The sequence below is a fragment of the Populus alba genome, chromosome 11, assembly GCF_005239225.2.
Source record: "Populus alba chromosome 11, ASM523922v2, whole genome shotgun sequence".
In the NCBI taxonomy this organism is placed as follows: Eukaryota; Viridiplantae; Streptophyta; class Magnoliopsida; order Malpighiales; family Salicaceae; genus Populus; species Populus alba.
In genome coordinates, this window is record NC_133294.1 from 4,873,774 (window position 1) to 4,932,070 (window position 58,297).

At 36.7% G+C, this 58,297-nt stretch overlaps 7 protein-coding genes, 2 long non-coding RNA genes, 2 other non-coding genes and 1 pseudogene across 20 annotated transcripts; 9 read left to right on the forward strand and 3 right to left on the reverse strand.

Moving 5' to 3' along the window:
- The first annotated feature begins 1,740 nt into the window (after positions 1–1,740).
- On the forward strand, positions 1,741–5,431 carry LOC118031249 (uncharacterized). 4 transcript variants are annotated; one of them, XM_073412764.1, is made up of 3 exons: positions 1,741–2,506; positions 3,157–3,266; positions 3,694–5,431. In XM_073412764.1, the coding sequence occupies exon 3, from the start codon at positions 3,781–3,783 to the stop codon at positions 5,137–5,139; it is 1,359 nt and encodes a 452-aa protein (XP_073268865.1). In that variant the 5' UTR covers positions 1,741–2,506; positions 3,157–3,266; positions 3,694–3,780; the 3' UTR covers positions 5,140–5,431. The 4 variants fall into 4 exon arrangements, with proteins under 4 accessions (XP_073268865.1, XP_073268867.1, XP_073268866.1 ...); XM_073412766.1 differs by lacking the exon at positions 3,157–3,266; XM_073412765.1 differs by lacking the exon at positions 1,741–2,506 and having other exon boundaries at positions 2,710–3,266.
- Positions 5,432–5,750: 319 nt separating this feature from the next.
- LOC118031260 (mediator of RNA polymerase II transcription subunit 21-like) lies at positions 5,751–7,670 on the forward strand (annotated as a pseudogene).
- Positions 7,671–8,549: 879 nt separating this feature from the next.
- LOC118031250 (uncharacterized) lies at positions 8,550–11,185 on the forward strand. The gene has a single exon (XM_035035602.2). The coding sequence runs from the start codon at positions 8,994–8,996 to the stop codon at positions 10,890–10,892; it is 1,899 nt and encodes a 632-aa protein (XP_034891493.1). The 5' UTR covers positions 8,550–8,993; the 3' UTR covers positions 10,893–11,185.
- A 914-nt stretch (positions 11,186–12,099) lies between these two features.
- On the forward strand, positions 12,100–14,278 carry LOC118031251 (cytochrome P450 716B1). Its single transcript, XM_035035604.2, has 4 exons — positions 12,100–12,700; positions 12,888–13,329; positions 13,409–13,596; positions 13,680–14,278. The coding sequence occupies exons 1-4, from the start codon at positions 12,203–12,205 to the stop codon at positions 13,992–13,994; spliced, it is 1,443 nt and encodes a 480-aa protein (XP_034891495.1). The 5' UTR covers positions 12,100–12,202; the 3' UTR covers positions 13,995–14,278.
- On the reverse strand, positions 14,278–26,608 carry LOC118031254 (pentatricopeptide repeat-containing protein At1g11630, mitochondrial). Of its 6 annotated transcripts, XR_004684498.2 has the most exons (4): positions 25,315–26,608; positions 23,709–23,974; positions 23,245–23,568; positions 22,054–23,016 (listed from the first exon to the last, which is right to left on the reverse strand). XR_004684498.2 is itself a non-coding variant. In XM_073412552.1 (2 exons), exon 1 carries the CDS (start codon positions 26,525–26,527, stop codon positions 25,328–25,330), a length of 1,200 nt encoding a protein of 399 aa, XP_073268653.1. In that variant the 5' UTR covers positions 26,528–26,608; the 3' UTR covers positions 14,278–14,943; positions 25,315–25,327. The 6 variants fall into 6 exon arrangements, 3 of the variants coding, with proteins under 3 accessions (XP_073268653.1, XP_073268652.1, XP_034891497.1); XR_012171202.1 differs by lacking the exons at positions 22,054–23,016; positions 23,245–23,568; positions 23,709–23,974 and adding exons at positions 14,278–14,943; positions 15,435–15,776; XR_004684499.2 differs by lacking the exon at positions 23,709–23,974 and having other exon boundaries at positions 22,057–23,016.
- LOC140956128 (uncharacterized) lies at positions 17,394–19,219 on the forward strand. Its single transcript, XR_012171193.1, has 3 exons — positions 17,394–17,627; positions 18,357–18,427; positions 18,993–19,219. It is a non-coding gene; the product is annotated as an uncharacterized lncRNA (long non-coding RNA).
- Positions 20,196–21,164, forward strand: LOC118031246 (cytochrome P450 716B1). The gene is made up of 3 exons (XM_035035599.1): positions 20,196–20,434; positions 20,594–20,780; positions 20,856–21,164. The coding sequence occupies exons 1-3, from the start codon at positions 20,196–20,198 to the stop codon at positions 21,162–21,164; spliced, it is 735 nt and encodes a 244-aa protein (XP_034891490.1).
- LOC118031245 (cytochrome P450 716B1-like) lies at positions 22,848–23,995 on the forward strand. The gene is made up of 6 exons (XM_035035598.1): positions 22,848–23,101; positions 23,201–23,285; positions 23,472–23,592; positions 23,681–23,743; positions 23,814–23,867; positions 23,961–23,995. Exons 1-6 carry the CDS (start codon positions 22,848–22,850, stop codon positions 23,993–23,995), a joined length of 612 nt encoding a protein of 203 aa, XP_034891489.1.
- Positions 26,609–26,714: 106 nt separating the features above from the next.
- On the forward strand, positions 26,715–28,407 carry LOC140956114 (uncharacterized). The gene is made up of 3 exons (XR_012171155.1): positions 26,715–27,120; positions 27,207–27,342; positions 28,031–28,407. It is a non-coding gene; the product is annotated as an uncharacterized lncRNA (long non-coding RNA).
- On the reverse strand, positions 26,725–26,796 carry TRNAW-CCA (transfer RNA tryptophan (anticodon CCA)). Its single transcript has one exon. It is a non-coding gene; the product is annotated as a tRNA-Trp (tRNA).
- Positions 28,408–34,719: 6,312 nt separating the features above from the next.
- On the reverse strand, positions 34,720–34,791 carry TRNAW-CCA (transfer RNA tryptophan (anticodon CCA)). The gene has a single exon. It is a non-coding gene; the product is annotated as a tRNA-Trp (tRNA).
- Positions 34,792–51,559: 16,768 nt separating this feature from the next.
- Positions 51,560–55,726, forward strand: LOC118031257 (tobamovirus multiplication protein 1). Of its 2 annotated transcripts, none has more exons than XM_073412340.1 (11): positions 51,560–51,852; positions 51,975–52,065; positions 52,166–52,218; positions 52,356–52,448; positions 52,569–52,640; positions 53,215–53,287; positions 53,408–53,453; positions 53,571–53,634; positions 54,518–54,591; positions 54,964–55,041; positions 55,151–55,726. In XM_073412340.1, exons 1-10 carry the CDS (start codon positions 51,748–51,750, stop codon positions 55,022–55,024), a joined length of 732 nt encoding a protein of 243 aa, XP_073268441.1. In that variant the 5' UTR covers positions 51,560–51,747; the 3' UTR covers positions 55,025–55,041; positions 55,151–55,726. The 2 variants fall into 2 exon arrangements, with proteins under 2 accessions (XP_073268441.1, XP_034891501.1); XM_035035610.2 differs by having other exon boundaries at positions 51,562–51,852; positions 54,538–54,591.
- Positions 55,727–58,297: the final 2,571 nt, after the last annotated feature.

A 58,297-nucleotide genomic window follows, 5' to 3' on the forward strand; every position in this document is an offset into this window, starting at 1 on the left:
GTGGTTTGAAAAAAGTTGTTTTATAAAAAGTACTTTTAGTTGAGGTTGGTTTGAAAAAAATAGGTGTTTGGTTAAAACTATAGTTGAAATTGAGGTCGAAGAAAAAGTAGTTTAATGTGTTTGGTTAAAAAAAAATGCTTTTCAAATTGAGGTTATAAAATAATTAAAAAATATATATATTAATATTAATGATTTTAATTTAAATATTGTAAATTTAACTACTGTTATTACATCATGAAATAAATAATATTGATATCAAATATTTTTTATTATTATATTACACTATGTGCAATGTCATTACATATGAAATCTATCCAACAAGGACTATATTTTTCATGGTTTTTTAAGCGCGCAACAACAAAAACTGAATCTTTTATTACGTCATCAAGTGATTTTCTTTTAATTTTTTGAATAGAACACAATTAAAATAAAAAATAAAAACTGAATTTTTTTTAACTGGGCCGGACCCGGCAATAACATAATTGCGATCAAATTTCACAAATGCTACGTCATTATAATTTTTTTAAAAAAATAAAAAAATTTAAACTCATTTTCATGGTTTTTTCAAAAAAAAAAAAAAAAAAAAAAGCCTGGAAACGTGAACAGTGCGCGCATGCTCCACTGTTGACAATAATTTGTCAGCATGAGAAGCATCATTTTGCTGCTTCTCACAACCTGCGGTCCAGCCACTAAAATTAGTGGGCCCTATCAGCAACCATATTTTTTCTTCCTTTAACCAAACACCTGGTAGTGTGGTTACGGGTGAACCTCACCCGCAACCACACTACCAAACAGCCACTTAGGTAGACTTGCCGACTGCAGCTGCGTCTCTTTGTCACTATAGTTTATTACTAGATTTGGTGCACGCGATTTGCTGTAGAGCTGGATTTTTTTTTTCTCAACAAATAATATTTAGGTGCTGAAATGAGATGAAAAAATAATATAATAACATGAGATATCCAGTCAATCTAAAATATCCCACCAAACCGGTTGTTCAAGATTTGAATAACTCGACAAAAAGATACAGAGAATTATAAAGCTTCTCATTTAAAAAATAAATCGTAAGGAGTCGTTAGACTTGAAACACTTAAACTAGAAAAATTAATAAATTTAATTCTCAATCAATCAAAAATTGATAGATAAAATTAAAAAAAAAATTATACAATTATTTTTTAAAAAACATAACAATTAAAAGAAAAAGAATCAAAATTAAAATATAAAATAAATTTTATATTTTATATCTGTTGGCTTTCTTTTTCTTTCTTTTTATGTTCGCTTTCTGTTTTTGTGATTACAGAGAATTATAAAGCTCCTCATTTAAAAAATAAATCGTAACCCGAGTCATTAGACCCGAAACACCCAAATTAGAAAAATCAATAAATCCAATTCTCAATTAATCAAAAATTGATGGATGAAATTGAAAAAAAAAAATTATACATTTTTTTTTAAAAAAACATAACAATTAAAAGAATGAGGATCAAAAATTAAAATACAAAATAAATTTTATATTTTGTATCTGTTGGCTTTCTTTTTCTTTCCTTTTATATTCGCTTTTTGTTTTTGTAATTCTCTTTTCTTTTCTTTTGTGTATTTTATTTTTAGCTACTTTCTGGTTAACCCTTTTAATATATTGATTTCTTTAAAAAAAAAAATTATGTTTAATTGAAGGATGAAATTGAAAGGTAAAAAAAATCAATGTAGTAAAAAGACAAAAAAAAACTAAAAAAAATAAGGATCAAAATTGATATAAAAAACATTGTTGTAATGGAAGAGTGAAATTGAAAAGAATAATAATTTTAAATAAAAGAGCTAAGAAAACAAATTAGATAATCATCATTTGGTTCAAATATGAGAAAACAAATCCTAAGAAAAATCCAAGCACATAAACTTCTGTTATCATTGCCAGAGGAGTTGAATAATTCTGAAAGTAGCAAAAGAGAACGATAGATTCAATACAAAAGTCCAATATCACCAAGCACATGCAACACTCATAAGACAAGAAAAACAGAAGTGAACTTTCTGTCTTCATCACCTACCTTTGAAAGTTAATCGTTTGGCTACAGCAATATTGTATCAATACATTGTTCTTCCTTTAACTAGTCTAGTCTTTTTTAGAAGGATTCTAACAAGATTTAGTTGCCAAACAAGTATAGAAGACTACAAACGTTAAATTCAGCAACCTATTCACAACATGAGGAATGCCATTCTTCAGGAATTAGTTAAATTAGGCCATGTCCACACAGAATCTATTATTGGTCCTATCTTTGCTCCATGTAAGGCAACCAATTTAAAAGCCGACTAAAGAGTCCGAAACTGACAACACAGCACCAGCTCCACACTTCACCTGCACTCTTTGCCTCGTGATTATGTGTATTTTGTCAGAAACCAAACAAACCACCAGCGCCAAACAAAAAACAGCAACACTCCGATCAACAGATTCTTGATTGGTTTTACAGACACCCTTTTGGCTCCTATACTGATTCAAGGCTTTATCATACATTGATACGTAAGATTCTCCAACATTTGCTTTATGGTTTTGTTCTTGATTTCTTGACATTTTTAGTGTAAGAAAGTGATCAGCAATGTTGATGATCGGTTTTATTTTTTGAAGTGTTTTTGAGTGAGATGAAAGATTACAAATTTACATCTTTTTAGTGGGCTAGCTTCACGATGGGAGAGTTATGATTTGCTTTTTGTTTATTTTTTTTTTATTATTGATTGATATCGTCAATGCACAGAAAAATGTGGGTGTATCTTGTATGAATCTTTGTAGACGAGAGATTTATGAAAAGGCCGTGCCTTAAGTTGCTGTGATTGTGTGTCAATACCATCCAAGTCGTTTCTTATTGGCTGGTGTCATTTCAGTGATCTATCTAATTGAATTGGAGCTACACTTTGAGCAACTAATTCAGTAGTCCTGGTGCATGCACACTCTCGTCTCAGATTCATTTGAGAGTGTGTACATGTAGCAGGAGTATTGAATAGTTCACCTGACCTCAAGGCGTACCGATTCTGGTGATGCTATTGCTGGATCTGGGTCTGTTTTTAGAATTGCCTTCTGCATTCACAAGCTATATAGGAATTATTTAATAATTTTTTTATTCTGAATTTGATTTCCTTAATGCTGTTTTGTAATAAAAATATATCCATGTCTAGGTTTTTGGACCATGAGATGTAAGCCTGGATCATAAAAATCTTTAGCAATGTGAAAAGGGAGATCAAAATAGCAGTGACAAAATGAGGAAGTCTTGTCAATTTTCGTTGAGGTACAAGTCATGGTCTTATGCAGGCACATAAATGTGAATGCATGTGTGTGCTTACATAGTTTCCAATCCTTAACCCCTGCCAAAAAAAGAGGGAATCTTTTCAAGCACATGCATGATAGAAGAGATGTTTAGGATCCATAAGCTGAAGCCTCGTGCAAGAAGAAGGCTTAATGCAGTATATTCACTTGGAGGCTTCTGATATGCGTTGTTTATACCATGCTGCCCTCAAAATGTTCAATTGTTCCAGTGGATTGCTAGAGATTAATTATTCAGGTTATTGTTATGATGTTATCCTAATAGCACTATGCCAGGAATGGTGTATCATTGATCAGTTTCTGTTTCTAACAGTCATCACTATTTGTACTTTCTAACGGGTGGTTTAATATGGGAAATTATGGATCAAAAAGCTTATGATCTTTGTTTGCAGGAGAAAATTTTTGAAAACTGGTGTATATCAGCTGTCTTGTTAACTGTGCAAGATGGATCCTCTGAGTCAGGGGACTAGCTCCACTCCATGGATCCTCCTATGAAACGCAAACGTGGCCATCCGCGCAAGGATGAGAGCTCAGTACTAGGCGAGAAAACACCAGTAATGCCTGAATCTGACAATATGAAGGAAAACAAAGAGACTACAGGAACAACTGGCGCTAACATGGTGGGTCAGGTGATTACCGGTGTTATTGGTGGTTTATTTGATGCTGGATATCTTGTTAAAGTTAAGGTAGGGGACTCTGAGACTCCTTTGAGGGGTCTTGTATTTCTACCCAGCCGATTCATTCCCATCACTGCTGCAAATGATGTGGCTCCACAAGCAAAAAAGAATAGAAGAGCAGATATTCCCATCCCAGTTTCATATCCTCCAACTCAGCTGCCTAGTTTTGTTACTTCACCAGAGCAGAGTGATAAGCAACTGGTTGAGTTAAAAAAGGTTGCACCCACTGCTCAAGACGAAGGGCTACAATCTGGGTTTCAACCAACTGTCCCAACTGCAAAGGAGAGCCAGTCTGCTCCTCAGATGCTGCCTCTGACTGAATACTTGCAGAGTAGCAGGACCTTCCTTGGAGGGAAAGTTGCGAGGCATCAAGTTTTGGGTTCAGGATGTGACAATCAATCTGCCTCTGCTATGGTACAGATGGGGCATAATAAGGTTGCCGGACAGCATGATTTGATGCTGGAATTTGAAGCCTCCCTAAGAAAAGGCCTTAATTTAAGCGTAAAGGAAAATGAACAATCAAAATCTGTGTCACTACCTGCACCTCCTGCTGATATTTTGCCAGGGAGTGAAACTGCTAAGATGGAGCTTGAAATTCAACAGCAACCTTCCAGTGATGACCTTAAGCTGAATCAACCAGTTCATTATGGAGTAAAAAGCCCTAGTTCTTTCATGGAAAAAAAGGCTTCTCCAGAAAATGTTGCACCTCCGGAGCCTGCTATGAAGATTATCAGTGGGGATGATAAATCCCATCTTAATGGTAGTTCTATAGGTCCTGCTGCTAACTCTACTGAGGCAAACTCACTGTCAGCACCAATTGAAAGCTTTCCATCACTATTGTTTGAGAGAGAAGCTATTCCCTCAACACCAAAGCTTGCAGCTGAAGGATCTCCTCTTCAGAGAGTCACCAAACCCCAATCAGATGGTTCTTCTGGTGGTACAAATATTATGAAGGCAGGGCCAGACACTTCAGCAACAGTTATCCTACCTGCAACTCTGTTTGGGAGAGAAGCTATTCTTCCAGAATCCAAGGCTGCTTCTGATGAACTTGTTCTTCGTAGAATGACCACACGGTCCACACCCCAGATCTGCAGTTCTCCTGGTGTTGCCAATAATGTGGACAGTAATATCAAGGATGTCATTCCACCTGCCGAATCTTAGATTATCTAGTGGCATGAAAACATCTCAGTGGTGTAGGACATTTTCTTCTGAAACCATAGACAGGATAAAGCTGTGATAGATGGATGCTACACATGATGTCAAGAGTCAAGGAATAAATAGGCCTGGGCGATAATGCTCGACATTGCCATTATTTAGAGTGTTAAGCAGATCCTTAAATATCATTTCAGAGGCTGGGCATGTATTTTCTGCTCTTAATGTCTTTTACCTTTTGATTTGGGATCGTTGTAGTAAAAATGGATGTAGACTTTGGTAATAATATTTTCTTGCAACCTTTTGGAGTAAATCAGTTGAAAGTAGTATATCTTAGTTATCAAATTTCCATCTTAAACTTGCTAGAAGAGGAAGGCCAAATCTGTTTCCCAAAGAAATTTTACGGTCTTCGCCCACAAGTTTAAGAGAACAGTTTGTTTAGCCCAAAACTAGTATAGCTTCTGCTGCTATAAAACCTAAAAATCTGCTACTATAAAACCAAAAAATCTGCTACTTTCCGTTTGTTTCTCGAGAAAACAGAGAACAGAAAATAAAAACCCTTGGAGCTCTATGCAACTGGTTTCAAAATTTGTAGTGCAAATTACAAGGTTGCAATAAACATGGACATAATATCTCAGTTACAGGAGCAAGTGAATCAAATAACAGCACTTACTTTCAACACTTTTGGTACCTTTCAAACAGAAGCACTTTCAGTCAGACTCTCACAAAACTTCCCTGAACCTCCTCCAAATCCTACAGAAGATGCTGCCAATTTCTCTGAGCAGCCATAACATATGAGTGCTGCCCTTGTCAAAGCTGCTAAACAGATTAATTTTATTAAACCCTGTTGCTTAAAGATTTAAAATTTATAGAAATCCAGAAGATTGAATCTTTATGATCATCTCTTCATTCCAGCATCTGTTTTTTCTTAATTAGGGCTGATTCAGTGTTTTAAGCAGTGATTCTTTGTGGGTGATTTTTGTGGTGCAAGATGCTTGAAGGGTGGGTTTTTTTTTTTTTTATTCTGGTTTAGTTTGTGTAAGGACTCTGAAATTCTGTCGACATACTCGAACTTAGGTTGTCTTTTTTTTCCTCTCACTTCAATCCTTTATTAAGTACTGTAAACAAAACTGGGAAGTGGCCAAAGATCTTATCAGTGTTATTAGATTTTGGTTGAATCATTGGGGTATAATATCGTTTACGATGAACTTTAAAGTTCTGTGTGAAGTCTAAATTTTATGGCCATATGAAATTCTTTCTGGTGTTTGTTAGTGGAGATTTGTAGTACTAGGATGCTTTCTTTTACTAAACTTAATGAAGATTCTTTTGTTTGTGGAGTGAACACCTCAGGAACTGAAGCGAAAGCTGCCTTGTTGTGATTGCAAGAATCTCGAATAATCTATGAGTTTCTTTAAAACAAGAGTCTGACTCTTGCTTTGTCTAGCAATGTCAAGTTTGCTTTTGGGCTGCATAGATTTTGATCTCAAGTTCTCTGCTGTTGGTTTTCTGTCCATCCTGCATGCACTGTAATAACTGGGTTGCTTTGTACAGAAACTTATTTCTTGTTGTTCTTTCTAAAGTTTGATGTGTTGGTTTCAGCACTTCCTCTGTCTGAGTGAGGTGAGGAGGCCCAGCTGAAAAGGATTGCAGAAATCCAGGTTATTCTACATAAACTTCACAAAATTTACTCTTTTTACATCTAATATTATAGAATTGATGAATGATCTCTGTTTTTTCTGTGAACGCCAGGGCTGAAGATGATGCTGTAGGCCAGGAACTGCACAGGCAACTGGATGCAGCAGGTAAATTCGTCAACTTTTCAGCTTGTGTTTGATGTGCTGTATGTGCTTGGATGCTCGATGTACACTTGTCCTGCTTTACAGTGATGTTATAATTACTGGGTAATTAGAGGAGTGGCATCTTCCCCTGCAAAGCAAGGGAAGCACAGAAATCCAGATTTGGAATCCCTCCCCTTGCTCCTCTGGTACCCAAAAGAGGAGGATATAACATTATCAATTCACTGTCAATATAAAAAACGAATTAGCTATTTGGGAAGTGATTTAAATTATACTAATATGAAAGGAATAGGAAATAACGAGTTTTGGCTGCTTTAGTTCAATACGTGCAGATATGGAAAGGAAAAGGATGTAGCAAGGTTTGGAGCCACGGTCTCCATCTCATGTATGGGGACTGCTCTAGTTCGAAATGTGCAGATAAAGCGACACGGTGAACATAACTTATGGAAACTAGAAACCATGGTGGAGCTTTAAAGACATAGATGGCTGCTTGCGGCTGCCTGCCATGCAATTAGATTCATACAAGTTTCTATTGAATGGTCATGTTGTTTGCTTTTCAAGTACTTAAATTTGAAATGCGTTATTTTGGATCATTTACATGTCCTTGCCATATGTTTTCCTCCTTTTGTACTCATCACTAACAATCATGGTGGTTTCGACGTTGCAGAAAGGGAGCTAAAACTGGTGCAAAAGTTGTGCATTCAAGCTACTGATAATTGCTTGAACTTGAAGAAACCAGACTGAAGATTATGGTGCACACTTTTTTTCCTTCTTTCTTGTTTCCCCAAACTTTTTCCTGTTAAGAAGTTTCAAGGATATCGCTTGATGTAATACGTACTCAAGGTATTAGTTGAATGTTAGGGTTCATAGTCCATGCTATATATATATATATATATGCTTATTTCGAAATTCTAATTGATGCTACAATATTTTTCATTTGCATGTATACCTCAACCCTTCAAAGTTTATCTGCCTCACTTGTGGCGTGTGGATCTGGTGTTATTATACTTCCAAGTCATGGATGAGATACAAATAATCGAGAGGAATTTCTCACTCACATTCATTGTGATTTTAATTAAATAAGATATTAATGTAATCTTTTATTTTTGTTCAAGTTAATATTAGAAAGAAAAACTACACAACCTGAGTGATCTATCCATGCAGAAGATGAAGTGGTGACAACAGTCAGCTCACTCTTCGACGGATAAACAATGGGATGAATGTTTTCTTGTTATATACAACAAAACGATAATCACACCCCCTACCATAGGGTGCCCCCAACAAGCAAAACTGGCCAAGTCCAGCCCTTCATGGTTAAGTTGAAATAAGGAACCCAGAAATGCTAAAAAATATTCACATAAATTTTTATTATGGTATATAACAATTGATCAAATATTTTTAAATATATAATTAAGACTAAACACAGACCGGATCGTACGGCTGGACAGACCTAAGTTAAGAAGAAAGAGGTCTTGGTGGACCTAACAGTATTGTAAAAAGAAAATTAAGAAGAAGGAGATCTTGGTAAAGGTAAGAAAGATGAGGTTCATAATGCAACCTTAAAGTTACATTGAGGACCAAATAAAAAAAGAAACTCATAAAATGCGAACGTCGTTACAAGGACAAATTCCTTAATCTTTGCTTCCTCCGTCAAACAGTGTCATTGTCTTCCTTTGATTTTTCAATTGGGAGTCAAATGCTCCTGATCTCACTCTCCCTTTGAACTCGGTCTTTCACTGCAAAATACCCCGGCATTAAATTCTGGTAAGAAGCATTGATTCTTGTTTTTTTTCACGTTCTTTCTAATGTTACTGTAATTAAGGGCATCTAAGAGTGGACAGTACCCTAGTTTAATACTGCTGTTTTAAGGATTCTTTGTCCTTGCACTGTCTAGTTTACTGTCCTTGCTAGATTATTAGACCCTTTGGAGATCAAATTCAGTGGAAAGTTTTGAGCTTTATGGTTTGTTGTATTTGTAGTAGTAACAAAGGTTAGTGCTTTTTGACTGGGTTTGCTGGTTTTAGTGGGAGTTTGGGGAATTTGGTGAGATTTGTGAAACGGGTCATAATGGATTTGCATTTGAAGAATTTGTTTGGTAGATTTCAGGAGCAATTTGGTTCTGGTCCTGGGCTTGGTCCCGGATCAAGTACATGTCTAATGAAGGTAGAGGGAGTTTCTCCTAATTTCATTAAGTCTATATATAAAGGTTCTGCTGCTCTTTATAGAACTGAACCGTGGAAAAGATTGCGTCCTTGTCATCTTTTTGGTATCCGGGTAGGGAAGGATTCGGATTGGTCCGGCAAGAAACAGCCTTTTCCTTGTGTTCAGTTCATAGGAGGTGATGGTGGGGATGTTGGGTTTTATATGTTTCGATCTGAAAGTGATGCTAAGAAGATGACTGGACCGAGAGAGACAATTCGTGTTCCAAATGTTGAGCTTTTGAGAGTCTCGTATGAACCTGAGGCGTTGATGTTTCCTTCAAATAAGAGAATGATCAAGTCTTTGTCACTGGAAGCATCGGGTACTGATAGGTTTCCTGTGATTGATATTGCACGTTGTATGTCTTCTGGTGAGCTTCGGTTTAGGAATCCAACTCTTGAAGAGCTTAGGTTTGTGTATGCCTTCATGAGAGCTATTTCTCTTGTGCATCCACTACTCCAGGAAGATAAAGATGGTGCTCCAAAATGGTCAAGGATGATGTATTTTGAAACATTTATTGAGACTGTGGATGTTCAATGGCCTCCAGAAATGGCCAAGGGTCATGACCTTGTTGCAGTTACTGTCTCCCATCCTCCTGGTCAGGCATATGAGGAAAAGGCTAGCTCAACAGCTAGCTCGACACCCACCAAGTATGCTGAACCACCAAGGGAGGAGGTCTTTGTTGATGTAAGAGTAAATTCAAATGGTGTCTTGAGGCAGTGTACATTGTGTGAGAAAGAAGTTCATGGAGACCAGTCTCAATGTTGTGCGCAGTGTCGCGCTGTGGTCTACTGCAGTTCTCTGTGCCAGAAGCAGCACTGGAAGGAAACACACAAGAGCATGTGTGGTCTTTACAAGGCTATGATGGAAAGAGAAGAAGAGCTGGCAATGAAAATCTTTTTGTTCCCGTGTTCAGCTGACCAGCCTTGTAAATGGCTTGAGTCACTGGGCATCCATCAAAAAGGCATGTGGAGAAGGAAGTGTGGTTGCTATGCTCACTGCCCTCTTGGTCTCCTTCCTGTCAAAGGTGGGCTTTGGGACTCATGGGGTGGGCTGGATGACGAGGAGTACCCTCGTGATTCCCCTTTCCACAACCATGTAAGAGATGGAATATCAAGCCCAATCCTTCTTTCTGGTTGGTCAGAGTACTATAATCTTCGGTCGCTGCCATTATCAAGCCCTGTTGCTGACATTCTCTCTCACCCATTTACAGTTTATTACATATTAACTGCTCTTAATATTAGTTCGAAGAACTTGTTACTCAAAGGGAAAGAGGTGATTCTTCACTACCTTGGTCCTGAAGGGGAGTTAGATTGGATGCCTGCATTTGCAGAGATTGGCCATTTGCTGAATGGATCAGGAAATATACATATTGTAATGGTGGGACCGGAAGTTCCAACTAACTTGTCAGGCACAACTTCAGGAATAAGTAGTAGAGTGAGGGTGAATCTTGTGAGAGGTAATTATCAGGATGAAGCTACCTATCTTCCTTCTCCACATATCATTGTTGCATTGAACTGTGGATTGGAGAGCTATTCTGCTTGGGGAGGAGCACTTGAATTGATAAAATCTAGAGGTGTTCCAGCCTTCTTCACAGAGCAGTCTGAAATTTTATGTGCGAATGCAAAGCAGGTTCTTCGTGGAGCTGGATTACACATTACACATCCAGTGACACCAAATCCTTTCCGCTCTCCAGTCAAGACTCACTGTCTTTCAAACAATCTTCCTTCATATAGCAATGGTTTTGTGCTTGGGGTGAATACATGAAGAAGGAGCCATGCTTCTGTTGTCCATGGTGGTTGTCATTTACCTGATCATATTGCAGGTGTTGTGGTGATTGAAGCAGCTTGATTTAACCATTTCAAAGAACATTTTGTATATTTTTATTTGTTTCACAATGTTTATCATTTAACTGTAATAAGCTGATTATCAGCTTGGTATGCCACTGTGATCTTATTTCTTGTTGCAATCCATAGTGGGCATCGACAATTCCTGGCCAGATATGGTTTCATTCAAAGTGTGTAAACGTTCAATCATAAGAGAATTGTTTTCCATGGTAACTAAGCCTGCGAATGGTACTAAAATATCCGTGTTCAACAAAAACACAAACCACCGACCGTTTGGGAACGCTAGTTCAACAGGAAACATGGATTGCTCCGCGGCCTATCAATTGAACATGGTTGCTCCGCTGCCGCTCCAACTTCCTAAACAGGCACTTGGGTTTTTTAACTGTAGCCTTGGTTCATGAATGGATTATCTAACCACCAAACTTGGCTGAAGCGGACAAACGAACCTTAAGTATAAAGAAAGACAAAATTTTATTGAATATATAGATGAGATCTTAATTTTTAATATGGTGCCCTCTGGTGGGCTATAAGGACAAGCCATATTAAAAAATTTCCTTTGATAAACTGATGCTAATTAATTTTGCAAGGAAGTGGATGTTGGGGTCATCTCAGAATATTCCCGCTGTTGAATGTGTCAATAAAAGATATGCCTGCCATATTTTAGGGGCCAAGGCTCTTCCCTAGTTAGCACTAAAACTAGTACTAGATTATAACAAATGTCCTCTCAACAAGCCCAACAGCAAAATTCTTCGATTAGCTGATAAGTTGTAAATTGTTTTTCTTGGTTTGACGTTATGTGGACGGGTTAATTTATATGCATCGCCGGTCATTCCGATGATACTCTACTTGCTGCTTTATGTAACGTGTCAGAATTTGATAGGGATTTTAAATTCTAATCAGCTATACGCCTTCATCAGGATTTTATGAGAATTTTCTTTCATAGAACTTTCAAATACTTTAGAATTGTGTTACTGTCAGACCAGCTGCTCATTGAATATTCCACCGGCCTGATAGCAACCCTTGAAGGAGTTCCTATTTGTCAATTACGAAAGATACAAATTGATTCTTGTTCTTATGTTTTGGTGCTTGGATAAATGCTATGCATGAACAACAAGAAAAATGTAAGAAAGCAGATAAGAGACAAGTTCAGAGTTCCTATAAGAAGAATCACAACTAATTTGTTTTTGGAATATCTCGGGTTTAGTTACACTAGCACAGATAATAGTAACCATGAGTCCAACAATCTTTTTCTCTATGCTTTTGTTCCTTCTCCCTCTCTACCTTCTCCTGATCGCCTGCAGGAAAAGTTCAAAAAAGCTACCACCAGGTTCTTTGGGTTTGCCCATCATTGGCCAAACTTTCAGCTTCCTAAGTGCCATGAGGAAAAATAGAGCAGAAGAATGGCTTCAGGATAGAATAAGAAAATATGGCCCCATTTCGAAAATGAGCCTTTTGGGGGCCCCAACAGTATTCGTATGCGGTCAGGCTGCAAACAAGTTCTTCTACACCTGTGATGACAGCATACTTGCCAATCAGCAACCATCGTCTGTAAGAAGGCTTTGCGGCGAGAGGAATATCCTAGAATTGAGTGGCCATGAGCACAAGCGTGTTAGAGGAGCTCTTGTATCGATTTTAAAGCCTGAAGTGTTGAAGCAATATGTTGGTAAGATGGATGAAGAAGTCAGAAAGCATTTCAAGATTCATTGGCATGGAAAGAAGAAGGTTTTGGTAGGTCAATTTTATTAAACGACAAAATACTTGCACTCCATAAAAATGATAAGTGCTTACTACGGTAAATGCCCTAATTTTCATTGTTGACCTCTACAGGTTGAAAACCACAGGTGAAGTAATGAAAACTGTGTACTCTTGCATTTCTTTATGTCTTATTTATCTCTTATTTCTCTTTACAACGTAGGCAATGCCATTGATGAAGACTCTTACCTTCAACGTTATGAGCACACTGATATTCGGAATAGAGCAGGGTGCAAAACGAGAGATACTTGTAGAGCTCTTCCAACAACTGCTGAAGGGTGCTCTTTCTGTACCAATCAATTTTCCCTTCACATGCTTCAACCGTAGCCTCCAAGCTAGAAAAAAAATCAGAACGATTGTCATGGATCTGATTCATGAAAAGAGGGCTGCAATGGAGGATCAAATCACCTCTCCACAACAAGATCTTATCACCACACTGCTTAGACTCAGAAATGCGGACTTTTCAGCAGCATTTTCTGATGAGGAAATAGTGGATAATGTTATCATTATAATGATGGCTGGATATGACACAACTTCCATCCTCCTCAGTTTATTGATCAATCTTTTAGCCAATAATCCATCTGTTTATGCCAGCGTTCTTCAAGGTACGCTACTAAATTGATTCAATTAAGACCAGATAATATTGAACAAATTCAAAGCAGTTACTAAAATTTGAGACTACAGAACAAGAGGAGATTGCCAGGAGCAAGGTCTCAGATGACCTTTTGACATGGGATGATCTCCAGAGAATGAGATACACATGGAGAGTAGCGACGGAGTCTCTAAGGATGACCCCTCCGGTGTTCTCCTTCTTCAGGAAGGTCCTAAAAGATTTTGAATATGAAGGATACCTAATTCCCAAAGGATGGCAGGTATGGTTCAAGTCTCTGCGTGTTTCCCTTGTCATTGTAACTTACTCACCAGTGCTACAAGATAACATGTATTCTGCTATCAGGTAAACTGGGCAGCCTGCATGACACACATGGATGAGAGTATCTTCCCAAATCCATCGGATTTTGATCCGGGACATTTTGACAAACAGGCACCAGTTCCTCCATATAGTTTTGTGGCATTCGGAGGCGGAGCTAGAATATGTCCTGGATATGAATTTGCAAGACTTGAAACTCTGATAACAATACATTACCTAGTGAACAGGTTTACATGGAAGCTATGTCACCCAAACATTTATGTTTCAAGGGATCCATTGCCAATTTTCAAGGATGGACTGGAGATAGAAATTGAGCCAAAGATCCCTACCAAAGGCAACTGAATGCTGTCACGGACAGAAAAAGAAGAAAACAAGGGGGGAAACCGAAGCGATATTTGAATTTTAAATACAAATAACATTACGACTGCGTTTTGTGCAGTCTCGTTTTAAATAAACATTAGCTAAGCTGGAATGGCCACGTGCGTGATGTCACGCTGGCAATAGAAGCATTGTCTTTAAATTCCCTAATAACTGCAACAGAATGTGTATGGAAAAATATAACAGAATTACTAGATTCTCTCTTTTGTCCTTTCTCTCAACACGCCTTGAACGTGTAATTTCTTCTCCTGTTTTCCCAACTCCCTCCTTCATCATTCACGATTGTTATACTCAAAGGCTCCAGTTTAACTTGCAGCAAATTAGTATCAGAGCTCACATCTTTGGACTTAGCAAGATGCTGCCAGAAATCAAGTCTCAAGACGTAAGAAGACTGTATGATTCTTTGGAAGCTGCTAACCAAAAAGTCAATGGAATAGAGGTTAAATTGCATGTTCAATCGGATGACCTTGCACAACTTAAGGCCATGATGTAGGAAATGGCGACTAATTAAATAGATTTCCATTAAACAGGCTCTGCAAAACCTTAGCAGGTGAGGCAAGTTCTTCCCAGAACATTCGTATTCCCAGCATCCTGCTTCTGCCAGCAACCAAGACTGGATAGGGGAAGGACCCCAATCAACCTACAGATCACACAAGCCTAGAAGAGATTTCTCTACCTTTGAAGAGGAAGAAGTACACAAATTGTTAGATAAATGCAATCTGTATTTCGATCTGGAAGAAATACCTGAATCTGACAAGTTGAAATTAGCTTTGTATTATTTGGATGGCTTGACAATTTACTGGCATCAGAATTACACCAAAAACCTGGAGGGACATTGAGGTAACATGGGTAGAGTATGTGGACGCCTTGTGCTGTAGGTTTGGAGGGAAAAAAGACCCCTTAGAGGAGCTCACTAAACACAAGCAGGAAGATGAATTAGAAAGTTATATCAAAGACTTTGATATATTATGGAATAGAGCCCAAATCTTCGAAAGGCAAGCCTTGGTGTTCTTCCTAGGGGTTTGGAGATAGAGATTAAGAACTTGATAAAGATGTTTAAGCCTAAATCTCTCAAACAAGTCTATAACGTAGCTAGGTTACATAACAATACTCTTACCTATCAAAAAAATAACTCCTCATTACCCAAAACATCATGCCCAGGCGAGTCCCAACCCACAGCGTGCAAATTTTAACTACCCTGCAAACACTCACAAAACAAACCTCAATCACACCCTCAACCCTTTGAAACCTTCCTCACAAGCTTTGCTACCTACTCCTACAAATCCACCCCTCAACAACAGTAATTTCTACCCTAACCATAAACCCACCAAACCTATTAGAACTAAAGAAATGAATGAGAGAAGAGCAAGGGCTTATGCTTTTGGTGCGATGAGAAGTTTGTACCAGGGTATAAGTGTAGAAACTGGAGGCTATACTCATTATGTATAGTAGAAGATGATGGAGACAACTCGAAGGAGGAGGAGCCAATGAAGACAATGAATGTGGAAGCTCTCACTCCTCATTTATCACTATAGGCAATCCCAGGCACATCTGGTTGTCAAACCATTAAGGTATGGGGGGGATAAACAGATGTCCCATCTTCATTTTGATTGATTCAGGTAGTACACACAACTTCCTCCACGCTGATCTGGCTACAAACTGGGGTGTCCCATGACCCCAATCAAACCTATGAAGGTAGAAGCAGCTAATGGAGGTACCATGTCGTGCACAATAGTATGTAAAAACCTACAATGGAAGATGCAGGGTGTTCAGTTTCAAACAGATGTCTTTGTTATGAAGTTGCAGAACTATGATATGGTTCTTGGTATACAATGGTTGAAGTTATTGGGAAATGTATTGTCCAACTATGAAAACATATGAGTATCCTTTTGGTGGCAGAACAGGAAAGTAATACTGAGGGGAGAAAATCCTAAGTTAGCTCAATCCATACGGTTGGAGGAATTAGATGTACTATTGAGCACTGCACCAAAGTTTCGAGCAAGAAGAATGAATCCTGAAATCCCTTTTGCCTTGCCTCTTTTCCTTCTCCCTCTATACTTCCTCATAAGAAAGAGTTCCAAAAGACTTCCACCTGGTTCTTTAGGTTTACCAATCATAGGCCAAACCCTCAGTTTCTTAAATGCCATGCGAAAAAATACAGCAGAAAAATGGCTTCAGAATAGAACAAGAAAATATGGTCATATCTATAAAATGAACCTATTTCGGACCCCAACAGTGTTCCTTCAAGGAATGGCTACAAACAAGTTCATTTATACTTGCGATAGCGACACACTTTCCAATTAGTAACCATTGTCAGTAAAAAGGATTTGTGGTGAGAGGAATATATTTGAATTGAGTGGCCTTGAGCACAAGCGTGCCAGAAGAGAACTTGTATCACTTTTAAAACCTGAAGTGTTAAAGCAATATGTTGGTAAGATGGATGAACAAATTAGAAAGCATTTTGAGATGCATTGGCATGGATAGAAGAAGGTTATGGTAAGTTGAACAACAACATTTGAACACATCTTTAAATAATATCTTATTGATAGTTTTATTTTTTAAGAGTGAAGGAAGAAACAAAAGAGATTAAAAGACTACAAGAATAAGAATACATGTGCCAAGTAACCTTACCTTGTTAACAACATCAAGCAATTTATTTAAGTACTCTTTTATTGTTTCATACCCTTTCATCTTTTGCAACTCAAGTTCCCTTATTATATTCATCACTTGCATTACACATATTCTTTTGCTGATATTCTTTCATCTTTTACATATTCTTCCTTCAGATAATCTCAAACATCTTCTGCTGATATTCTTTCATCTTTTACATATTCTTCCTTCAGATAATCTCAAACATCTTTTGTTGTTATTCTTGTGAAAATGGTTGTTGAAACAACAACAAACAAACAAGTTTTTGCCTTTAACATCCTAGTTTTTCTTTCCTTGCAACTTTTGATTTGAGTTATGGTAATACAGGCTAAAGCTAAAGACAATAAATACAAAGAAAGAATACAAGCATTTTAATGAGCAAAACGGTCTACTGATATGAACCCCAAGTTCGCAGGTTTTATTTTCTCTAGAATAACAATGATTAAGTCTATTTCTTCAGGAGGTTTACAAAACTTTAAATAAGTCAGAAACCCTACTTCGACTAGAAAACAAAAATAAGAATTCGAGATTACAAATAAAGTAAACATAAATCTGAAAACAACATAAAAATAATAAGGAAAATCACAAAAACTGTCAAAATCGAGTGGCTCGGGGTGAGATTTTCAAAATCTAAAGATATGACGGTTGGATAAAAAATTATAACTCTTTTAAGCCGTTACTTTGGTCTGGAGCAACCAAACCTTTTTTTTGTAATATTTTGGTTGGAAAATACAATAAAGCCCTTGGAGGCTTAAAGAGTGAGTAAATTTGAATAAGGGGTATTATGGTAATTGGATAAATAGTTGATAAATATAAATAGAAAAAGAAAGAGGGATCTGAAAATTTGAAGAACAAAACGTAAGAGAGAAGGGAGGAAGAAGAAGAAGAAGAGAAAAGAAGGGAAAATAAGGGGAAAAGGAAGAGAAGTAGAGGAAATAAGTTTAAAAGGTAAGATTTATGGTTTGAAGTGTATTATATGTTTAATTTCGGTTTTGATTAATTTTTAGAGTTTTGAAGTTTGTATTTTGAGTTAATTGATGAATTAATTTGAAGGTTAGGAGTTGATTATTATGGGTATTTGATTAATTAGTTGATTTTGAGAGATTGAATTGAAGGATAATGATTTTGAGTTATGATTTTGTTTAAATGGTGAAATTGTGTTAGAAATCAGGGGATAACAGTAGGTGATCTGTTGAAATTCTGAGTTTGAGGTTGAAGATGACGAAAATTCAGTTTGGTCCCTCAATTTGTGGAAATTGCAGTTTAGTCCCCGAACTTTGGAACTTTTACAGATTGGTCCTTGGGGCATAAATTGAGGTTCTGAACAGAACTGAGGATGATTTAAGGACAAAATTCCAGTATAATTAATATTTTCAGTTTGGTCCTCCAATTTGACAAATTACGATTTGACCCCTAATATTTTGATAAAATCACATTTTGGACCTTGGGGCATAGTTCAAGATTCTGGACAAAGATAAGGACGAATTATGGATAATTTCAGTATGGATATATATATTTACAATTCGGTCCTCAAATTTGGTAAAATTACGTTTTGGTCCCTGTTTTGGAAAATTGTCGTTTTAGTCCCTAAACTCGAGAGATTAAGCCCAGTTTATTTTATGCATTTGTATCTTTTGTTTGATTTGTTTTTGAGTATATTTCATATATTTATTGTAGGTTCTCCTAACGATCCTTAATCGGATTTTCGGGTCTTTTGCCTGACATTCCTTTAGTTCAGTATTTTCCGGGTGAGTGGAATAATCTTTAATATGCATATAATATAAATAAATATGTATGTTGATTATACAATGAGTACGACTAGTAAGTTTCTTGAATATTTATATATGTTGCTTTATTTTCCGAGTACTCATTTATTCTTGAATTTGCATTCGCAATCTGTCAAAGTAAATTCTATTTGATATGATATACGCTTCTTTGATGATTATGTGAATATCTATTATGCCTTGATATGGGACTTGTCAGTAACTCCATGCTAACGGAGAATAGTTAGCCTGTGTGCACATAGTATTCTGTTACCTAGCTGGTGAGAGAGGCATCAGCCTGTGGTGATTGATCATCCCACAGTGGTCACCGACGGGTGTCATCTGGTCACCTTCGGGTGTCATCTGTTCTCTGACATGTAATCCACTACGTTATGATAATATGTTTAGTAAGTATATGTATATGTATATGTATATGTATATCAAGATAAATCATCTTGCAAATAATATCTGAAATATATGAAATGTGTATTAAATGTTATTCCCCTCACTGAGTTGGTTGAACTCACCCTCATTTTTAATATTATTTCAGGTTCTTAGTTTCTGGAACTTTGTTGAGTGTTTCCGCTTCTTCAGTTCTGGTCGGTATGCCTTGCTTGTTCGCAAGGCTTTCCTTTCAGTTTTGATTTGATGTCTTAGACGCTCCACTGTTACCTTGTTTTAATTACATTTGGATTTTGACAATGTAATGAGTATTATGAATTATTATTTTTGTTTTAATAATTATCTTTCGGTTTCATCAGTATTTGAATAATATAATATTTCTGAATATTATGAGCCGCTGCGTATTTTTGAACAAATTGTTCTTTGATATGTCTGTTCTGAGGCTTAGCGTAGGTGAGGTGTCCTTTCGACACCGCTCCTACGTTGCCGGTCACGGATCTGGGATTCGGGTCGTGACATTTTTGGACCAGGAATCGAACCTATCCCGCTGATTTATAAATATATCTACTAAGCTATTCACATAATTTTTCTGAAGTAGATCCTCATCTAGTTACAGCAGATCCCTGACTATTTAAAATCACTTATTATTACAAGCTCAACTACATCACATGGTTATAGTGTTTGGCAATGAAGGAACTTTATAATCCTCTTCCACAACTTCGTATAGATCTAACACCTCGGGTATGTCTTCATTTTCACTAACCAAAGTTGGTAGTTTTCTCCATCAAGAGACAGGAGGAGCAATTTGAGAGAAATTGGCTTTTGCATTAATTAGGTCCTTTAAGAAGACTGCTCTAATACTAAATGATAGTTTTTTTAAAAAAAAAACAAAAAAGTAAAGGAAGAAACAGAAGAGATTAAAATACTGCAAGAATACTTGTATGTTGCAGCCAGTGATTATTGATTGCATTTATTTGATAGGCATCCTTACAAATAAATAGTAGTAAGAGAAAATTTAAATGCTAACTAATAGCAACAAATCATGCTATGATCTGCTAAGAAACTAACAACTCCAACATACTAAGACAATTTTTATTTGCTGGAAACATAAAAATCTGAAGCTATCAGAACAAAAGGGCAACATAGACTTATGGCAGTCCTGAAGCAATCTTCAACACTAATCATTTGATTGTGAATTTGCTTCTTTTGTGCTAATAATATTTTTTTTCTCTTCACGACACAGGCAATGCCATTGATGAAGGAACTTACCTTCAATCTTATGAGCTCGCTTATCATGGGAATAGAACAAGTTTCAAAAAGAGATGTACCAGTAACGCTCTTCTAGCAACTGATGGAGGGTCTTATATCAGTACCAATCAATTTGCCCTTCACACGCTTCAACCGTAGCCTCCAAGCAAGTGAAAAGATCAGAGAAATCGTCATGGATCTTATTCGTGAAAAAATGGTTGCATTGGACCATCCAAATGCCTCTCCTCAACAAGATCTAATCACTAGCTTGCTTAGTCTCCGGAACGATCACAATTCTGTAGCATTATCTGATGAGGAAATTGTGGATAATGCTGTTATTAAGTGATAGGTGGCCATAACACATCCTCCTCACTTTCTTGATCAGGCTTTTAGCCAAAGATCCATCAGTTTATGCCGGCGTTGTTCAAGGTAGGCAACTAAATGAATATAAAAAAGATCAAATGATTGTAAATTAATCAATAGCAATTACTAAAATGTGAGACAAGAAGAGACTAGCAAGAATAAGGCCTCCAATGAGCTCTTAACATGGGATGATCTTAGAAGAATGAAATACACATGGAGAGTAGCTATGGAGTCTCTAAGGATGAACCCTCCTGCATTTTGTTCCTTCAGGAAGGTCCTTAAAGATTTCAATTATGAGGGTTACCTTATTCCCAAAGGATGGCAGGTGTGATACAACTCTACTTCTGCTTCTCTTATCATTTGTGAACATCAATGCTGAGTTTCAAATGTTTTGCCGCAGGTGATGTGGTGCATGACACACATGGATGATTCTATCTTCCCATATCCATCGGATTTTGATCCAAAGCATTTCGAAAGGCAGTCATCGATCCCCCCATATAGTTTCATGGGATTCGGAGGAGGGCCTCCAATATGTCCTGGATATGAATTTGCAAGACTTGAAACTCTGATTACAGTACATTACCTGGTGAACAGGTTCACATGGAAGCTTTGCTGTCCTGAAATTTCTTTTTCTAGGGATCCAATGCCATCTTTCAAGGATGGACTAGAGATAGAAATCGAGCCAAAGATTCTTGGAGAAATCATCTAAGTGTATGCTTCTGCAATAATGGGATCTATTCCCCTCGACCAAAGTTATAATTGATGCTATTATTCGACTCTACCCTTTCGCTAATATTCTTGCACCCCCTATGCAATGCAAATAAGAATCCAACTACTGGTGCTCCATCTCAGTCAAACATTTACTACTGGAATTTCAGCAGAACAGCCCATCAAGAATGTTGCATCTATCATCTCCATGAAAGAAACAATGTGTAGTACTGAACTCATAAGTGACCTCCCAAATATATTCACTCCAAAACATGATTGATTAGTTAATGTGCATGAAGATTGATGATGATTTTTGGCTGATTAATTCTTTACCTAGTGTCTAGTACTACTTCGATGATTCTTTATCTTTCAAAACCAATATTTTGAAGATAATAATGACATTTGATCATAAGCACCCCAATCTTGTGCGATAACCTCGAATCAAGAATTATTAGCCCAATGCCTCCTCGTGTTAGGTTATTATATATGAACTAGGGAATCCTAACACAAGTCCACCAAGCCAATTCTCCCCAAAACATTTCAAATTTTCAATGATCATAGACTCTTCAAGATCCTACCATCAATCTATTTCGTTGGATTAGGCTTGTAAGAGGTAAGCTAGATATCCAATATTCAACAGATCATGATACATATTATATATCTATAGATATAAACTTGTTTAGAGAAGAAGTCTTTATATATAAAATAAAGTAGCATCCTCTGATCACTTTGCATTTATTACTTAGAGCTTTAGATTAGACAGTAGACCTGGACAAAAGATGGTTTTATTATTAAATACTTTCTTTAGTTCTACACAAAATAGTTAACTTTTTTCTGAATATACAAGTATTTAGTAGAAATTCTGCTGTCCAAATTCGGCAAAAATACGACATGCTGCCTTACAGTAGTGACAAGGGCTGAATTAATCAGTATATACTGGGTGACACAATGTGTTACTAGCGAGCCCAAGAGCAAGATTTTCCTGTTGGCCAAGCTGTTTAAGGCAAGTCTTGTTCTTCCTGGATGACAAGTAGTAGGATTTACATGCGTTGCCTAAGAACTTTCAAGAACATTGCAACGTTTTCCGACAAGGAGGTTGATTTAGCATCTCGGATTTTTGTGTGTAACATGTACTCATGATGGCGTCCGCATAAAAGACGACTAGTTCAGCTCTGGATTGGATATTCCACCCACCACATGACAAATCCTCAGGAAATTCAGATTTTTCAATATTGGAAGGTTCAAACTCAGATCATTGTTATCTATGATTTGGAGCATATACATCTACAAGTGATATGCATCAGCATCAAGACCAAAATACTTGAATACGTGTAGATCTGTCACGAAAACAACAGGAGACAAAATCAAAGTTTCTTACAAGTGAGATTGTTAAATCAGAGTTTCGTACAAGTAGAAGTGTTCCTCTCTAGGTATTTTGTGTAGTTTAAACCAATAATTATAGGAGCTATGGATTCTGGAATCTTTTTCTCCTTGCTTCTACTTTACCTTCTCCAGGTAAGGAAAAGTTCAAAAAGGCTTCCACCAGTTTCTTTGGGGTTACCCATCATAGGTCAAAGCCTGAGCTTCCTACGTGCTATGCGCATGAGACACTGCAGATAAATGGCTTCAGGATAGAACAAGAAAATACGGCCCCATTTAAAAATTGTTCTTTGGGACCCCAACAATGTTCCTTCATGGACTGGCTGCAAATAAGTTCATTTATACTTGTGATGGTAGCACACTTGTCAATCAACATCCATTATCGGTAAGAAGGATTTGCGGTGAGAGGAATATCCTGGAATTGAATGGACATGAGCACAAGCGTGAGAGGGGCCCTGTATCATTTCTCCAGCCTGAAGTGTTAAAGCAATATGTTGATAAGATAGATGAAGTTTGGAAGCATTTTGAGATGCATTGGCATGGCAAGCAGAAGATTCGGTATGTCAAATTAATCAAACAGAAAATATCAGCACATTCTTTTATCTTGAATACATAGGCAATGCTATTGATGAGGACCCTTACATTCAACATTTTGAGCTCACTGATAATTGGAATTGAACAAGGTGAGAAAAGAGACATACTTGTAGAGCTATTTCAACAACTGCTGAAGGGTGTTCTTTCGGTACCAATCAATTTGCCATTCACATGCTTCAATCATAGCCTCCGAGCAAGCGAAAAAATCCAAGCAGTCACCGTGGACCTTATTCATGAAAAAAGGACTGCATTGGAACATCGAGCTAACTTTGATCTAATCACTAGCTAGCTTAGTCTCCGAAACAAGGATAATTCAACATCATTATCTGATTAGGAAATTGTAGATAATGTTCTTGTCATAATGATAGCAGGGTATGATACGTCCTCCATCCTTCTCACTTTCTTGATCGGGCTTTTAGCTAACAATCCATCTGTTTATGCCAGCATTTGTCAAGGTATGAAAGGAACAACAACTACCCAACTGAATAAAGATTGATTAACATTGCATAAAACCATAAATGTCTGAAAAATATGGCACTGCAGAACAGGAGAAAATTGTCAGGAGTAAGACCTTGGGGGAGCTTCTAACATGGGATGATCTTGCAAGTATGAAATAAACATGGAGCGTAGCGTTGGAGTCTCTAAGGATAATGTCTCCTGTATTCATTTCCTTCAGGAGGGTCGTTAAAGATTTCGAGCATGAAGGATACTTATTCCCAAAGGATGGCAGGTGTGACACAATCCCATGCTTGTTTCCCTATTTGTTATAGCTCAATACCATGCTACATGCTAACATGCTTTAGGTTTGAACTATTTATTCCAGGTAGCTTGTTCAGCCTGCATGACACACATGAATGAGTGTATCTTCCCAGATCCATCAAAGTTTGAACCAAGACATTTTGAGAAATCAGCATCCCTCTCTCCATACAGTTTTGTAGCATTATGCGGTGGACATAGAATATGTCCTGGATATGAATTTGCAAGACTTGAAACTCTGATAACAATACATTACCTGGTGAACAGGTTCACATGGAAGCTCTGTTGCCAAAACATTTCTTTTTCTAGAGATCCAATGCCAACATTCAAGGATGGACTAGATAATAGCATATGTTTCTGTCACATTCCTACTGCAAAAGAGTTCCTACCGGGTGCATTAATTTAGGTTATTTTCCTGTTTCCTGTATTGATGGTTTATAGAATAACTCTTGTATTTATTTGACAGTAAACAAATATAAAGAATGTCTGCATCATGCAGTTCACTTTCATAAACAACAGCATAAGACACTATGTCAGTTTCGATTATTGGATATTCAGCTCATCTTAGGGCAATGCTCCTGCAGGTTCTGATTCAATTCATCTTTTCCCTTAAAACATCACCTCAGTTCAACATCATGATTAACTTGTTTGGTGTAGATGATGTATCAAATTACTTATGACATGTATGCTTTTCTGAGGCAACCAGACTTTCACTTTATTGCTTTTTTGAAGCTGAATATCACAGCAAGTAAATCAGCAGTGAAAGCAGCAAGGTGTGGCAAACACATCAATGAGTCAAAATAGAAAGTGTAAGATTATCACCTTCGGTTGCAAAGAACTAGATAAATATGCAAATTCAAAAAAGAAAGTAACAGCTGTGATAATAAGTTAAAGCAGTCATCTAAACTTAATGGCAGATGTGCTAATGTTGTGAGCTAAAGTGATAAACGAGTAGACATTCTGCAAAACAAAAGCTTGGATGTTCCTTTCTATAAATCTCTATAAATATAGAAGGAAAAAAAATCTAGGGCACTCTTGGACAATGTGAATATATGTTATGAAAAAAATAAAGAAAGTGTCTAAGGCCTGATCTTGTTATGCCCTTGAATGCAACAACCTCACCTGTGGCCCGTATATAGTAGCTACAGAGTTAAATCAATTCAATGCCAGGAATCAGATGAATTTGTCGTCTTTCAGACAGCTTACATAGCATACAAAGGGAAAGTACAGAGAAAAATGATTCTACAAAATTGAAACCTCACCTTCATCAAGGCAATGAAACATTTTGATTCAACAATAATTTATGCTCAACACAATTAAACAGCCAAAGATGAAAAACTATAATTTCCTCTAAGCCAGCATAGAAGGTTCTCATTCCTATACAACGTTCCCTTGAACTATCAAACAAACTAAAATCTTACCATATCCCATTAGCTACTGAGGCAACCCAGCTTCAACCTCATTCCACAACTCGGTATTCTTGGAAAACCTCTCCTTTACTTCCCCAATAAGTTCTTTTGCCTTGTCTACCTCCCCACTACTCGCAAGCCCTTGCACTAAAATCTTCATAGTCGAAAAATTTGGCACCATTTTCTTCCCCATGCTCTCCTTGCAAACCCTATAGGCCGACTCAAAATCCCCACCTTTACCCAAAAAGTAAACCAAAGTAGCATAACAGCTATAAGCCGGTTGACACCCTCTATTCTCCATACTCTTAAACAACATCTTTGCTTCCTCCAAATCACCTTCCATGCAAAACCCAAGAATCAAATGACTATATGTAACCCCATTCGGCTTAATTCCCTTCGATAAACACTCTTCTAACAATACTTTCGCTTCTCTCGCCCTCTTAAGTTTACACAAACTGTGAATCCTAATATTATAAACACCAATCCCAGCACTGATCCCATAATCTTCCTCTATCATTTTCGACACTGTCCCTACATCCTCATTCTTCTCTTCCCTATAAAACCCCGCAAATAAATGCCCGAAAGTGGTTTCGTTCGGCTTCACTCCCTTCGTATCCATCTCATTCAAAACCGAATAACACGAACTCGAACTCCCACTCTCACAAAATGACTGAATGACAGTATTAAAAGTTTCCAGATTCGGCTCGATTTTGAACCTCTTGCTAAAATCAACAAAAACCCTTTCCACTTCATCATATTTCTTTGCTAAAATACACGAAAACAGCAAAGCATTCAACAATTTCACTGATCCAGAGGTTAAAACGACGTCATTTTGATTCTTCTCATGATATTCCTTGAAAAGCCGAATCGCCTGATCAATCATGCCAGCTTGGCCGTAGAGGATGATGGAGTGAGCAGCGAAGCGTACGGTGCGGAGATCAGGGCGTGAAGTGCGGAGATCAGTTAAGAAGTCGTCGATGTAAGAGAAGTTGTTGGATTTGGCGAGCTTGTCAATGGCGACTGAGAAGGTGATTCGGTCGATGTGGGCGTAGGGAGTTAGGTAAGCGGAGCGGCAGATTTCGAGGATTTTTTCGGGGTTGGTTTCGCTTTTGAGGAGTGAGAGGGCGGCGCGTGTTTTGCATTTGGAGGAGAGTGGGGAGGTGGAGAAGTTGATGTGGTGGCCGAGGTTGAGGAACTGGAGGCGGAGGCGAGCGAAGAGTGCCATTTTGGTGGAGGGAAAGGGAGGGGATTTGGGGGCATCTGGAGAGTGGAGGGTTTGGGGGTTTTAGGGGGGGTGGTATGGTGGGTGAGGGTGTATGATTTGAGGATAGAGTGCGGAATTTTTTAAAAAAAAAAAAAAAAAAAAAAAAAAACAAACAAAACAAAAGGAAAAAGAGAAATTGATCCGGTGAGGGAGGGAATTGAACCCGACGTGAATCGAACACGCAACCTTCTGATCTGGAGTCAGACGCGCTACCATTGCGCCACGGATCCCTGGATGGCTATTGTTAGATACTAAAATAATCATAACATAATGAAATCAATTTTAAAGACAATTCATTTGATAGATTGAACTACAAATTTATTTGAAGCCTAAACAGTGAGGAAGTTTAAATTTGTTGGTGATGCTCTGATAGTTTATTGTTATTAATCGTGGACCAGCAGCCGCAAATGCGGCCTAAGGGATGTCCAGCAGCATCTCCTCAACCATATTTCCAAATTCATTTCACACCCGCACCATTCTCTGGGCTCCTTTCCCTTCTTTTTTTTGCGGTTGTGTTTGGATTTCATGATCAAGTATTTATGATGCATCCCAAGGTTAGTAGTATTTATATCTCAGGTATGCTAAATGTCAGTATCGGTTTCACTTTATTGATGATGCAAAAAGGGTTGTATTTTTGCAGGTGGCCTTCGCCGGGATCTTTATTAGTTATCGTCATCTCTGGCTTGTCTGAGCTGTTTCCAGTAGCTTACGTTGTGTGAATTCTTAGTGTATGTGCCGATCGAACTGTCTTGATGCAGCCAGCATGGATCATGAGTGTATACACTTCAAAAGTTTGCAATCCTTTGGGAATTGAATTTGATGTGTGCGGACAAATTTGGTTTATTCTTGTAGACTCTAGCTAGTTTGAATTTCTTGCACCATTTGCCAGAGCCAGTTGCTTTCATCTTTTTCTGTGGGAGGAATTAATTAGGAAGGAGGTGAGGGTTTGGGGGAATGGTTTTGGGCAGTCTAAATGGATTTATATTTTGTATTGATTTGGCACTGCTAATAATTAATGGTCTCTAGTTCCCTAGCATAAACAGCTCTCACCTTGCTGCTATAACAATTTATTATCCTAAGTGTTCAGTTAAGTGTCTTACCCGATGAACTTATGATCCAGGCTTGCATCTGGGTGATAGACGACAACAGTGTTGTGAGAGAATGAGGATGGTGAAATTCAAATTGATAACTATTTAATTAATAAAGCTATGATACATGTCAAAGAATAATGTTAACCCCATGCATTAAGTTGTTAGATAAGACTATAAAACATGATTTTATAATAGATGATTGCAAGTTTATAACTTTTGATGCAACATAAACCCTGAGTTATGTTTTAAGGAATTCTTTTGATGCTTCATCAAGATTTGAAACTAGTACTGCTGAAAGAATCTGCCAATTTCTTAATTTTCCATCCATGTTATAGTACTCATCATGTAAAACTCTTTCTGCTCAAAATTACAGCTTGTCGAGATTATTCTACCCGCAGCTCTAGTGCTCTACGCACATATTCCTGCGCGCGGAAGTTGCCTGATCCTAGGAGTGATTCAGCTCAATATCACCAAATTCGTTATATAGCCAGCAATTCTTCACCTGGAGGTAGGTGATGCATGTTGGAGTTGAGCATGCAAGTAGTGATCTATTCTGGTGTGGCCGATCATGCATGATGGTGGAGATTCTTTAATTTTAGATACGTATTACGTACTGAGTCGATTAATTGTTGTACGAAAGATGAATTCTTAATGGGTTAAGAGATGTGAGGCATTGGTTGTTTGATTCTAATTTATTTTCTATACATGTAGTTTATTTTATTAGAATCTGCTGAAAGCAAATTTTGTCTGGTATGGGGTTTGGTGTGTTTGTTTTTGCTGTAATTATTGCGGTTGTGGTTGGAAAAAAAATGATTTTAAAAAAAAAACACTTTTTATGTGGTTTGTGTATATATTTTAAGTGTTTGGTTAAAAGTGTTATTTGACTTTATTGTGGTTAAAAACATGTTTGGTTAAACATGTGGTTGCGGTTGTCCACTTAAATACCGGCAAAATAATAAAAGCACAATTTGTTATTACAATTAAACATTATTGCCCCATCAAACTATTTGCAATGTCATCACGAATGTAATCCATACGCGACGCCCTCTGGTGTCCACTTGTTTGTGATTGTGAAACAACATCAGGAAAAGTATTTGGAGGAACGAAATCAGGATGGCTATCAAACTTGTTGAATGCAACATCTTGGTCCGACTTCCGTCGAATATAGTTGTGTAGCGCCATTGATGCGACAACAATTTTAACCTGTGATTTGTAAGGAAACTCAGGCATGGTTTATAAGATTCGCCATCTTTTCTTCCAAACTTCAAATGTACGTTCAATTAAATTTCAATTTCCAATGGTGTTGTTGTGAATTTTAAATCTATTGGTCCGATTAAATCAGCTGCTACCAAGCACACAGAACAAAGAACCTTGCTGAAATTTCTGGAAACGGTTTCATCTAAATGCTGAAAACGCTCCTGCACTTCCCTATTCGAAGCACCTAGAGTTAAAGTGTAGAAAAACATGCCTACTTTCTTAATAACGCTCATCCATCTAGACGGTTTCAACCTGTACATCGTTTCCAACTCAAAAGCCAAACTCTTCAATGTGTCTGCATCCATCCGAAACATGTTCACACAACGTATCCAATACCCATTTAAAATTCCAATCAACCATCGCATGCCAGTGTTGTATGAATTCATACATGACTCTTTATAAATATACATATTGTAATACAAAGCCAGTGCTCTAGCAGTGCATATGACTAATTTAGTGCAATCACACTCTCTATGCCAAAATAAATCGCCACCGTCATCGTCATCCTGTTGATTTAGGTCGTCGTCCTGAACCTCACTATTATAATTCCCATAACCATCACCAAAATTACCTCCAAAACCATTTACAGAACTTGTACCAGCAAACCCATCAGATACATACCGACCAATATTATTCATAACATTTTCATAATGGTCATTAAAAAGTGCATTAAACCAATTCGCATCCATATCTACAAACACAACTTAATATCAATTTTCAAACTGCAGAGTATTGGTAAAAATTATATGTTCATTGAATAATATGTTTCGAATTTTTGTGTCATTAATGGCGGTCTTAACACAAAACATTTATGTTTGATCAAGCGCTAAATATCAAACATCTTTAACTTATACGTAACTCATTCAATATTTTTCAACACAACAATAATTGTAATTTTCAACCTGCAACGTAACGGTAACATGACAATTTTCACTGCATAATTTGTTTACAATATTTTTAACATTAATGGCGACATTAACTTATCCCAAAACATCTACATTGCAGCAATCCCTAATAATCAAACGTATTTACGGCGACAGTAACTTAAGCAAAAAATATTTAATTTGAAGCGACCCCTACGAATCGAACAAATTTTACTTATAAGTAACGCATTCAATATTTTACAACATAACCTTTAATTAAACCCTCAAAACAGTGTTCATACACGTTGGCATGCTTGAAATATTTGGTGGCAGTCAATTAAGGTTTCATGAGGAAAAAAAACTAAAAAGAAGGGACTGTTGTATAAATAGAAAAAAAAAAAAAAAACATTAATGAACTTGCTTTATTGACAATAACAGCAGCCCTATCAGATTTACCATCTAAATTTGGTAACAAAACATAAAGATAAAGCTTTATTAACTAAAAAGCAGCCCTAAAATCAACAACTAACCTTTTAAAGTCAATGAACTTAGCATTGCAGTGTAAAAACAGAAACAAAACCTCCTGAAAACAACCCTCAATACACGTGGGAATGCTTGCAAAATTTGTGGCCAGCCAATGAAAATGCTTTAGAATGATAATGCATCTTAAATAGAAACACACACACAGCACAAACCAAGATATATTTACTGTCATACCCATCAACAAACCAGTATTTGTACCATGACCAACCATTAAACCCAACAACTCTCATTCAACCCACTATCAAACATTTAAGTAAGGAATAATAATTCACAACAGTAGTAACCATTCAAGTCAACTAACATTCAACCAATCAACAGTCATTCAACTCATAAAAAACCATGAAATCCGTTAAGTTACAATATGAAATTCAAGGCTGAAAAAGCAAACTGAACAAAGTTTTCTAGCCATTCAAACTAGGTTATAGAAGTCAACATGAAACCTACAATTACAGCTTGTAAAAGGTACAACAATAGTTGTTAAAAACATCTCAAACATAACCAATTAGCCTACAAATACAAATATAAAGTAAGTGCTCAACATATGATATGTTACAAGTTAAGAAACCTAGGAAAAACAGCAAAGGCATAACCGTTTACATCAACCATTTGGCAATTCTTCAGCCGCAACAACACCTCATGCACCTCACCTTTTTGTGGACTTTTAACTGTGAAAAAACACATAACAATGCAATATGTTAATGGCTCATTGGGATATAAACCAAACATGATAAGTGTGTTAAACATTAAAAAATACTTCAAATATGAAAATGCCTGCAATAATTACCAAAACATATAATACAAAACAAAATTTAATTGCTGCAACATATAACACACAATAACATACATAACTATAAGTTTTTCCTATATCAAATGTAAACTTACTTCAAGGTCGGTAGTTTGCCCTTTGATCGAATATTAATTCCAGCCATTGAAATTTTTGGTCCATATCACCAATTGCTGCCCACATTTTCCTTTTACTTTAAACTATAAAAAACTCAGTTGTAAAATAATACAGCTCACTGCCGAACACCACTTCCTTAATGGAGTGAAACTCCTTCATCACCTCTTCTATGCTACATCCTTTTTTATCCAAAACACTTGACGTGCATTCACTCTTGGTAGACACACTATCAACTAACTTATCTAATCGCGAAAATAATTGCAATCCCCTTCTAGCACCCTTTTTTCTTTTTTTTTTTATTTTGTTGGGAACTTTGTTGCACACCTTTTCTCTTCCTACTATTACTAGTGGGATTGCTTGTGCTATTGGTAAAATTGACATCAGCCGCCATATTATTGACATCGGCAATAAAATTTGGTAGACTATCCTCCTCAGAATCTCCACTACCTTCCTCAACATGAGGGTCCTCATTAACTGCATTAGTTTGCCTTTAACCAACACCATTTTCATCAGAATTCAGACCCTGTGATGGAGCTCAAGCATACTGACCGGTAGCAACAGTGTTTGTAAACATGATATCATATTTACAACACAATGTTGGATCGATGCCAGCATGCCTAAATTTTCTTGCTCCGTGTATCTCCTACAACAAGGGACAATGAAGATAAAAATGCATAAAAAATGATGTAAAAGCACGCAATCAAACAGTTTATTACAGCTCTAAACATACTTAAAAAAACAGACTTGGTTTTTAGCTTTCCACCATTCATCAGGAGTCAAAATTGTTCCAAGTTCAGCACTCCATCATACTCTTGTTTCGGAAATCAAAATTTTCCATATTCTCCATTCTTTTTTAATTTTATCCCACTTATTCTTTAATTGTGCTTTCATTAATGCATGGCCAGTTTGATCCTTAAAGCAATTCATAACATATTTCCACCCAGCTTTGTCAAAATATGTGTTGGGTCGTATACCTTGCTCAATTACTTTAATACATAGGTCATAAAAAGCGTGCAACATCTCTCTAGTCCAATAAGCCTTATCTTGTGATTGAGAATCGTCCATGTTCTCGGTTAAAATGTTTTGTCTAATATACAATTAACAGGTTAATTTCCTAGAGGCGATGTAAAGGACATGGAATGCATAATCTATCCTAATTAAATCGCAACCTGAAATAAAAAAAATACAAATTGAGAACATAGACTTAACATAATCATCTTAACACTTTAATTGCTAGGTTTATTTCCATTAATGTTTCAACAAGCCAATGTTTTCATTGCCTAAGCAAAAAAAAAAAGAGGTAACCAGTATAAAATGATTACTGAAAGGTGAAAATTGAGAGTGGAAAACCCCTACTAGACAGCATAAGTACGCATTGATTTCATTCAGATAATAATGGGCTTAGAGCTGGCATGGTTTGAAAGCACAAGAGCCTAAGAAGGCCTGCTAAAGAGACAACGTCCAGCCTTAAGTGTATATAGAAATATTTAAGTCCAACCAAGATGAAATTAACTCAGGAGGCCAGGAAATTCAAACCCAATGAAAAGCTTAGATGACCGAACCTTATATTCAAAAGAAGTAGGTCATTTTGAATTCAATGACATTAAAAGAGAGAGATATCAAGTGTTGTTATCATTTTTAAAATAAGCTAAAATTATGTTTATAAAGATATTTTGAATTTAATTATTTAGGTTTAATAAAACTAGCTAAACTTTAAGAGGGTCTTTTGCTAAAGAGAACTTATTTACATTGGAGTTTTGAAGGTATAATGCAGATGTTCAACTAGAATCCTCCTTCTTGTCCATGGCTAAATTAAAATGGAATGTAAATGACTGCTCTCTAAGCTAGTATGATGTGGCTTGGGGTGGGTGGGAGGAGTGTTGTGTGATTCCAAGGGAATTCGGTATTTATTTTCTCATGTTCAGCACAAACCTTGGATTCAATTTTTTGGCAGTTTAGATGTTTATTGCTGAGGGATGATCTTATGGTGAAATTCAAGCGTTCAAGTTACATAAAATGTAATATACAATTGTCATTAGTAAGTTACAGAACAAATGTTCAATCGAAACATACATAATAAAACACTACAATTACAGAAATGTTTATTCTCAGAAAACACACAGCAACTGAAACTTAAAGAGTAAAGTAATTGTGCAACCGAAACAGAGCAACTGAACTTGAATTTTCTTGTGCAACCGAGACAGAGATTGGTAAGATGCTTGAGTTTGAGCTTTCCAGGAGGCTAATTTTGATGCCCTCTTTGGTTCCGGCAAAGAAAACAATGTGAAAAGAAAATTATAGTTAGAGAAAATAGTTTGTTTTAGTAGATAAGACATAATTTATACATTTTTTTTAGGTACAGTGTGAAGAAAATTACCTGGGTTTCTTCAACCGCGAAAGGAGTTCATCATGGCAGTAGATCGGTGGCAGATGAGCTTGATCTACACTCGACTACAAACACTGGTGACTGGCTGGTCTGTGTGAGAGAATGGACGAAGAGTGTGTATGGGTGTGTTTACCACAGCGAAGCGCGAGGAGAAGAACTGATTTTTGGAGAAGAGGGAAGCTATGGAGGAGGAGAGCTCAGCTGAACTTGGAGGCGAATGTGGAGGAGGAGAGATGATCGTGATGTTGAGGACAACTATGGCTAATTAATTTTTTTGGTAAAGGTTGCAGCGTTTTCTGAACAGCAGCCACGACAAAAGCAATGCTGAGTTACTTTTGCTTATCCTGCGTTTGGAACGCAATTTGTGTGGGCCCCATGGAGTTTGAAATTGTGAGTAGCTATTAACCAAACATCTTGTTTAATAGAACCACAGGAAACGTGGACGCTCCCACGTAACCAAACAGGTTCTTAGTTGGTGCAGGAGAGAAAGGAAGGCGACGCTGGGGGTGTGGGGAGTGAGGAGTGAAGGTCGAACGAGGAATAAAAAAACAAAAAAAAAACTCAGTTAATCCAGCCAAATACCCATGTTAACCTAATGTTCTAATTGACTCGTATTTGAATTGAAAAAAACTCAGCCATCAAATAGTACGTTCTTTTCTCGGCTAATGTTGTATGTTTGCAAGGTCATTTTATTAAGAAATATAGCAATTGATTGATATTATCACTCAACATATTAAACTATCTTTAAAGTAGTTAATTCTTTTATGAAATAAATTCTAATTGTAATTTAGACCGGCTATTATATGTAAACATGAGAAAAAAGAAAAACCTTTAGGCAGCTAATTGGAAAAATATAATCCCTTAAGGACTAAAGGTGTAGTTTGTTTACTAATTTCAGATGTGCAGAACATGTCTTAATTGGGCTTGGGAAACTGATGTGGTGGATGCGGGTACATGGGGTCATTATTATCCGGGATGATGATGGTCGTTAGATGGCTGCGTTAGTTCTTTTATTTGCAAGGATATGGAAAATGGACGGCACCGATTTGAGGATAGAGTGCGGAGTTTTTTTATAAAAGAAAAAAAAATACCGATACGGTGTGGGAGGGGATTGAACCCGACGTGAATCGAACACGCAACCTTCTGATCTGGAGTCAGACGCGCTACCATTGCGCCACGGATCCCTAGATAACAAATATTCTACAAATGAATATAATTAACCTTATATTACGAAAACATGAAAGATTAATAGTAATAATAATAATAATAATTAGGGTTTGTTATTTATTCAGCTTTCCGAACTTCTCAAGATTGCATCAGGAAGCATTAATGGCCGCAGAAAAGGATATCAAGGAGTTTGAAGAAGCCATCGATTTTGTAAGGAAGGTAGAGATGCACTGCAACGAGAAGGTTTCCAAAGCCTTTTTGATGACTTTACGTGCATACAGAAACGGGCGCAAGGATTTGGTTGATGCGTACAGAGGTGTTGTTGGGCTGGTTGCAGACTAGCCTGATTTGCTAGTGGGGTTTCATAGATTTTTTCCAAATTCTGAAGCAATGGACTCTACAATAAGCTAGTTGCCCATTTGAAAATTGGAGAATGTGTTAGAATTTACTTTCACGAAACTTTTGACAAAGTAAGCCTCCATGTCACAGACAGCTTATATGGAGATTTCTTTGCTGGAGAAGATGAACGGGATGCTGGAAAACCTACAAAAATTTGTCCCTTTTGAAGAATTGAAGATCTTTTAATGATGAAGTTAGTATATATGGGGATGAAGATTATGAAGCAACAGGAAGTTGTGTGTGGGTGTTGGAGAAAGGTTGTGGGAAAGGTTATAAAAGCGAGTTATAGCACTTAAAATCATTTTTTATATATATATATATATATATACATGCAGCTAGCTTTCGATCGCTATTGAATATAAAGTTAAGAAAAATATCATTCAGATGTAGCGCAGCTTTTGTGTTTATCTTTCATAGCAGTCCTGTGTTTGAAAGTGATTAATATGTAATGTGTATACGATTTTTGTGCTATATTATATTTGTTTGTATTGATTAAGTCGTGTTAAATTATTTGAAAGTTATTCCTTTGTGTGTGTCTGGATATATTTGTGAAATCATATAGAGATTTGTGTTTCGATGGCAATTATATGGGTTTCTTTATGTAATGTCGGTTGGTCATTGTGGACTTGGGGATTGTATAATTCTCGTGTTATTTTTTATGGGAACACCGTACCGGAAATATTATTTACGCATGCGCATGATCATAGACGATGGATGATAGCCCAAACCATTGAGAAATTGGGCTTTAACTTATGTTTTTGGGTTTAATTTATATGAACTTTCAGTTGAGTTTTATTAATTTAGCTTTATTTGTTGGGCTTGATTTAATTAATGTTGGATATTTTATTTAATGGGCCATAAGCCCAATTGCTTATTCAAGTTAGGGTTTTAGTATAAATACCCTACTTTTCTAAATGTTAAGGGACTTTTGATGATTAATGAAAAATTGCAGACTTTGCATATCTCCAATCTCCTTTCTTCCTCTTCTCTAGCTTCTTTCTTTCCCTAAAGCTTCTTTCTTTTCTTGCTTTAATTCTTTTTATTTGTTGTCCCGCGTCAAATTTGGTATCAGAGCACGGCTTTTAATTGTTCTTACAATTAATCGATCTATGTGTTACAATTAATCTGGAAAAAAAAAAAAGTTACTGTTCATTAAAAAAATATTACTGTTCATCCTCTTCGCAGCCGAAAAAAAGGCCCTGCCATCCTCTGCGCACCCACTGTTCACTGTTCACTGTTCAAACACTGTTCATCCCACGACTGTAATCGGGTTTTCCAGCAGCGGCGCCCCTGCCATCTGCGACGTCTCAGCCAGTCACAGCGGCGTCCCTTCCATCAGCGGCGCCTCAGCCAGTCACAGCGGCGTCCCTTCCATCAGCGGCGCCTCAACCAGTCACAGCGGCAGACCCACCACCGAGAAGACCTGCACATCAGTCCACCGATCCACGCCGATTTGCTACCTCCGACACAGACCAGCGGCAACCACCAGATTGACACCGCAAGAGACATCAATGGAACTCTGGCTTCAGCAGCACAAAACCACCAGCAACAGCCACCCACAAACCCATCACAGCCAGCACTGACTGGTGGTTCACCGCAACAAAGGCAGCACAGCAGACTTCACCTACCACCGTCCACAGTGCCATCACCTTCAGCAGCCACAACAGGTCGCCCATGCTTCATCTGCCACCGCCCCAGTGTCGTCGCCCTCAACCGTCAGCCACAGACAGAGCAGTAGAACCGGCCGGCGGCAACCACCACCTTCAACAGACTACAACTAGCCTCGCCTTCAGCAATCACGTCGCGCCGCCAGCAAAAGCAACAAAGCAATTGCAACACAGAAGAAAAGAGTTGCACAGAAGAAGAGAGTTGAGGCGAAATTAATTAACCCTGCCACGTCAGCTCCTGGAGCCACGTCATCCGCCACGTCATCACTCCGGAACCACATCAGCAGTTCAGACAGCTACACCACTGTTCGCCACGTCAGCAGAATCGCCACGTCAGCTGCTACATAATCTACTGTCCATCCGCGATAAATTCCACAACTAAATCTTGGTCGGTAAATTACTTTACTCTTTGGTTTGTTGATTTTTACTTTTTTGGTATTGCACTTAGTATTCGAAATTATCATTAATATTTCTTTTTGTGCCCAAAAAAAAAAAAAAATCTCACCTAACATTTTTATTGTTAATTATGTTCATCAACCTCTTTCATTAGTGATAGCTAATATCTTGTTCTATTTGATAATTATAAGTTCTCGCTTGTGACATCGTGTTTGATTAATCATTTACACTTAAGAATCTAGTATTACATGCTTTCAATTTTATTAGTGTAATTTGTTCTTGATTAATCTCCACATTAAAAAAAAAAAATTAGCTTTATTTTTGTATTGTGATTTTACATGCAAGAACCATTTGTGATCTCAATTCCTTTTATAAGTTAGTATTGCATGCATTTGTGTCACGATCAACTAGTGTCTAAGCTTAAGTTTACACCTACTGTAGACTCAACCTTTAGTGATACTCTTATGATCATTTCAAGGGAACTGCAAACTTAGGTGATCAACATGTTTAGAAGAATTGAGCCCCAAGAGAGTTTTCGAATAAGGCACTCAAAGACCGGTAAATATCACAAGAATAATCATTATGGACAAGATCACTCTGAGCGACACCAATATGGCCATCATTTAGGTTACTCAAAACACGATGACTTTGATGAGCGAGTCTTGAGTCCTAAACAAATAGAAGCCCCCACTTTTGATGGTCGTCATGACCCTTGAATATTTGATATGTGGATTCGTGATATGGATCAATTCTTTGAGTGGCATAATTTGTCTGATAATAAGAGAGTTAGATTTGCTAAGATGAAACTCATTGATAAAGCCAAAATTTATTGGAGAGATGTTGAGGATTGTTTAGAGATGAGAGGTAAACCTCCTATAACTGATTGGATCAAAATGAAACAAAAACTTCAGGAAAAGTACATACCCCAGTCTTATAGGAGTAAACTCTTAGACCAATGGAACAATCTAAGACAGGGGAACAAGTCTATCAATGAGTATATAACGCAGTTTAACGATTACATGATTAGATGTGCCATAAGAGAGAATGAAGCCATAACTTTGCGTAGATTTTTGTAAAGGCTTAAATGATGATCTTAGAAGAGAAGTTGTATTTCAAGGTGTATCTACCTTAACCAAGCTTATACTTAGTTAAAGACTACAAGTTGGTCACAAAGAATCAGTGGAAGAATCATCAAGACTCTTATAGTATCCCTACTAGGTCCCAATTCAGAAGTAGTAATTCTTTCTTAGGTGCTCCACCCCACAGACCTAATCCTAGTAGCGCCCAACTTTGTAAGAAAGATAGAGGCAAACAAGTTGTCAATGAAGTGTCCAAGGTGAGTTCAAAGGTTAAGTGTATTAATTGTTTAGGTTTTGGTCATATCTCTTTAGATTGCACCTCGAAACCCTTAGTCGTCCAAAAACATAAGGATATAGGTAAAGAGGAATATTGTAGTGTTGAAGTATATGAACCTAATCTTGAGGATTTTAGTGACCTAGATGATGAGGATATGCAAGAAGAGGGACCCAACACAATTGATGGGGACACCGAATCGGAAATATTATTTATGCACGCACATGATCATAGACGATGGAGGATAGTCTAAACCATTGAGAAATTGGGCTTTAACTTATGTTTTGGGTTTAATTTATATGAACTTTTAGATGGGTTTTATTAATTTGGCTTTATTTGTTGGGCTTGATTTAATTAATGTTAAGTATTTTATTTAGTGGGCTATAAGCCCAACCGCTTATTCTAGTTAGGGTTTTAGTATAAATACCCTACTTTTCTAAATGTTAAGGGACTTTGAATGATTAATGAAAATTTGCAAGTTTTGCATCCATCCAATCCCCCTCTCTTTCTCTTCTCAAGCTTCTTTCTTTCTTCTCTAACTTCTTTCTTTCCCTAAAGCTTCTTTCTTTTCTTGCTTTAATTCTTTTTATTTGTTGTCCCGCGTCAAATTTGGTATCAGAGCACGGCTTTTAATTGTTCTTACAATTAATCGATCCATGTGTTATGTTTAACCCTAGAACAATCTGAAAAAAAAAAAAAAAAGTACTGTTCATAAAAAAAAAATTTACTGTTCATCCGCCTGATCAAAAAGCCCCTGTTCAGAAACCCACGGTTCACTGTTCAAAATCGATGTTCACTACCGAAGCTCTGTGCATCACCGCCGATTGGAAACTCTGCCTCAACGCCGGTCAAACCAAGACCCACGGCGGCAGACTCTCCTACAAAAGGCCACTCTCCACGCCTTTGACAGATCGCACCAAATCATCTTCAACGGCACCTCCACAAGACCACAGCAGACCTGCGGCTTCAGCTACCATCGCCCTCAACCATTAGCAACCAACAGAGCAGTAGAACCAGCAGGCGCACAAAACCAATCACAGCCAACGTCGACTCGGGGTTTACAGCAGCACCAGCCACGCCTTCTCTCAACAACCACCAAGATCCACGCAGCAACAGATCTGCCATCAGTGGATCTCCGGCTTCAGCAGCACAAAACCACCGACAACAACCCATCTTCGGTTCCAAACCATCAGCCGCAACCACCGGTATACCTGCACATCAATCCCACAGATCGATCGGCCATTCAACATCAGCGCCGGTCACAGCCAACGATCAAAGGGACACGCCGGTTCACTGCCTTAACAACCCGCGGCGTCGCTCCCACAGCAGTTCCCTGCCTTCAGTTCCAAACTAGCAGTCGCAACCACCACAGGCACCACCACCTCTTCCCTTGCACCGCCAGACCCATCAGAACCAGCAGGCTTCGTGCGCCGCCTCCGACAACAACGACAACAGGTCACAGAAGCCAGCAACAACAAATCGCAGCAGCCAAGGAAGAAAGAAACATACGCTGAATTTTAATTAACCTAGACACGTCAGCTGCCACGTCATCAGGCTAACCACGTCAGCATCCTAGAGCCACGTCATCCGCCACGTCATCAATCTGGAACCACATCAGCAGTTCAGACAGCTACACCACTGTTCGCCACGTCAGCAGAATCGCCATGTCATCAATTATTGCCACATCAATTGCTGCATAATCTACGGTCCATCCGCGATAAATTCCACAACTAAATCTTGGTCGGTAAATTACTCTACTCTTTGGTTTGTTGATTTTTACTTCTTTGGTATTGCACTTAGTATTCGAAATTATCATTAATATTTCTTTTTGTGCCAAAAAAAAAAAATTCCAAAAAAAAAAAAAAAAAAAAAATCCTCATCAGTATTTTTATTTGTTAATTATGTTCATCAACCTCTTTCATTAGTGATAGCTAATATCTTGTTCTATTTGATAATTATAAGTTCTTGTTTGTGACATCGTGTTTGATTAATCATTTACACAAAAAAAAAAAATCTAGTATTACATGCTTACAATTTTATTCGTGTAATTTGTTCTTGATTAATCTCCACATTTAAAAAAAAAATAGCTTTATTTTTGTATTGTGATTTTACATGCAAGAACCATTTGTGATCTCAATTCCATTTATAAGTTAGTATTGCATGCATTTGTGTCACGATCATCTAGTGTCTAAGCTCAAATTTACACTTACTGTAGACTCAACCTTTAGTGATACCCTGATGATCATTTCAAAAGAAACTGCAAACTTAGGTGATCAACATGTTTAGAAGAATTGAGCCCCAAGAGAGTTTTCGAATAAGGTACTCAAAGACCAATAAATATCACAAGAATAATCATTATGGACAAGATCACTCTGAGCGACACCAATATGACCATCATTTAGGTTACTCTAAACATGATGACTTTGATGAGCGAGTCTTGAGTCCTAACAAAAAATAGAAGCCCCCACTTTTGACGGTCGTCATGACCCTTGGATATTTGATATGTGGATTCGTGATATGGATCAATTCTTTGAGTGGCATAACTTGTCTGATAATAGGAAAGTTAGATTTGCTAAGATGAAACTCATTGATGGAGCCAAAATTTATTGGAGAGATGTTGAGGATTGTTTAGAGATAAGAGGTAAACCTCCTATAACTGATTGGATCAAAATGAAACAAAAACTTCAGGAAAAAGTACCTACCCCAGGTCTTATAGGAATAAACTCTTAGACCAATGGAACAATCTAAGACAAGGGAATAAGTCTATCAATGAGTATATAACGCTAATTTAATGATTACATGATTAGATGTGCCATAAGAGAGAATGAAGCCATGACTTTGCGTAGATTTTGTAGAGGCTTAAATGATGATCTTAGAGAGAAGTTGTAATTTCAAGGTGTATCTACCCTTAACCAAGCTTATACCTTAGTTAAAGACTACAAGTTGGTCACAAAGAATCAGTGGAAGAATCATCGGACTCTTCTAGTATCCCTACTAGGTCCCAATTCAGAAGTAATGATTCTTTGTTAGGTGCTTCACCCCATAGACCTAATCCTAATAGCGCCCAACTTTGTAAGAAAGATAGGGGTAAACGAGTTGTCAATGCAGTGTCTAAGGTGAGTTCAAAGGTTAAGTGTATTAATTGTTTAGGTTTGGTCATATCTCTTTAGATTGCACCTCGAAACCCTTAGTCGTCCAAAAACATAAGGATTAGGTAAAGAAGAATATTGTAGTGTTGAAGTGTATGAGCCTAATCTTGAGGATTTTAGTGACCTAGATGACGAGGATGTGCAAGAAGAGGGACTTAACACTATAAACCCACATGAGCTTGAGCTTGAGGTTAAGGAAGAGTCTGATATGTCTGCTTTAATGGTGGAGGAAATTTTAAAGAACTCTTCAGTGGAATCACCTATAGAGATAAGTATGGTATTAGAAGAGAGTCTGATATGTCTGCTTTAATGGTGGAGGAAATTTTAAGGAACTTCTTCAGTGGAATCACCTATTAGAGATAAGTATGGTATTAGAAGAGTCTCATGATATTAGTCCTCCTGAATTATCTGATTCCTCACCCCACATGCTTTGGTGTCCAGCATATCATAAGTTTAGAGCAACATGTGAGCTTCTTGACCCCTTACCACATGCACGTTATGAGGAAGATGAAGATAATCCTAGTTTACTTGATTGTGTCCATACCATATCTACACAAGTTTCAAAACAATGTTTGTCTCATTCCACACCCTCAATCATTTAGTGTCATAGTTACAAACTTGAGGAGCCGATAGAACACCTTCCCATATCTCCTCATGATAGGATGTCTAAGTTAACTGAGTCATTACAAGGTAGAGTTCATAATTTGCATATTGAGATCATGAAACAAATTCAAGCAAGTAATGAACAATACAAATTTCGAGTTGATTTTCTTAAATATCATGATGCACTTAATGTTGGAGATTATTTCATGATACAGATTAGACCTGAACGGTGTCCTTTGGAAACCGAGCATAAATTGCAAGTAAGTAGTGCTAGACCATTTAAAGTGTTGCAAATGATTGAATCAAATACTTATGTCATTAAATTGCCATTAAACTTTGATATTAGCTCTACTTTGAACATGAAAGACCTCAGTATTTATAAAATACAACCCATCCCTAATTCTCCTTTTGATACCCCTACCTCATTATCCATATCTTTGGCACAAAAGGAACATATTAATGCTACTTTGAATGCACAAGTTGTTTTTACCAGGGTTGGTGAACTTCAGCAAATCCCAGTATATGGACTTGACGACCAGATTCAGACTATACTTCGATTATCAGAGGAACATCACAACAGCTTGATCCTTGTCATTGAGAGCATTATCGGAGCTGTCTTGACCTATACTCGACGGGGTCGAGTTCTTCCAACCCCGGGAGAATTGATGGGGACACCGAATCGGAAATATTATTTATGCACGCACATGATCATAGACGATGGAGGATAGTCCAAACCATTGAGAAATTGGGCTTTAACTTATGTTTTGGGTTTAATTTATATGAACTTTTAGATGGGTTTTATTAATTTGGCTTTATTTGTTGGGCTTGATTTAATTAATGTTAAGTATTTTATTTAGTGGGCTATAAGCCCAACCGCTTATTCTAGTTAGGGTTTTAGTATAAATACCCTACTTTTCTAAATGTTAAGGGACTTTGAATGATTAATGAAAATTTGCAAGTTTTGCATCCATCCAATCCCCCTCTCTTTCTCTTCTCAAGCTTCTTTCTTTCTTCTCTAACTTCTTTCTTTCCCTAAAGCTTCTTTCTTTTCTTGCTTTAATTCTTTTTATTTGTTGTCCCGCGTCACTTGAGAATGAGGTTAAGAAAGAGTCTGATATGTCTGCTTTAATGGTAGAGGAAGTTTTAGGAAACTCTTCAGTGGAATCGCCTATAGAGATAGGTATGGTCTTAAAAGAGTCTTATGATATTAGTTCTCCTAAATCACTTGATTCCTTATCCCACATGCTTGGTGTCCAGCACATCATAAGTTTTTAGAGGCAACATGTTGAACTTTTTGACCCTTACCTCATGTACGTGATGAGGAAGATAAAGATAATCCTAGTTTACTTGATTGTGTCCATATCATATCTACACAGGTTTCAAATAATGTTTGTCTCATTCCATGCCCTCAATCATTTAGTGTTCATAGTTACAAACATGAGAAGCCTATAGAACACTTTTCCATATCTCCTCACGATAGGATGTCTAAGTCAGTCGAGTCGTTACCATGTAGGATTTATAATTTGCATATTGAGATCATGAAACAAATTCAAGCAAGTAATGAACAATACAAATTTCAAGCTGATTTACTTAAGTATCATGATGCACTTAATGTTGGAGATTATTTCATGATACAGATTAGACCTGAACGGTGTCCTTTGGAAACCGAGCATAAATTGCAAGTAAGTAGTGCTAGACCATTCAAAGTGTTGCAAATGATTGAATCAAATACTTATGTCATTAAATTGCCATTAAACTTTGATATTAGCTCTACTTTGAACATGAAAGACCTCAGTATTTATAAAATACAACCCATCCCTGATTCTCCTTTTGATACCCCTACCTCATTATCCATATCTTTGGCACAAAAGGAACATATTAATGCTACTTTGAATGCAAAGTTGTTTTTACCAGGGATGGTGAACTTCAGCAAATCCAGTATATGAATTCGACGACCAGATTCAGACTATACTTGGATTATCAGAGGAGCATCACAACAGCTTGATCCTTGTCATTGAGAGCATTATCGGAGCTGTCTTGACCTATACTCGACGGGGTCGAGTTCTTCCAACCCTGGGAGAATTGATGGGGACACCGAACCGGAAATATTATTTACGCACGCGCATGATCATAGACGATGGAGGATAGCCCAAACCATTGAGAAATTGGGCTTTAACTTATGTTTTTGGGTTTAATTTATATGGACTTTCAGTTGAGTTTTATTAATTTAGCTTTATTTGTTGGGCTTGATTTAATTAATGTTGGATATTTTATTTAATGGGCCATAAGCCCAATTGCTTATTCAAGTTAGGGTTTTAGTATAAATACCCTACTTTTCTAAATGTTAAGGGACTTTTGATGATTAATGAAAAATTGCAGACTTTGCATATCTCCAATCTCCTTTCTTCCTCTTCTCTAGCTTCTTTCTTTCCCTAAAGCTTCTTTCTTTTCTTGCTTTAATTCTTTTTATTTGTTGTCCCGCGTCAATTTTCCATCTATGTATGTCTCTACGTGCTTTTACTTATTTTTTTACCTAATTTTTCCTATGTTCTACGTGTTCTTGTCCTTTATGGGGAGTTTTTTATTTATATTTTCTTGAATTTATGAGATCTTATTTAAGAGTAGTTATTGGAATCCTGTATATGATGCCTATTAAAATCATTTTATTTACAGTACTATATATGAGAGAACAATAAAACTTTAAAAATAAATAATTGATTTTAAAAAGAATAATTTTTCCATGTACGTATATCAGATTTTAAATACTCTTAACAAGCAAGTATTCTTAATAATCTATTTTAAATTTTGTTTATGTAATTCCGTTTTGAAGCATGGAAGCAGTAGAAGATTGTAGTTTGCTCCTTTTGTTTACATTAATTACATTCTGACATTAATTACATTCTATATATATAATTAACTAGCTAGTTGCTCGAACAAAAAGGAGATTTAAATTCTATTAACATACAAACTAATTTAATATATTAATTTTTTACGGTCGAAAAAAAGTCCCTAGTAACAATTTTTTTTTTTTTTTGAGCAGGGAAAAACATATATTTATTCAAGAAATTGATATTCATTTGAGATCAAAATTTAAATCGTTTGTAAGGGTCTTGATAAAAAGGTCTCCTAATTTAAATATAAAAAAGACAGAAAATCTTGAATATTCTTTGACCCTGTTTGAAAAAGAAAGAAGAAACATTGGATTAAATTCCTTTATTATTTGTAAAAAATATTTGCTTTTTGCATTATAATTATCCAGTAAAACAAACATAGGTGCCGCTTAATCCTACTGGAGAAATGGCCCCAGCAGCGTGGAGGAGGTCCACGTCAAGCAGTGAGGAAGTTTCCGGTCACAAGCAGCCAGTGCTCATTCGTGGACCCGCAACGCAGGTAAGGAATCTCCAGCAGCATCAGCATCAGCATCTCCTCATCTTTTAACATTAATTTGGATAAACTTTACGGTGTGTGTGTGTGTATTATTTAAAAAAAAATCATTTTTAAAATTGTCATATTTTATTTTCACTCATGCTGTCAAATATATTTTAGTTTTTTTTAATATATTTATATTTTATATTCTAAAACAGTATTCAAACACAATCATAAAATATTATTACCCAATGAATCTTTGAAAATAATAATATCTTTCAAAGATTTGTCTTTTATGTATAAACTTTAAATCTACTTTCTAATCTGGAAAATTGGAAATAAAACCAATAATCTAAAATTTGAAACAAAATATTACCCATTCTAGTGGGCGGCAGGATTGAATAATTTAATTTAAATTTGATGAGAAATTAAAATTTAAAATTTGATGGACTAAATTGTAGAAGAATTAATGCTTTCTAATTTAGTTTTCGTCATACATCAGGTATATATATGCAGCCCTACACTTTCCTAACAGAATAAGAAAAGACTAATTACTTCTTAAACTAGGAAACTAAATATTATAGGAATCCCACAAATTATAGGAGTCCTAATACAAGTTAACATTCCCCCTCAAGTTGGTGCATAGATGTCGCACATGCCCAACTTGTCTAGAAACCGGGAGAACTTGTTACTAGAAACTGCCTTAGTAAGAATATCTGCTACTTGGTCATCCATTCCTATGGGAGGAACCTCAATTACTTTGTTATCTAGCTTTTCTTTAATAAAGAACAAATCAACCTCTACATGCTTGGTCCTATCATGTTGCACTGGATTATGAGCAATATCAAGAGCAGCTTTATTGTCACAAAATAACTTCATCGGTTGGCTATGGTTGACCCTCTCATCTTGTAATAGAAACTTAAGCCACAAGAGTTCATAGATACCGAGTCTCATGCCTCTAAATTCAACTTTTGCGCTTGATCTTGACACAACATTCTGCTTCTTACTTCTCCACGTTACTAGATTTCCTCCAACAAAGGTAAAATACCCGAATGTCGAATGCCTATCATCTGTGGATCCGGCCTAATCAGCATCAGTATAGCACTCAATTTTGAAATGCCTATTTTTTTGAAATAAAACTCCTTTACCAGGGCTTCCTTTCAAGTAACTCAATATTCTCATGACTGCACTCAAATGTTATTCTCCCGGATTGTGCATTTATTGACTAATTACGCTCAAGGCATGAGCCAAATCTGGTCTAGTATGACCCAAGTACGTCAATCTTCCTACTAACCATTGATACCTCCCTTTATCAATCGATCCTTGGGTCTGATCAATACCCAACTTCATTCCTTCAGCCAATGGAGTGGATACCGGCTTGCACGCTATCATACCGGTTTCTTCTAATAGGTCAAGAACATATTTTCTTTGCGATAGAAATATCCCGGACTTGCTTCTTGACACTTCAATCCCAAGAAAATATTTTAAAGAACCAAGATCTTTCATTTCAAATTCTGTGGACAAATAGTTTTTCAAGGCTGCTTGCTCAGCAGGATCGTTACCAGTAACTACCATATCATCCACATATATAATGAGAGCTGTAACCTTTCCATCCCGGTGTTTCAGGAATAACGTGTGATCCAAATTACTTTGTCTATACCCGAATGCTCTTATTGATTTGGTAAACCTACCAAACCAGGCTCGTGGAGATTGTTTCAACCCATACAATGATTTCTTAAGTTTACATACCTTGTGTTTTTGTATGTCCAGATCACTCCATCTTGGTGGAAGGTCCATGTAAATCTCCTCAGTTAAATCTTCATGGAGGAATGCATTTTTTACATCAAATTGTTGCAAAGGCCAATCTAGATTTGCTGCTAAGGACAGTAGAACACGAACTATGTTGATTTTTGCCACTGGTGTAAATGTATCAGTGTAGTCAATGCCATATTTCTGTGTATATCCCTTTGCTATCAATCTTGCCTTAAAGCGATCTACTGTTCCATCTGCTTTGTATTTCATTGTATAGACCCATTTGCATCCTACAGATTTCTTTCCAACTGGTAAGTCAGTTATTTTCCAGGTAGCATTCTTCTTCAATGATCTCAATTCTTCATTCATTGCATCTTTCTAGCGGGAATCTGCTAAGGCTTCTTGCACACTATTAGGAATAGATACAGTAGATAATTGATATACAAATGACTTATTTGATTCTGACGGGTGACTAGTTGACACATAATTATTTAATGGGTATTTCACTTTTGAATCAGAATTTGGCTCACTCATGGAATACTTGTGTTTACACTTAAGATCTACCTCGTAAATAGGTTTGGGAATACCTCGATTAATACGTTTTGGAAGGCGACGGGGTGGAATTGCATCCGGTGTGGGAGACGATTGGTTATGAGAATTAACAGGGGATGAGTTTATACTTGGATTAGGTATACCATCAGAAGGAAAATCCCCTGATAATTGCTGTAGTTGTTGCTCAATTCTATTGTAAGTAATAGGCTGCAGCTCATTATCAAGCCCCAACCTTATAGGACCAGTGGACTGTTCTTCCCCCAGGAATGTTTGTTGCTCCTTAATGATCTTTTTAGTAGCCTGATCACCATAACATGTGGACTGCTGCTCTTCTCCAGGTGTTTTCTACTCCAGGCGTGATGATTGCATTGGTTGCTCTTCGTGTAGCTCGTTTCTAGCCATAGGAGAGTAATCAAATGTCAAAACTTCAGTATTATCTCGAGTCAAAACTTCACTACTTTGGTACTCCTCCTGAAGTGAGGACGTGGAAGGTCCAAAAAACATGTCATTCTCATGAAAATTCACATCCTGTGTAATAAACATTCTTTTACTCACAGGATGATAACAACGATATCCTTTCTGGGTAGTAGCATAGCCCAAAAAAACACAACGAATGGCACGAGGCTCAAGTTTATTATGTCGTTGAGGAGGATGCAGGTGAACAAAAGCAACACACCCCATAACCCGTGGGAGAAGATTGGGAGTTGATGGACTGCTAATCTGAGATGTGAGAGCCTGAAATGGTGTATGGAAGTTGATAGTATGAGAAGGAAGACGATTAATAAGATAAGTTGCGGATGTAAGTGCCTCTCCCCAATACTGTAGAGGCAGATGTGCTACAATGAGCGAAGCACAAACCATTTCTAACATGTGTCTATTTTTTTGTTCAGCAACCCCATTCTGTTGAGGAGTATACGGGCACATAGTCTGATGAACAATACCATGCAATTCCAGAAAGGAACGAAGTTCTAAATTAACATATTCACCACCATTGTCACTTCTAAGAACTTGGATCTTGCTGTTGTATTGCACTGTAATCATTTTGTGAAACCTCTAGAAGGCCAAACTAACTTCGCTTTTTGATTTCAACAAAGTGACCTAAGTCATTCTAGTACAATCGTCAATAAAAGTAACAAACCAGTGAGCACTACCAAGAGTAGCTATTTTCGACGGTCCCCATAAATCAGAATGCACAATCATAAAATGAATGATACTTTTATTGAAACTTGGAGGAAAAGAGGTTCGATGGCTCTTAGTCATTTCACAAACATCACACTTAAATTGGGAAACATCAGTCTTGACAAACAAACTAAGGAATAACTTGTATAGATAACCGAAGGAAGCATGCCCAAGACGTCTATGCCACATCTAGATATCCAACACTTTATTAGTATTCCTTTGAGACCCATAACTGGAAAGAGCTTGAGTCAGCAAGCTAGAATTGCTGGTGGTCAGTTCCAAGTAATAAAGTTTTCCTCTTCTAATACCATAACCAATCGTCTTCCGCGTCCGGATATCCTTAAAAACACAAAAATAGGGCAAAAAAATAACCAAATAATGTAAGGTAAGGGTTATTTGAGAAACAAACAACAAATTATAGTTTAAGGAGGGAACCAAAAGAACAATGTCAAGTTTCATTGTATCAGTAAGGGAAACAGTGCCTTCCCCAATAACAGGAACGACATTACTATTAGCAACATTGACCTCGGTATGGGCTGATGTTTTTAGTGATGGAACCTGTCTAGAATCGCAAGTCATATGTTCAGTAGCTTTAGAATCAATTATCCATGTATTATTCATAACAGAAGTAGAAGTACTTAGGGCATTACCATCTCTACCTGTTGCAGAAACCATGGCAAATGCCTTGTCTGCTATTTGGTCTGAATCATTCCTGGTTTCTGCAATAGAGGCTCGTGACTTGTTGCACCGAGGATCACAGGTTTTATCCCAATTCTCAGGATATCCAATCAGCTCAAAACAATGACTCTTAGAGTGTCCTGGCAGGCCACAGTGTGGGCATTTTCCTTGGGGACGATGCCAGCTTAGTTGGCTAGGTCGAGTTTGTCCTGGCTGATTTTGTGATCCTCCTCGGTTCAACCCAGAGGATGATCCATGGGTTTTTTGCTATCATGACAGCAAGTTCACTCTTGTTAACCTCCATCTTCATTGCTTCCTTCCTATTAGCTTCACGACAAACATATGCAAAAGAAGCCTGAAGGCCAAGTGAGGGATCCTTCCGTAGCACTTCTCCACGTACCTGATCAAACCTGTCATCAAGACCACCAAGAAATATATAGACTCGTTGCCTCTCAGTGGATTTCTAAAATATCTTGATGTCGTTTTCACATTCCATGGATACTCTATTAAAGTGATCCAATTCTTGAAAAATCTCTGTTAGCTCCCCAAAATAGGTTACCAAAGGTCGACTATTATGACAAAGACATGATGCCTTCTGATTTAACGAATAAATTCTAGCCTCGTCATTCTCATCAAAGTAAGCTATTTTAAGGGAGTCCCAAATCTCCTTTGATGTAGACAACCGAATGAATTGTTTCATAATCTCAGGCTTCATTGAAGACAAAAACCAACTCTTGATTTTTTGATCTTCAGAGAACCAATCATCATATTTAGGATCATCTTCGTGAGGTGCCTTGATCGACCTATGAAGATATCCCATCTTCTTCCTTCCAGCAATATGGATTTGAATGAGAGGAGCCCATAAATCATAGTTTTTTTCATCCAAAACCATACCAATATTAAAGCTTGAATTTTCTGTCTGCACCATGATTGGAGCAGCTGCTAGAGCATCCTGGGAACCGGCCCCCTTTTCTTCAGCCATCTCGCTTACTTTTGGTATAGCCTAAAACTTGCAGTTTTTTTGATAGATTATGGAACAATACAGACAGACTTACAAAATAGGGGAGGGGCAGCAACAACTTCACAGTTGGCTGAAACAGCAAGCAACAACTCTATAGTTGCTCGCTGCAGTTACTTAGGAATATGGCAAGAAGCAAAAGAATTTTTAGGGTTCAGTGTTTTCTTTTCTATTCAAGCTCTAATACCAAGAAGAATTAATGCTTTTTTATTTAGTTTTTCGGTCTTACAACAGGTATATATATAATAGCCCTACACTTTCCTAACAGTTAAAAAAAGACTAATTACTTCTTAAATTAGGAAACTAAATATTATAGGAATCCCGCAAATTATAGAAGTCCTAGTACAAGTTAACAAATTGTAATGCACAAGATTAATTAATTTCAATTTAAAAAATTAACAAATACTTCGAAAAATACACAGACGAAGCCTAACACAATATCTCTTATTTCTTTTTCAAATATACTAAAAGATCTCGGGTTGGTTTTTCTAGTGAGGCACCTTCTACATCTTTTTTCTACCAAATTAGAAAAAAAAACTTGAACCCTGTAAAAAGGGTAAGAGGTAACATTGAGAAATGTGAAAATACGAGGATAGAAGTGAAATATTGGCAGATATATAAGGACTAACATGTAGTATACCCTGCAAAACAGATTAAAAAACAAAGAAAAGAAGCGGCAGCATAGTGACAGACTGATAGTTAACAACCACCAAATCTGATGGTCACGTCTCTCTCTCTCTCTCTTGGAAGCTTATTAGGTGCTGCTTCTCTCCCTTCTTCAGAAGACTGTCTGGTAAAAAACACACATACTAAAACAACAACCACCCCACACTACTCTCTTGCCCGACGGATATCGGAGCTATGGTCGGCGACTGGTGGCAAGATATCAATGACTCCACTCAATGGCAGGACGGAGTTTTCTACACTCTTTGTGCTGCTTACGCTCTTGTTTCCGCCGTCGCTTTGGTTCGTGTTTCCGCTTCCCCGCACCCGCGCCTTTCATTGTCATACAAAAATGTTGTCATTGGAATAAAATACTCTTTTTTTTGTCTTTTTTTTTTTTTTTTTTTTTTTTTTTCTGTTTATAGATTCAATTGATAAGGATTGAATTGAGAGTGCCAGAGTACGGATGGACGACGCAGAAGGTTTTTCATCTCATGAATTTTATCGTTAACGGAGGTTTATTTTTTCTAAATGATAATTTTTTCATTTGTGCTATTTAACTTAATAATATTATATATATATTTTTTATAATTTTCTGGGGGTTTTTTCTTTTTAGTGCGGGCGGTTGTGTTTGGATTTCATAAGCAAGTATTTATCATGCACCCCAAGGTTAGTATTACTATAGTTTATTTTTGAATTCCGATTAAAAATAAAATAAAAATGCTAAATTAGATGGTGAGGTAGAATCAGTTAGGGTTTTGAATATTGTGATGATGAAGGGTTGTTGTTTTTGGGAATGGGAGCAGGCATTGGTTTTGCTATTATTGGATTTGCCTGGACTTCTCTTCTTCTCTACCTTTACACTCCTTGTTCTGTTTTGGGCAGAGATATATCATCAGGCAAGCTTTATATTCGAGTTGCTTTTTAATTATTTCAGGTTTCAGGGTTTATGTACTTGGATTGTTGTTCAGCTGTTATATATATATCAAATCCTTTTTTACTTGTTTTTGAACTTCCAGGCCAGAAGTTTGCCGTCGGATAAGCTCAGGGTTTTTTATATTTCAGTCAATGCAGCAATGTATTTCATTCAGGTATGCTAAATGTTAGTATCGAGTTCACTGTATTGATGATGTAAAAAAGGGGTGTATTTAGCTGTTGGCCTCCGCTGGGATATTTATTTGCTATTGTCATCTCTGCCTCCTCTGAGCTGTTTCCAGTAATTTATGTTATGTGAATTCTTAGTGTATGTGCCAAACTGTATCGATGCAGCATATGACATGGATGAGTGTACACAAAGAAAATACTTAAAAACTGTGCAATCTTTCGGAAATTGAGCAACGGTGCTGGTTTGTTGTGTACCAACAAATTGGATGCCTGAGTTTATGTGACAGTTCCCTTATTTTTGTTGACCTCTAGCTAGTTTGAATTTCTAAGACCATTGGCCTGAGCCAATTGCTTTCATTTTTTTCTGTGATAAGGAATGGAGTGAGGGTTTGAGGGAGTGGTTTTGGGCAGTCTAAATGAATATAGTTTGTATTGATGTGGCGCTACCAATAATGGTCTCTAGTTTCCTATCATAAACAGCTCTGACCTAGCTGCAATAACAATTTATTATCATAGTTGTATTTCAGTTAAGTGTCTTACCAGAATGAACTTTTGAATCAGGTTTGCATATGGGTGTACCTTTGGATAGATGACAACAGCGTTGTGGAATTAATTGGAAAGATATTTATTGCAGGTTAAACCTTGTATCCAACATGGATAAGCTCATCACTCCCATTTCTGGGAATTAAGCTCTACCTTATCATTTTTACAAGTATCTACACATATTCAATCATATTTTTTTTTTCTTTTTCAGTGTTGTCAATCCTAGCTGCATTAAGTTTCTTGGTATATGGGGGAAGGTGAATATTCTTCATTGTATTTAATGATTATGGTTATTAGGGTATCAAGAGATGTCTGGTTTCATTTACTCATGTAAGTTTTATCTGTGTGCTTTTGTTTTTTGTGTCTGCTTCCAGATTGTTTTTCATGCTGAAACGCTTCCCTATTGAATCTAAAGGGAGAAGAAAGAAGCTTCATGAGGTTTGGTGCATTTCCTTCTTGCTTGATTTCTGTAATTTAGAATCCATTTATCATATTACCAAACATGATTGCTGCTACACTATGTATCGTGGCTTTTGCCTATTTTCTTATCTGCATACAATATTTGCATGTTATCCTTTGGATTTTAGTTCTCATCATGCAGTTTTGAAAAGTTTGTGATGGATCTGAAACCATCCTTCTCATATGATCACATATTTTAAAGATTTTTGGGAGTGTGGTTGCGATTGTTTTTCAAAGTGCTTTTCACTTGGAAATGTATTAAAATGATGTTTTTTTTTTTAAAAAAATATTTTTGATATCAGCACATCAAAATGATCTGAAAACACCAAAAAAAAAAAATTAATTTGAAGTAAGGAAAAAAATAAAAAAAATTAATTTTTTTTTAAGCGCTTTTGAAACGCAAAAACAAACAGGGCCTTGTTCCCATATATGGATATCAAGTCAAAACATATCTATTAGTTGATTGCAAGTTTATAACTTTCCCATTCAAATGGTCGAGTGTGAGAGAGCTTCAGTGGTCTTGGTCTCTTTGAGTGATTTTCTGGCACAGATATTTGATGTTGGAGTTGGTGGCATAGCATTCTGCTAAATGAGCTATTCATGGATGAATGTGCATTCCATGCTAAAAGATAAATTAGTATTATGGATATGTTGGGTTTTACACAAGCTTTAAAGAGATATCACCCAAATTTTGAACTAGTGAAAATAAATAACTACACTTACAGTATTGTGGCAAACATAACTTCCTGCAATGTAATAGAACAAAAACAATAAGAATTTAAAATAAAAATGAGAGAAATTTTAAAGGTGCACTGACCATCCTCAAAATCTTGCATGAACTTATCATTTGACTTTAAATTAGTATGATGAGCTCCATTGCAGGTTGGATCAGTTACAGCCATATGCTTCACTTGCTTCCTTATCAGATGTTTTGTGGTAAGCCTCAAACAATTGTCCACTCAGACTTATGTTTTAAGGATTTCTTTTGATGCTTTATCAAAATTTGAAACTGGTGCTGAAAGAATAATTTTCAATCCATTATATACTCATGAAGTTGGAGATGTGGGTCTCCTATAGATTTTGAGGGCACTAAGCATGGGGAAATGTCAACGAAGCTGGAGTACATGAATTAGCATTTTTTTTTACTGCATAATGTATAGTCAGGAATACAATCATCTTAGATTTTTTTGCTTGACAGGGAAAAAGGATATTTGATATGGCAATAATGCTTTTGCATGTGCTGTCTGGGGCATCGCTGCATTCATAAATGTGAAGTTGTTTGTTTTAACTAAAATTTAAAGCTTGCAGGTTCTTCTCTCTGCTTTTGATGCTGATGCCTCACTTGATGTACTGGATCATCCAGTTTTGAACTTCATCTATTACATGGTACTCTCTTACACTTCTTTATACATGTAATCAGCTCTAGTAATATAACCTGGCATTACATGGCTTAACTTTACTTTTGATTTGGAACTTTTTTTGCTCAAAATTACAGCTTGTCGAGATTCTACCTTCCGCTCTAGTGCTCTATATCCTGCGGAAGTTGCCTCCTAAGAGGATATCAGCTCAATATCACCCAATTTGTTAGCCAGCAATGCTTCTTTAATCTTAATGTTCTCTGTTCCCCCAGAGCAGTTGGTCCTGTCTGTTTCAGCTGTAGGTGATGTTGGAGTTGAGCATTGAAAAAGAGTCAGGAAAATGTTCCAGATGTCTATTCTGGTGTAGCTCATGACGGCGGAGATTCGTTTTAAATGTATATTACTCAGATTACTGCAGCTTGTTGAAAGGGAGATAAGAATTCTTAATGGGTTAAGAGACGTTGAGGCATTGGTTGTTTGATACTTTTCTATGCAGTTTATTTTACTAGAATCTGCTTAAGGAAAATTTTGTGTAGTTTGGGGTAGTTGGCAGTCAGTCTTAGAGAATTCAATTTGAAGTTGTATGCATGCTTAACAAATCAAGGAGATGATGCGTCCCTTTTTCCCTCATTTTCCTTTATGGTACACCAATCATCAGTCAATTGTACCTTTTGTGGAGGGATTTATGTGAGATTTGGATTAATGTTTCTCTACTTCTGTGTTTTTGAGCCATAAGCAAATTTATACATAGATGTTACTTTCTGATGACCTATTTATTAGAATGGCTGATCTTTCTATTTCCTTTGTTGCAATTGTCAAAGGAAAGTTAGCTGGCTATTTATCAAAATCTTTCCTTTATTAGGATATGCTAGCTGTAGGCTAAATGTATGCTAAATGTATATGGGAGTTTTGATATTCTAAAGGCCAGAAATCAATTTATACAAATTTTATACTATTCAATTATTTCTATATAATGAAAACTCTCCATCAAAAGAAAGGAGTTTGTCCTAGAAAACTCTCTAAATTCAACATGGTAACTCTTTAAATTTAATATGGTATTAGAACTATAATTTTGATTTTTCTCATGTCTTAGTTTAATTTTTTTATTATCAGTTATTTTCTATCAGTTTATTCATTAGCATCATGTCATTAGACAAGTTAGTTCTTTTCAATGGCAATAACTACTTAGCCTAGAATTCCATTCCAAGGTGTTTATAAAGGCAAGGATTTATGGCCATATTGATGGCAATAACCTTACTCCCAACAATGACAAAAATAAGGATCTGGACATCAAATGGGAAGTCAAGGATGCTTAAGTTATGGTGTGGATTCTCGAATTTATCAAACACAAACTTGTCTTGAATCTCTGACCTTCCAAGACTGCTATTGAAATGTGGACTTACCTAAAGAAGTTGTACTATCAACACAATATTACTCGTTAATTCTAGTTTGAACTTGAATTGACCAATCTCAAATAGGACAATCTCTTTATAATATTTTTACTTTTACTTTAGCTTCATGAATCTTTAGACTTAATATATTGATATTGTGTATGCTACTTTACGTTTCAAAAGTCTTAGTTTCATTCAATTTCTCCATGAAATTACTAAAAATGATTAATTCCTCATGAAACTCATATATGAATTTGAAGGGACCCAATCTAATCATATGAATTGAGAGCCTTTTCCCTTCTTGGATGCATGCCTCAATGATTTGTTTCATGAGGAGCATTACCTACTTAAACCACCATGAAACGATATAGCTTCAATTGTTCTCTTATTCCCATAGCTTATACAACACAAGGTAAGCCAAGAGGTTGAAACATGAGCATTGTCTAATGTGTTTGTTGCAAAAGATAGTCATTTTGCTTTGAATTGTTCCAAAAATTCTGCAACTATTGCAAAAGGATAACCATAATATCAAGAAATGTTTTATTCGACATCCTAAGATATCTATAACAACATATACAACCTTAGTTTAGTCTTCTAGTATTGGTGGATCCATAGATACAACACCTATGACATAAAATGCTTTTAGTTCTATTCAACCCATAACTCTTGAAATAATCCAATAAATGATTGTTTCTGCATTTTCCACTTTAGGAATCTTAGGTAAACTATTCTTTGCATCTTCTTCTCGGTATTTTGATTCTATAGCTTCCAATCATATGACAAACAATGATAAATCTCTTACCAGTGTGCACAAATATTCTAAAAATCTCAAGATTTATATTGTTGATAGCAATTCCTTATCTATTATAGCAACTGGTGATGTTTCTCCTTCTCTAACCGATGTCTTTATCTCTCTTAGCCTTACCACTAGTCTTGTTTCTATTGATTAGTTTGTTGACAATGATTGTAAAGTGAAATTCTATAAATATGGTTGTGTTGTGTAAGATCAACAATTTAGAAAGATGATCACGAGGGGGTCTAAAGTGGGACATATTTCTCCTCTCCATTTACCTCAATCTCCATGTTTTTCATTACCTTTTGTCACTTGTAACTTTGTTCATGTTGATTGCCAAACATGGCATAAACATCATAGACATCTAAACTCCAATGTATTTCATGATTTACTAAAATCTGGTTATCTGGGAATGCAAAGTCCCCATCTCTTAATTCTATTTAATTTGATTACAACTCTTGTAGGCTTGGCAAAAGTAAAACTATGCTATTTTCCACTCACACACATCAAAAGAAGTCCAATCATTTGACATAATACAAAGTGATATATGGGGTATGACACCAATTATTTCTCATGTTAATTACAAGTATTTTATCACTTTTATTAACAATTATAATCGATTCACATTGATTTATTTTCTATGCTCTAAATGAGAATTTTTTTTAAGCTTTTACATGAATATATTCAAACATAATTTTCTACCAACATAAAAATCCTACACTCTGACAATGGGGTAAAGACATGTCTCACTTGTTTTATAAATACCTATAACACACATGGTATAAAAAACATAAAAATCCTACGCTTTAACAATAAAGTGAGTACACGCCACACTTGTTTTAGGAATACCTATAACACACATGGTATAATCTCTCAAAGATCTTGTCCCTCAACTCTTCAGCAAAATGGGGTGGCTGAAAGAAAAAAAAATCATTACTTTTTTGATGTTGTATGCACCCTTTTATTAGAGTTATCTGTGCCGTTTTGGTTTTGGTGTAAACTCTCTCTACTACTATTCATCTCATAAACAATTTGCCTTCTCTTTCATTACACAAAGAATCTCCTTTCACTCAATTATTTGGTCATACTCCAATCTATTC

What these genes read in the sequence shown, in the direction of transcription:
- LOC118031249 (XM_073412764.1), top strand. Translation starts at nt 3,781, where the DNA reads ATGGATCCTCCTATGAAACGCAAACGTGGCCATCCGCGCAAGGATGAG.
- LOC118031250 (XM_035035602.2), top strand. Translation starts at nt 8,994, where the DNA reads ATGGATTTGCATTTGAAGAATTTGTTTGGTAGATTTCAGGAGCAATTT.
- LOC118031251 (XM_035035604.2), top strand. Translation starts at nt 12,203, where the DNA reads ATGAGTCCAACAATCTTTTTCTCTATGCTTTTGTTCCTTCTCCCTCTC. An exon ending in TTATGCCAGCGTTCTTCAAG is followed by an intron (nt 13,330 to 13,408) that starts GTACGCTACTAA and finishes TTGAGACTACAG; the next exon opens with AACAAGAGGAGATTGCCAGG. An exon ending in TAATTCCCAAAGGATGGCAG is followed by an intron (nt 13,597 to 13,679) that starts GTATGGTTCAAG and finishes TTCTGCTATCAG; the next exon opens with GTAAACTGGGCAGCCTGCAT.
- LOC118031246 (XM_035035599.1), top strand. Translation starts at nt 20,196, where the DNA reads ATGGAGGGTCTTATATCAGTACCAATCAATTTGCCCTTCACACGCTTC. An exon ending in GTGGATAATGCTGTTATTAA is followed by an intron (nt 20,435 to 20,593) that starts GTGATAGGTGGC and finishes CTAAAATGTGAG; the next exon opens with ACAAGAAGAGACTAGCAAGA. An exon ending in TTATTCCCAAAGGATGGCAG is followed by an intron (nt 20,781 to 20,855) that starts GTGTGATACAAC and finishes GTTTTGCCGCAG; the next exon opens with GTGATGTGGTGCATGACACA.
- LOC118031245 (XM_035035598.1), top strand. Translation starts at nt 22,848, where the DNA reads ATGTTCCTTCATGGACTGGCTGCAAATAAGTTCATTTATACTTGTGAT. An exon ending in CATGGCAAGCAGAAGATTCG is followed by an intron (nt 23,102 to 23,200) that starts GTATGTCAAATT and finishes CAACATTTTGAG; the next exon opens with CTCACTGATAATTGGAATTG. An exon ending in AACATGGGATGATCTTGCAA is followed by an intron (nt 23,744 to 23,813) that starts GTATGAAATAAA and finishes CATTTCCTTCAG; the next exon opens with GAGGGTCGTTAAAGATTTCG.
- LOC118031254 (XM_073412552.1), bottom strand. Translation starts at nt 26,527, where the DNA reads ATGGCACTCTTCGCTCGCCTCCGCCTCCAGTTCCTCAACCTCGGCCAC.
- LOC118031257 (XM_035035610.2), top strand. Translation starts at nt 51,748, where the DNA reads ATGGTCGGCGACTGGTGGCAAGATATCAATGACTCCACTCAATGGCAG. An exon ending in GAAGAAAGAAGCTTCATGAG is followed by an intron (nt 53,635 to 54,537) that starts GTTTGGTGCATT and finishes GCTCCATTGCAG; the next exon opens with GTTGGATCAGTTACAGCCAT. An exon ending in TCCTTATCAGATGTTTTGTG is followed by an intron (nt 54,592 to 54,963) that starts GTAAGCCTCAAA and finishes TAAAGCTTGCAG; the next exon opens with GTTCTTCTCTCTGCTTTTGA.